The sequence below is a fragment of the Phaseolus vulgaris genome, chromosome 6, assembly GCF_000499845.2.
Source record: "Phaseolus vulgaris cultivar G19833 chromosome 6, P. vulgaris v2.0, whole genome shotgun sequence".
NCBI lineage: Eukaryota > Viridiplantae > Streptophyta > Magnoliopsida > Fabales > Fabaceae > Phaseolus > Phaseolus vulgaris.
The window spans coordinates 18,906,404-18,978,492 of NC_023754.2; the positions used below are offsets into that span (position 1 = coordinate 18,906,404).

General features: G+C 29.5%; 5 protein-coding genes, 1 non-coding gene and 1 pseudogene across 7 annotated transcripts; 1 reads left to right on the forward strand and 6 right to left on the reverse strand.

The window, feature by feature from the left end:
• Positions 1-7,706: 7,706 nt before the first annotated feature.
• LOC137831556 (expansin-A8-like) lies at positions 7,707-10,177 on the reverse strand (annotated as a pseudogene).
• A 7,938-nt stretch (positions 10,178-18,115) lies between these two features.
• On the reverse strand, positions 18,116-20,879 carry LOC137831557 (uncharacterized). The gene is made up of 4 exons (XM_068639280.1): positions 20,551-20,879; positions 20,022-20,101; positions 19,307-19,475; positions 18,116-18,464 (listed from the first exon to the last, which is right to left on the reverse strand). Exons 2-4 carry the CDS (start codon positions 20,079-20,081, stop codon positions 18,268-18,270), a joined length of 426 nt encoding a protein of 141 aa, XP_068495381.1. The 5' UTR covers positions 20,082-20,101; positions 20,551-20,879; the 3' UTR covers positions 18,116-18,267.
• Positions 20,880-22,492: 1,613 nt separating this feature from the next.
• Positions 22,493-23,301, forward strand: LOC137833493 (agamous-like MADS-box protein AGL80). The gene is made up of 2 exons (XM_068641839.1): positions 22,493-22,571; positions 22,799-23,301. The coding sequence occupies exons 1-2, from the start codon at positions 22,493-22,495 to the stop codon at positions 23,299-23,301; spliced, it is 582 nt and encodes a 193-aa protein (XP_068497940.1).
• Positions 23,302-26,327: 3,026 nt separating this feature from the next.
• On the reverse strand, positions 26,328-38,575 carry LOC137831559 (nardilysin-like). Of its 2 annotated transcripts, none has more exons than XM_068639281.1 (19): positions 37,868-38,575; positions 37,533-37,608; positions 37,129-37,175; positions 36,290-36,402; positions 35,641-35,714; positions 35,423-35,518; positions 35,184-35,303; positions 34,447-34,677; positions 33,772-33,920; positions 33,497-33,653; positions 31,592-31,744; positions 30,892-31,274; positions 29,818-29,967; positions 29,517-29,699; positions 28,816-29,019; positions 28,597-28,703; positions 27,975-28,128; positions 27,093-27,214; positions 26,328-26,787 (listed from the first exon to the last, which is right to left on the reverse strand). In XM_068639281.1, exons 1-19 carry the CDS (start codon positions 38,420-38,422, stop codon positions 26,544-26,546), a joined length of 3,318 nt encoding a protein of 1,105 aa, XP_068495382.1. In that variant the 5' UTR covers positions 38,423-38,575; the 3' UTR covers positions 26,328-26,543. The 2 variants fall into 2 exon arrangements, with proteins under 2 accessions (XP_068495382.1, XP_068495383.1); XM_068639282.1 differs by having other exon boundaries at positions 37,510-37,608; positions 37,868-38,480.
• Positions 38,576-43,984: 5,409 nt separating this feature from the next.
• LOC137833096 (agamous-like MADS-box protein AGL80) lies at positions 43,985-45,047 on the reverse strand. The gene is made up of 2 exons (XM_068641469.1): positions 44,907-45,047; positions 43,985-44,770 (listed from the first exon to the last, which is right to left on the reverse strand). The coding sequence occupies exons 1-2, from the start codon at positions 44,983-44,985 to the stop codon at positions 44,136-44,138; spliced, it is 714 nt and encodes a 237-aa protein (XP_068497570.1). The 5' UTR covers positions 44,986-45,047; the 3' UTR covers positions 43,985-44,135.
• Positions 45,048-51,931: 6,884 nt separating this feature from the next.
• On the reverse strand, positions 51,932-52,915 carry LOC137833097 (agamous-like MADS-box protein AGL80). The gene is made up of 2 exons (XM_068641470.1): positions 52,807-52,915; positions 51,932-52,649 (listed from the first exon to the last, which is right to left on the reverse strand). Exons 1-2 carry the CDS (start codon positions 52,883-52,885, stop codon positions 52,156-52,158), a joined length of 573 nt encoding a protein of 190 aa, XP_068497571.1. The 5' UTR covers positions 52,886-52,915; the 3' UTR covers positions 51,932-52,155.
• Positions 52,916-68,712: 15,797 nt separating this feature from the next.
• On the reverse strand, positions 68,713-68,785 carry TRNAV-UAC (transfer RNA valine (anticodon UAC)). Its single transcript has one exon. It is a non-coding gene; the product is annotated as a tRNA-Val (tRNA).
• Positions 68,786-72,089: the final 3,304 nt, after the last annotated feature.

Below are 72,089 nucleotides of genomic sequence, written 5' to 3' on the forward strand. Positions count from 1 at the left end.
ATGGAGGAAATAAACTTTAATTATAAAATTCACAAAATGATAATACTTGAGTGATAAAATGTGTAATCAAATATATTTTTCGTTTTAACAAATAAAGTTTTAAGATTATAGAGATTAAATTATTTATTTCTTATTACTAAAACTTTTCAATTATTTAAAAATATTTAAGACTTTAGTCTGTCACTCAGCAGATATTCAATGCAATCTCCTTCTAAAAGATTTGATTGGTTGCTTTGGAAAACCACACAAGGATACGGAAAAATAACCTAAGGGCGTCTTCGTGACGTGTATAAATGTAACAGTTTGACAAAAATAATTAAATAATTATTTAATTATTCAATATATATATATATATATATACTTAATTGATATTTTATATTCCTTTTAGTAATTTTAATTAACTTAATTTTCCATTCACACTAAAAAATTATAGTTTTAAGTTTGAGATTTAGTGCAAATAATATTTTGTAGAGTCTTGGATAGTAAGAAAAATATTTTTTATAGTTGATTAATACTTAAAGATGAAGTCTAAACTTAAATTTGATAGAATTTTGATTAAAAAGTATTTTGTGTATATTTACTCGCGGTATATTATAGATCACTATTTTTTTTGGTGCATTTTGAAGATCAATGTAAAATATTGTCAAAATTTTACAATTTAAGGATGGGGACTTAATCTTTATGTCTTGAAGAATTAAAAGAAAAATATTTTCTTAAATGAATAGGACATCATCTTCAATTATAAAAGTGAGAATCACATTACATGATATTGATGATGATGAAGTTTTGAATACATAGTAATGTATCAAAGTTTGATAAATGATTATTGAAGAGTATGGAAAATTCTTGTAATTTGTTCGAGAAAATGACAAACTTATTAAAAGAAAATATTATTTTCTATGTGTTATTTTTTTGAATCAAATGCACCATGAAAATGGATGGTAAATGTTCCTGCCGGTTGACCATGGACGTCTTTGTGTGTGGCTTATCCTCGCGACCTAGGGCACCTTCGTTTTGCACCGTCTGTGAGTATCTGAAAAGAAGTGGACAAAAGAGCGCCCTCACGGCCGTTTGCACTCCGATAATCAAGTCAGCTGGCGAGAAACATCAAAGGGACACACCTCCGTATCGGAGCACCATGACTGGATGCTCTGAAGGTGGTCTAAGAACTGAGTAATTAATGCTCTTTCCCTGATTGCATGTGCGTACAGTGAGTCCGCGAGCAAGCAACTAGAGAGTGTGTGTGTAAAACGGAGTCTGAATCTTTCCCCTCTTTTTTCTCAAACGTCTAAAGCCCTTTTAAACGTCCAAAGCATTTAAAGCGTCTTAAAGCATCTTAAAGCGTATTTAAAGCGTCTTAAAGTGCATTTAAGGCGCTAAAAAACGTTCAACGCGTTTAAAATGTTCAAAACATTTAAAGCGTTTAAAGTGCTTTAAAGCGTTTGAAACGTAAACTAAATTAAAGCGTACCTTAACAAACTTTCAGGAAACATTGATGTTTCAGTGCTTACTGCCACGTGTTAGTCTGACTTGATTACTATTCTATGTGGAGAGCCTCACAGCGTCGTAACCCAACTTAGGGACATCCATCGTGTAAGTCCTCCTTCTTCGAAATGCATCTAGCGTAGGGGGTGACTTTCTGGGTGCCAACTCATGCGCCCCCAGCCTCTAATCACTCACCCTGGGAGTGTATCTACCTTCCTCTCGCACTACGCACATGGTTCGCTCCTGAGCATGGCCCTCTCATGGGTCGTATCTATCCCAGGGGCCTCCCAGAGGTGGCATGAGTACTTCACGAGTCAGGTTACTCCCCACTAGTACTGGGAATATGGCCTTGAAGCCACCTATCTCTTCTCTTTATTATTGTTCTAAGCTATCGGGGCCCGAGACCTTCTCGTGATGTCGCCCCCTCCACGGTCTTTCCTACCCATGGGTATCGGGGGTAATACTGTCGATGTCTCAGTCCTGGCGACCCCTCCACCTGGCGACGCCTTAACTTGGCGACGCCTTAACCTGGCGACGCCTTAACCTGGCGACGCCTCAACCTGGCGACGCCTCAACCTGGCGACGCCTCAACCTGGCGACGCCTCAACCTGGCGACGCCTCAACCTGGCGACGCCTCAACCTGGCGACGCCTTGTCCTGACAACGCCTCAAGTGGTCAACTTGTTGACTTTCTTCCTTGGGCCCCCTTGAGGGATCCCACCATATGTTGACTTTGACCTTGACGTTGACTTTGACTTTGGTCAACCCCCGAGAACGGGACGGTACAGTAAATGACATTGTCTGGACTCATTTCGATTTTGACGAAAAATTCTTCATTGACTCGGTACATGTATAGAGTATGAGTATTATCCAATTTTTGAAATTCGGTATGAGGACGATGATGGGTATGAATATATTCACATCTTCATACTCGTCCCAATACTCATCTTCATCCTTATACTCGTTCATGTTATAAATCACTAAAACATCTTTAATTTATTATGTAACATAAAAAAAACTTATATTAACTTATCTTTGATTCTTATTTTTTTTAATTGATTTTTAGGTCACACATTTGATTATTTTTACTCTTTTTTATAATTACTTGACCTTTATAAAAAATTTATTTGGTATTCTCCTTTGATATTTATATAATTACAATTTCTTTCTTGATATTAGTAATATCATGTTTCATTTACTATATTTTTTCTTTTAACAAAAAATTATTTATTAATATTTGGAAGAGTAAGAGACATGTACATAAGCAGGTGCATGTATACCTGTTCTCCAATGTGGATGAAGATTAGATAAAAAAATTCATAGTATGGGGATGAAGTTGAAGTTTTACTTTGAAGAACGGGATGAGATAATCAAACTTGTATCCACCTCACCATATTGTCATCCCTAACCATGAATTTGGACATATACATGACTACATGTTTATTTTTTAGATTGTCAAGTTATACAATATGGACATAACACGTGAAAATATTAAATATGTCAACTATGTTGCAAGCAAAATATGTTGTTGATGAAAGGTAGATGATCATTTAGAAAAAATGACATGTAATGTTGGAGAATAACATTTTGAAATAATACATTGTATTATTCTTTTAAGTGTGATTTAAAATAATCATTATATTATATGTGGGGTACACTAACTTTACAAGATTGTCAAGGATTTTAAGATTATTTAGTTTAAAAGTAAGAAATTAGTTTCACATAATTATTGAATTTTTTCAAGAATATATTTCCAAAAGTAATTAATTAATTGGAAGCATGAAACACATTGTGTTTGATTGTGTTTGATAGACATGAAGTACAAAAATATACATACATAGTTGTGTATTATACAAAGTAAGTTTACAACATCAATGCTCTATTTGTTTCTCACAATGGATTCTTTGTAAGGAAATAATGGCGAAGAATGTACACACTTCAATGAATAAAATACTATTTAAAAACAGAAAACGAGGCAAAATCTGTGTGACATTTTTTCTTCGCAATAACAAGAAGATGACAAAGAAAGAGATAGCATCAGCAAGGAACGACCAAATGACAAGAGACAATTTGGTTTTTTAACTACCGAACATGGAAACTATGGGTTACATAAAGAAATTATCATAAACAGAGATGCGTAGCCCAATATGAAGCATAGATGTCTCTTGGATATGGGCTGGGCTTCTGGCCCATTCTCAATAATGTAACATTGATGGGTAATAATTTACTAAACAAATGAGAGTGATTTTTTCTGTACCTGTCACATTTCTTCTTGCATCCCATTATTTAGGTGAAATAATCAAAATGTTTCATCTAATTCATCATCATTCTGAAAAGCTTTTTCCAAATCTGAAAAATTTATTTCGAAAAATACATTCTAAAAATTTATTTCAAATTTTGTTTTTTCAAAAAATATTTTATAAGTTCCAAAAGGTATGTTTCGGAAACATTAAAAAGAAAATAATCTAGAAATTATTTTAAAAAGTTTTCCAAAATTTATGAATTTTATTGGGATCATGAAGAAACATCCAACAAATAAACATATGAAAAAACAATATGATATATAAGATATTTGACTTCACATTTTTTTTATGATATTCTATTATAGGCTATAAATAATTGTTCTGACAAAAATTATGTTCGAATTATTAATAATAATAAAAATATAATTAAGATATAAATATATAAACAAAGAATATAACACTAAATTCCTCTTCAAACATGTAGTTTCAGCATAGATTTAAAAAAAAAAGTATATTATAACATATTTCTCATGTTTTCAATTTGTTTCTAAACATTTTAACTCTCAGTTTAAAAATGTTTAGGAAATTTCTAATTTGCAAAATTTTCATTCATTTCACTTTTTTTTCATTTTATTTTTTGTTGTCATTTTATGAAAGAAAAAGCTATTGAATATAACAAACTTACTAACTAACAAAGTTTTTAAAATCTCATAAACTAAGAAGTTTAATCAAAACATCATCATGATTTTGCTTCTGATAAGAATTTAATTCAGATTTACAAATTATAAGAGTTTGTAACTATTAAATCAAAGACATTTAGTATCCAAACGTTATTAAATAGGAACTTGAGACTTTACTTTCAAACTTTTTTTTTAATTTGTTACTATTTTAGTTTTCAACTTTAATTTTTTACGAGCTAGTTTGTAATTGATTCAATTTGTATTAATTAATTTATTAATTTTTTTAAGATAAAATTAAGGATTTTAGTCCATTTTTTATTGTATTATATATTATTTAAATATGTATATATAATCATAAGTTCCTACTACATACATATATGCACACCTAGGAATAGCATATTCCTCCTCTTAAATAGTTTAGTTTACGAAAATACATGGGGCCAAACATGCATTTTATGGAAAAAGAAAAACATCCTTTTGGAAAGTAAAATGTTGTATGAACATCAAAGTGTAACAACAAAACGTTTGGTGTAGGACACTTAACTTATAGTATGTTTTTCAACACAAACTTCCATTCTTTAATTTGTATACCTTTTTTTAGCTATCTAGTTATCAAATAGATAAAACAAAAAGTAAATTAAAAAGGGAATCACGTGTCCATTTTTTTTATATTATATTTAGTTTCAATTTTTTTTTCCATTTAAGTATCCCTTGTCTATTCACAAATTGGATTCCTTCAACCAATTTTTCTAATAACTCAAGGGAAGTCCAATTTCTTAGAAAATAATTTATAAGAGTTGGAGTAAAATTTTGTTTTGATAAATTTATCTCTCTCTATATATATTTGTATAAAAATAAATAAACATTTTTTATAAGTTAAAATTAATTTTATAAAATTTTATGTTCTTTAATTTATTTTTCCTAAATATCAAAATGTATAAATTTAATTTAATTTGTTGAAAAAAAATTAAATTCATTGAGTGTTTGAAAGCATATTCAATGAAAAATAAATGTTAACAAAAGTCTTCCACACTATTTTTAGAAACGAGTGCTGATTAATTAAAGTTCATGTTAATATTCAGAGTGTGTTAATATCTAATTTCTCCTTCTACCTATATTTTTCTTATATGATAATCTATAAGATTACAAGAAAATTATAAAATATAAACTAATTTTTGAAAAAATAATAATTAGTTGTTGTATGAAAATTATAAAATATAAACTAATTTCTGAAAAAAAATAATTAGTTGTTGTATGACTAAATTAGAGACTAAAAATATTTTTAGTTTTTAAATTAATTTTTATTATTATTAAATGATTTCTAAATTGGTAATTAGCAACAAAGATTTTTGCTACCAAGTTTAGAATCTAAATAATTGGTAGTTAAAACTTGGTAGAAACTATTTAACAAATATAGAAACTAATTTATAAATAATTTTTTTTTAGTTTTTAAAATCACTTCTAATTTAGTTACTATAACAATTAATTATTTTTTGTCTCTAAAATTAATTTCTATTTCATGATTTTTTTTATAGTCTATTGTATTATATTTATAAAATATTTTGGATAAGATTACACGTAGGAAGAAAAACTAATTAATTTATTTCAACTTTTACTAATGTTTTGTTTTTACTTTTATAATAATTATTAAAGTAATTAATTATAATATACAACTACCAAAATGTTTTGTTATTTTTTTATAAAACTAGCAAAATTGAAATTGAAAATATGTACAATGGTTTTGAACCAAATATTTTAACAAAGAACTTGAAATTTGGTTTCACAATCTCAATAAAAATATTAGGTCCAACCAAATTACAAATAATGAAGAAATAATGTCTTTTTTAAATCTATTTAAAAAATACTTAATTTATTTTACTGTAACTTCACCTATAATCTGAAAATGCCAATATAAATTTAAATAAATAGTTAAAATATTACAATATTAAAAAGAAGTAGGTATAAATTTAAACCAACAAATTGAAAGATGAATAAAATAATCTATTAATCACCTCATTTTTAACTTGCCTTTTTATTATTTAATATAAATAATCATCTATTTAATATTGACACAGAAAAATAAAGTTAAAGTATTAAAATTATAAAATATCTTATACAGAAGATTTTTTTTTTTTCAAAATATACCTTGTGATAATAATTAGAGAGTGTATACTTGAATTTTGAAAATTTGTTGATTCTCTTTAGATCATTCTTCACAAATCTACCATAAATAGTAGGAATCCAAACTACACAAACCCTAAACCCTACACATAAACCATATACATAAAATATGGAAAAAAGTATCTTCATGACCATCACAACAATACATTGCAAGATTTTGGAGGCATAACATCCCTACAAATTCTCCATGTGAATGAATAGTTTGTGCTAGTTTAGGAGAAGGAGCTTTCTGCATAGTTTTCTCCATAAATAAAGATAGGTGTCTTTGCATACTCAAAAACTATGAAACATCTAGACAAACAACCCATCACACAAGGAGGAGGTCATTGCCTCATGTCTATAATTTCAATCAACAATGTAGACTTCACAATAACAAGATATTTCTTGAAAAATAATGTTTCTTTCATTCCTTTTCTTTCAAATATCGTTTGACCAATGGCTTCTGTTGAAGGTTTAACATCTTAAAACCAACTTCAACTTCTGCTGCAACATTCTTCATGTTTGTTCATATTCTCTGGTTTTAATTTTTCATGCTAACACACTTTTGCAAAAATTTAAGCTGTCATATGAAACTAAATAACTGTAAAAATGTTGAGATATGTATTAATTAGCATAGATAATAAATAAGATATATTGATTACTTTTCATGATTAGTTAATCACTCAAACAGTTATTTAGCTTGAAATATACATGTCATAAAGCTTCACCTAATACATGAAAGCTCAATTTTCTCAACAAAAATATCATTCATCATATCATTAACACCAAATTTCAAAATTTTCCTTTCTGCAAATTACATTAAATGTTGATCACACACCATTCAACACTTTTTTATAACACTTTAAATGTGGATTTTATTTAATTCTCCATGAATTGGATTTCATTTTCAAACTATTACATGAATTTGAAGTACTCATAAAATAATGTTATAAAATGTGTTAGTAATACTTTTTCAATAATATAAAGGCACTGTTCTGTCATATTATAGTTAAAAATGAGTAAGAAGTGAGTTTTGAATCCAACAATAATAAAGAGAGTACTACTAATTAATTTCATTTAATCATTTAACAACTCATTATTATGAGATAGGTGAAACAAATATTTCATGCAAATTAAACTTCTCTGATCAATATAATTATTAACTTCGATTGAAGAAAATTAGCACAACACACAAGATAATACAACTCTCTCCATACATGTATATTATATGTGAAGTGACCAGCGGGTGCCACATAAACACCTCAGCTACTTTCTAGACCAATAAAATAAAACACTGGCCTTTCAGAATCACAGTTACAAGAATTGATCAACACCTATTATGACACTTTATGGTTCTTCTACTGAGGTGAATAATAATAGGTATACAAACTTTTTTGTACTATTTTCTACCCTCATTGCTAAGGTCTCTAGAACTGGCCTCCTTGGAAGGTCTGGCCAAATTGCCAATTGCCTGGTGCCACATTGTAGCTTGCCACAGTTCTGCCATCACTGGTGGTCACTTGAAATGAGAGGGCTTGTCCATTGAGGTAGGAGTTGCTCTGCCAGTTTTGGCCCCAATTCCTTGACATGGGTTGCCATCCAGTTTTGGACCCTTTGATGGACACTGAATGCACATCCCCAGCACCACCCACATTGGTGATCAAAACTAGATTGAAGTAAGAGTGACCATTGATAGTGAATCTTATTCCTCCCTTCTTTGCACAAGGAACCCTGCCATCACCAAAATTATAGTATAGTTTAGTTTAGTACTAGTTAAACATATGATCAATTGAACAATGAAGATAAAGTGAGGAATACCAGTCATAGATAAGAAAATTAACTGCATGTAAGTAAACAAATCATGAATGTCTTTGAATATCAGCTGTTTGAGTTTCTCATCAGCATCTGAGATTACTTGTTTTTTTTTACTCACTTTATAGGCTTAATATGGTTAGTATAGATAAGGTAATTATGTTATTCAAGTCTCTTCAGTTTGAGATCAGTTTGATATGAAAGGTAGAAGTTGAGGTTTGGTAAGGGCTACACCAATTTTCACATGTTCATGAATAAGGGCCATTCACTAAAATGAGAATAAGTGTTGTACCTTTATGTGACTTTTCAATGAGAGAGTAATTCATTTTCAACATTTAATAACTTCACTTTATAAATTAGGTAATATAGTTGTAAATGAATTAAATGTGACCTTTAAGCTTGAAAGCATTGCCAAATTTATGGCTTCAATTACCTTCTGAAGGCTACCGGCACAATACCAGCTCTATATTCAGCAATTTGAAGGAAGGCAGGTTCAGCCATATCAAAGTGTTGCAAAGGTGGGTTGCACCAACCACCATTGTTGTTAGGCAAAGATGGATTTGGGGGGCAGAAGTTAGTAGCAGTGACTGTAATAGTGCCAGGTTTGCACCATCTTGGGTCATCATCACATCTCATTTCAAAGCAAGAACCACAGCTTAAGCCATTGTTGAACAAAGCAGTGCTAAGAGCCACAGTGTCTGTTCCATAACCCTGGCTATACAAATTTCCATACCCACATGCTCCACCTGCATGTATAAAACAAAAGGATAAACCCCACCATCTCAACTTTCAATATAATAATAATAATTAAAAGGAGTTTATTTCTTTACAATGTTAAAAAGAGTAGTTTTGCAAGGAATTTCACATAACTGAAATCTTTGACAAGTGACTAGATTTTCATGTTTTGAAACATGATGCAAAACTTATTAACACTTGCACATTATAGTATTAGTTATGAACGTGTTGCTATTGCTAATGTCGGCACTAGTAAATGGTAACACGGCACATTAAGTAAAATGGGCGTAGCTCAAGCTATGTGTACAGTTTCACTATTCCTCTATTCTTTCTCCTGCTAAAATTACATTTCTAGCCAATATTTAGGTTCATGAAAAGAAATATAATAAGTGAGATGTAATAAAAATGACATTAGATTTCAGTGTTTTTGGCTTATTTTTAAAGTAAGATGCATGGATTAGAATTTGAGGCAATACTTTCATGCAATATTTGTTTTCTTGATTTAAAAGTATAAGATAAAACCACTTTCTATTTTATTTTATCATAGCAATATCTTAACTTCATTTCATCTACTTGATTTCCTTTCATTCCATTCTATTTATCATTTGATATCAGAACAGAAAATATGCATAAACATCCATAGTAGTAGATATTTAGAGAGAGAAATTAATAAAAAGTGAAAATTGTGGACATAATATATGTTATGATGTCACTAAAAAAGAGAATAAAGATAAATACAAATATGAAGAAGTATTTGCACTATTTGAGTTGTAAAAAATATTACTCTCCACAAAGGAAAAGAAAAAGTAAAGAAATGAAGGCTAAACTCACCCATTGTGCCAGAAGCATCACCCCCACCATAGAAAGTGGCATGACCACCCTGCCAACCACCATAGTCAGCAGTGGCACCTTGGAGATTCATGTTAACAAAGAGAACAACAATGAGAGTCAGAAGAGCAATGGAAAGTTCCTTGTGTGCCATTGTGAGCTATGATAAGGCCTAAACAGGGGAGCAAAACAGAGGAATGTGCACTTTCTTTGCTATGCTGTGAGGTCAAGTGCTTAAAGGGGGGCCTCTATTTATAAGTAACATCTTTTTACTTTTTTTCTTTTCTCTTATTACTAACTTCAACAAAAGTGTTATTTTTCCCCAAAGCCACTGAACAAGTGACAAATGAAGTGCACATGCGCTGGTTCTAGTTGAGGTTCCCAACCGCTAATATTGTGGGCCACACCCCTGCACATGCAACCCCATCTATCTTTTCTTCCCAACTTTATAGATCAATATTAATATTTTTCTGTGGCCAATAGAATAATCAACATTTCTTCTTTTTTTCCCTTAGTAACACATTTTAAGTCATTCTTTTTAGAAGTTTTTATTATTAGTTAGAGTTTAGAAAATACAACTTAATACAACCAGTAAAATTTTGTAGTTTTATCAGATTTTAACTGATAATAAAGGATATATTTGATAGAGGATGTTGCTAAGCAGTTTTTTGTTGTTGCCTTTTATGTAATGGATAAATGGATAAGAGCTGAGGTATGATTAGCTCTTGCATGGTGTTAAGAGTCCCTATGATAAAAGTCTCAAAAGCTAAATTGCACTTTGAATTGAGATGTGTAGGGTCTTAAGAAATTATGAACAGTATCTTAGCACATGGAGAAGTATCTGTCTAACTGGGCAAAATCAAAAGAAGAAGCTACTTAGGACATTTGTATGGTGCAGCCAGCTCTCCTTTTCCAAGGGTCAAAAAGGGGATAGAACAGTATCTTCTCAGTGCTTCAAAATGTGCCACATAAGAAGTATTTCAAGGGCCTGGTCATTTTATTTTATTGATTTATTTGGTATTTTCAGTTCTTGAATATAATAAAAGAGTTGGTTGATACTTTAATAGAAACAGCCTTGCTTCCAGTTGGACAATCTGAGAGTGGTAATTGGTATGCTTTCACTCACACAAATGTAAGTTAACTACTTGACCCTTCCCTCTGAGAGTTTTTTAATTACATTGAAGAAGGAGCTTCTATTTGGTGGAAGATCATGTCCTAATTAGGTGTAGCATATTTACACTCACTAATTGATTTGGTGTTTGACACACAAAACATGTGGACAAAACCATTATGTGGAGTCTTACAAGTTACAAGTATTTCTTGAAAATAATTGTCATATATGTGTGTAAATACATTATGAGAATTTACTAAATAGGAATCAATGGACTTAAAGAGAAAAAAAGAAGGGTAGTTAAAAGTGATAAATGAAACTACTAGCTGTTTTTAACAACCACAGTATATTCTGAAAGTTAATGTGGCTGTTTCCTTTTCTCCCTTGTTGGGGATGAGTCCTATTTCCTTGGTTTCTAAGGGGCACAAAGTTTAATTAACAAAATTAACATTAATATATGCTTCCAAATGGGGGAAATTGAATTTAGACCCTTTCTAAATTTTATCATTATATTGTGTGACCAGGTATTCTTGATCTTGTTTCACAAGAATGCAACCATCGTATCTGGTGTCAGTGATTTCTTAATGAAAGAAAACTAAATTAACATAGGAATCTGGAGGTGAAGAATATTTAAGGATCTTTATTCTTGTTATTCATCCTCAACAATTGTTTTTTTGTTTTTTTGCTTTCCGGTGTGTGTATGTTATTTTCTAAGAGGGTTCTTACTAAAGTGATGAATCAAATGTATAATTTGACACATGGGATGAGACAGACATTGTGGATATGTTCTGCTGACTTTTATGGGAGCTCTAATCACATGCAATGCAATGGCCAGAAAACTAGTATTGACTATTGAATACATGGTTGATATTTGAAAGCATACATTGCCAATGCTATGTTGATTAAAACCAGAACAAGATAACATGGCATTTTTTATATCACTCTCATCATGTTTTTCTTTCTTTCTTTTTTCTTTTTTATATTCTTTTTAAAGATAGCTTAGCAAATTTCTTTTCTTCTGTGGAAGATTCACATTCAATGTCTGTGAGTAGGAGTTCTTGAGTTTAGAAAAATAAAAGATTCTACATGTAAAAGTACAGTCATGTTCATCCATTAACTTTGAATGTTATCATTGGTGCATGTGTGCTTATTTTGTTCATATTCAATCATAACACATTCAAAGTGCATAGACACACCTTAAAAGTGTATTGTAGAATTTCTCAGAAACATGCTTCAAAAGAATACAAGCTTATCAATATAAAAACTGTCTTTTCTTCATTATTTATCAATTTTCAACACAATCCCTTTTTTTTTCCTTTACTCTCTCTTCTGCAATTTTCTCTCGCCCCTGTAAAACACAAATACACTTTTAGTTTATGTTAAAACTAGCTTGTGCTTCTTTTGGTTTAACTAAAATTTCAAGTTGCTTAAATCAAAACATTATTTTGGCCTGACAAAAAAAAGGACAAAATAAAAGATAAAATGAATGATTCAAAAAATGGATTTTTGTTCCCTTACTGTTAAAAAAATACTAAATATCCAAATCTATAACCTTATACAAGTAAACTTTTGCTGTTGAAAGGCATCTTCTTCAATTATTAGTTAGGTAGTTCAGTTAATTATATTCTACAGGGCATTTTGAGTTAATATTAATAATAGGATCATTCTAAGGTATTTCCTTTGTATTCACACCATATAACTTTTCACCCAAATTAAAAAATAATTCATAACATATAATAAACGACCGACAAAGTACTAGTGGGTAAATTTTCTTAAAAAACTATGTTTAGAAATTTCCTTTGAGAATGTAAACTATAGCATTGATGTCTATTTCAAAAGGGTTATTTTTTCCCCTTTGTTTGATCCATTTATTCGGTTATTTTATTGGTTAAGCTGTGGTCTTCTGTTCATAACTAAAATAAGCTACTAATAGTAGTTAACAGCACTTTAATGAGGTAACCATTTTGTAAACCATGTTGATATCATCAAAGTCTTAAAATTTCAACTGCTACAAAATTTATTATAAACATGGGAGCAGGATCACATGATATATTTGAAAATAAAGTATAATGCATAATTCTTTCTTGCTTGCTCTAAATGACATTGACAAGGACAGTGCAATGGCTATTATTGCACAAAATGCTTTGGAGACTGTCATATTTCCTTTCAAATCAAATAAAAGAGAAAATAGCTTCTGACCGACTATGTGAGAACCCTTTCACATATTTGTCTATTCATTTTCATATCATTTTCTTGGTAACAACTTTCCTTGACAAGGACAGAAGATAAGTGAATTAATCTCACATGGATTCTTACACTCATCAGCAATGCAAGTAGCACAAGTCTATTCATCTCGTGCTTCTTTTTTTCTTTTTCTTGTAACGAGCTTCTGAATTGCAGAAATCAGTAAAGAATGTATAATAAGAAACCAAACTCCATTCATGTGAACCTGCAAGCTCAATTCTGCAGAATTTTGGACATCCCCATAAAGTTTTCTCACTTTTGCTATAATAATTACGCCATTATAAAAATTAGGTGACAATCTAAGTATTCAGTAAATGAATCAAATAAATAAGGTCCACTTCAATTTCTATCTCTTAAATCCAAGTGATTAATCAATTAAAAAGGCTCCATATGCTGGTCAAAACATAGAAGCTAATTTTAGGAGATAACAAGACTAAGTAATTAAGAGGAAAAAGTGAGTTAAGTTTTTTTGCATTCTTACAATCATAGTTGAGTGATCCTTGCTTGTTATCAATGAGATTTCTCGTAAAGTATAATGTTTACATACATAAAGACTCTTAATATTAAACCTTAAAATGACTTAAAAAACATAATTACCTCTCAATCATAACCATGTTGGTGTTCTAGATTGTTTTATACTTTTGGTATTACGTTTCTAAATTCTTTTTAGACCCTTTATCAATTAAATTTGCTTGTCACCAATTTCTGGCATATAATCATTAATAGACATAAAATAGGCTCTAAAATATACTTTATGTGACAGAACAGATAGGGAATTGTTTGTCATGTTGTTATTATAAGTCTAGCTTAGAATGGATTGAGAAGAAAACCATGGTAATTGTGATTTGTATTCCTAGCTAACTATATAAAGTAGAGAAAGAAAAGGCCACAGTAGCTGATGAAATTATACTTGGCCCTACCATGTTAGGGGCACATGCAAGTTTCGGTTGAGCTTTCTCTTAAATCTTAATCCCTGTCTTTCTTTATTATTTTCCCTTTTTATCTTTTCTTCTTCTAAGATTTCATGTACCAATCAATCATATACCATCATAAATTAATGACTAGTACATATGTAAATGAACTTCAAAAAGAATCCTTTCTAACTTAACTTGTGATTCTAAGTCATATTTTATTTTTACCACCATTAGATTCTCTGGTTTTTCTGAGAGACTTTTGTAAATCATTTATAAAGATGTATTATATAGGAATTGAACAGAGTCTTCTCTAACAAACTTTGTTGTGAACTGAACTAGACTTATTAGATAGAATAATAGCTTCTTCCCTCTCAAAAAACCAAATTTGTCACAGTCCCAAAGGAATATGCCCTCTTTGATAGGTTTGGATCTGGTTTGACACCTTCCCTAAGGATTACATACGCGTAAAAGTATCTTTAAAAGGCATGCAGCTTACTATGAAATCACATTTCCTAACAACACATATGAAATGAACCTTCCATGATGATTCAATGCTAATTCTTAGTCCTAGTGTAAGGTATAGATATGGACAATTTTGAGACATAAGGGGGAATTTCCACTAGAAAAAGTTAAAAAAATGAATGTAAAAGATAAACCAACAAGGGGAAAAGTAGGCTAATTCAGGAACAAAACAAGTGATGAAAAAGGAAAGTTTCTCTCACTTATTTTAAAAGTGAAACTAATGAATATAAGATGTACCAGATTTGTTTGGTTTCTGCTGTTGGTTTAGGGATCAATGAAAGTTCCCTTCACAAGGGATTGTCCAATTTATTTGGTCCCAATTTTATGGTAAAGGAACTTGTGGATGACCTTGGGTGGTAGTATTTTAGTGAAGGACAGTTGAATTATGAACACACATATGGAACCAAAATGGCCATTTGTGAAGGGTAGGGGTCTGAGGAAACTAAAAACATGTGTATATATTTTAACCTTGGTAAACCTTATGAAAATTGCAGCAATAATATATGGGTCATAGTCAAGCCATAGAGACTTTGATGAAATTTAACAAAAATCTTTGAAAAATATATTTTTGTTTAGGTAGAGGAAAATGAATCCAAAAGTTTACATAATTTATGTCCACAAATTACTAACCTAGCTGTTTGAAATAAAATAAAATAAAATAAAAGTCTTTTTCCTTATTGAGGGGAGAGAAAATGGGTATTAATTCTCACCAAATATTTTGTGGTCTAGATTTTTCCATGATTGCTAAATTGAAGTTCAAATTTAGCAAATAAACATAACAAATCAAAGAATTATTTTCCTTTAAGGAAACCACAACAGTAACAAAAATATATATAGCATTTAATGTGTTTAGTTTGAGAAAAGAATATTTCATTATTGTTATCTTTTTTAATCAATCAATACAAATGAAAATAAATAAAATAACATTAAGCTAATACACTTTTGTAATTATCATTAAAAAGTATACAAAACATCTTTAATTTAATATCTTCATATTTCGAAATTTATTCATTTGAAATGGTCATTTCGTTTTCCAAAAAGTACAACAATATTTTTATTAAGTCATTAATGAATTTATAGCATGTGACAAATGTGAGCTATAAATTGTTTATGAATTAGATAGAAATATGAATAAAAAAAACCATTGTACATTTAACCCTATAGACGACTATTTCAAAGTATAAGTAAGCATGCAAATTAGTCCTCCTAATTAGGCACATATAATCCTCTGAAAAAATTACCTTTCAAAAGAAATATAGACATATTATAATAACTTAATCATCCTGAAAATTTTAAACATCAGTTTTAGTCATTTAACATTTAATTTATAGTTGAATTTAGTTCTTCAGTTAATAGATGATTAAATTTAACTTCATGTCACATATATTTATGGAGAACCACATAATCAATGAAACTAAAATGATTTATAAGTAAGTTACATAATTTTAAATATAATTTAATATTTATATGCCATCATTAGTTTTTAAAATAAAATTCAACAAATAATATGTAACAGTTTATAAGTTGATATGACTCTGCAACAATTATTTATGTTATCAGTATTTACACAGTCTTTTATGTAAAATAATACATGCTATGCATGGTTGGTAAGTAAGACAATTATCTAACTCATTAAGTTTCTGAACCTATCCATCAGTTTCAATAATCAATTGGACTGCACAGTTTTTCCATTTGTCGCATTGCATAAGAATCTGTGGAGAATTGAGTTCATATTTGGTTCCTAATTATCATATTAGGAACACTATCAAAGACTTAATGCAGATTATTTTTAAGTACCATCTCTCAATTCAAAACAATTATCGATTGAGAAAAGGAAAAGAATATTTGGTTGCCTTTTAGTAGATTTTTAGACAAGAGAAAATATGTATATTAAATAAGTCAATCAAGGTTAAAATACTATTATTAGCCAAATCACATTATTCTTTAAGAAAGAGGATTAAGTAAATATATACAGATTTATTCAACATGAATTAGTCTGACCATAAACATATAAACAAACAAGAAATAACAATATACATATCATCAATAATGGAGGCTGAATTTTATAATTTTTTTGTTTTATTTTTTTCTCTAACTATATAAGAGGTGTTGATGAATATTTTACTCACGATACTTTTTGCTAAATGTGCCATACCTTCAAGACAACCGAAAACAAAAGTAATTATACACTAAATGGTGACTTTTGGGGTATGGAGTCATTCTTTTAAATAGCAAATTATATAAACTATTCTTTTAAATAGCAAATTATATAAACTATTCTCGAACAGGATTGAAATAAAGAGAACGATTGAACTCCTTTTTGGTCAGTTAGTCTGCTCTATTTCTTGTCTTCATGAATTCCAGGTTCGGATGATATATGTAAAAGGCACTCCTACGCTTAAGTAAGACTTCGGCACTCGCCACTCAGTATATTTAGTACTACTTGATGTTTGATCTTTGATCAGTCTCATCAATTTTCTGCTTGTGTGTAATGGTTTCTATCGGCCTTGAACGGATGTTGTGAGGTCAATTTGTTAAGGAGAAGTGATCCTGGAGGCAATCAAAGATGGTTTATTAAGCATAACTTTGGTGATGGTTTTAAAGCTACCACAACAATAGGCCAAAAGTTGTTAATGTGGTCAGCCCCCTTGGAACTTAGGAATAAGCAAAACAATGTTAGAATTTACATCAAGAAGGATCTAACCCTGATGGAAGAATTGAGAGACAGAGCAAAAGACATCTAACCCAATGATATCCCAGAAAACTTGGTAGAAGTAGCCACCAAAACTATCAAAGTTAGAGGCACTGTGCCCATTCAGGGAGAAGATAACCTATTTGACCTTTTCGAATGAGGGAGGCTTGGTGAGCTTGACAGAGCATGGAGCTTGACAGAGCATGGAGTGAGGAAACATCTGAGAAGTCATTCCTGCATGCTTAGAGAGAAGAAAAGTAGCCTAAGATATGAGCATCTAGATCTGATCGGGAAGTTAGAAACTTATTCGCATCCCTAAGAATCAAATTGGATTGAATAGAATGCTTGAATTTCACCACACTGTAAAAAAAACTTGGGAGTTTCTATCTCCATTAGTAAACCATTGTATCCTATATTTCTCTTTCGGAAAAGCTTCCTCAAACAAGAAGGCATGACTAGAATGTATGATTTGGATCGTTGAGAACAGTAAACTGATTACAATCTTGTAACTAACTGAGGAACATGAAACATTGCAACTGACTATTGACCCGTTACACCAATAACCAATCATGTAAGAACCCAATTCACATTACAAACCTTAAACCACAGCCAAGGTAATAATGTATAGCCAGAGGCAATTTCTAACTAGTCCCCATATGTAAAGCATTGCTCGAAAATGAATATCGGATGTCAGAAAACTTGTCTTGTCTCAGACATTGTAATTCTTGCTTTGTGCGTAAAAAGCAACAAAGGCTAGCAGTCATACGATACTTTCAAAGCAATTGAATGGCAATATTTAGATTATGTACTCATCCAAAATGTGAAAACGGTAAGATATAAATTTATCGGCCCAAAAATACAACACGATCCTTTTGGACTGCCTGTGTTAGGTTGATATCGAAAAGCTCACAACGTATAGGCATCTCCATCTCATAGAACGGATTCTTCAAAACGTAGTCCGTGTACAATTCATAAACAAATTTCAGTAAATTTTCCATGTGTTGAGCTCCCGGCTCACATACCACAAAAAACTTTGTCCCTGCAAGGGAGAAGAAACATTTTTGTTAATACCAATATTAGGAAGAAATAAAAGTGAGAAAATCTTGCATGCTTATTTTGCCAGTGACATTTAACCGAATACAGAACTGCTAAACAATAAAAAGATAGTTCCAACTTCCATTAAAATAACAAGTGTGAAACATAAACGCTAAAGTAGGGCAAGGAAACAGCTAAACAACAGCCAAACATCTAAAACAATGTCAACTCTCAAGAATTCAAGTTCATTGATCCAAATCCGAAGATGCAGATGTGACCCAGAGGAATGGAAAATTTTGTATTGTGTTTAAAAAAAAGCCAAATGAGGACAGTGCGAAAAAGTGAAGTAATGGGTGTTTATTACCAGAAAAATGACAGTGCTGAGAAAACATTATAATCACACAGCAAGAAAGAAGTATGTAATTACAAAAATAATAATAAAAATCAAATACAGTTAACATACTGGGTCATATCACCAACAAGTTATATTTATTTCTACATTAATCCAACCTGTCTTCCAACTAAACGATTCTGTTTTTTACTCCTAATATCAGGTGTTCGAGAAAATAATTCATTTCTAAGTTTGCAACATAACATTTCTAAGTTCACCTTATAATGGGGTTTATCTGTTTAGCCTATGGAGACCTTTTAGACAGAATCAAGATTAAAATCCCAAGGCAATCAAGTCCACTTCATTTATAATGGCGTTTACAAATACTTATCTAGAGCATATACTCAAAGCACATGCGTGCATGAAAAGGAAAAGGTGTTACTAGACATAAACTAATCATGTATTCACTGAGTAAATTGCAAAGCTAGTGCAATAATGAGTTAAAGACTAATTACCTGTCAGCGACTGAAAGCAATGAAGATCAAACGTATCTGCTTGGAGAAGTTCAATTCCTAAACAGCCTGATACAGGTGATAACTGCTGAGAGATTGCATGCATTGAGTGCCATAAACTTGCCACCCGCAAGCTGTCATTGGTATCCATTCGTCCAGCAGACCCATAATCCTAAATGCAAAAGAATTGTCGTAATTATAATAGATTCCATGTAAAAAGAAAAGCTTAACTAAAACTCTAACTAAAATATTGAAATTGATTTTTAAAACGAAAGGTCGGAAAGAAAACTAAAATATCGTCGCTATCCATCTTCCCAGCAAGTCCATATCCTAATTAATAAGATTCAGCATACTTCTTCTTAAACATATTGACAATTCTAGCTTCTAAGAAACAAACAAAACTCCAAATATCAGACTTATATACTGAGGAACCAGTGGGATGAAATGTAAAAGATATCTTGGTCATTTCTTTAACCGAATTTAGAAGCTGTAGCTCAATATACAAGCTGATCGGACATACGAGACTTAATTAACCATGCAAAAGAAAGTATAACAATGTCAGAACTTTAGGTTTCTGTCACATTAGAAAAAAAACATGTAACAATAATAATGCTTCCTGCCATCATTTCAGGGGAATATAAAATAAATTTCTTAGAAACCCATCAGAAATAATTTAAAGTTTGAATTAGAGAGCAACAGAAAGTAAAGACAACCATACCTTATAATAGATCAAACCACCAGACTTATTGATGATGTAAAGACTGTAAATTGCAGCCATTCCAAAAACTTTTCCAGAATCTGAAACGAATGTGGGGATAGAATTTAACAGCGAATTTTTCCAAATTAAACTCTTGTACTTACCACAATTACACTGTCTAGGATTTACAGTACCGGCAACAAACCAACATTATCGTGAACACTGAATGAAAATAATTGACAATAAATAATTAAAACACATATCAGCATCCAAATGCTCCTGAAGAACAGCCAAAGACATAAAGCAATCTTTACCATTACATTTACAAGAACCACAACCAAAATTCAGAACCCCAATTTTTTACTTCTTTTGAAAGAAAAACATTTGATTAGACAAGCGAAGCACGAAAGCGGTCCACAGAATTAAGCGCGCCGAATGCGATGCGGACCGGACGCGGCGTCCAGAACATAATTTCGGCACAACACAAAACCAGATCCAGAAATATCTCATAATCTGAAAACACGTGAGAGGAGAAGAAACAAAATCATACCGTGAGGGCAGAAAACCTAACAGAGAGAAGGAGAGGAGTATCGACGTCGTCAGAGTGAGGCTCCTTGCCCCGCCGTTGCGGTCGCCGACGCGAACTTGAGGGAGGAGGTCAGATCAGCTTGCAGCGGAGGGAGGGGAGATTGGAGATGAGATTCGTTGCTCGTGAGTGAGTATGTTGCCGGTTTCCGGTAACCGGTCGCCGCCGCGCCGCGAGCTTGAGGGAGGAGGCGATTCGTTGCTGTGGGTGAGTTGTGTTTAGTGTTTTGCCTTCTTGTTTTCAGTTTCAGAGAGAGTGAGGTATTACGGGTTACGGGTTATGGGTTATGGGCTGAAATACCCGACCCACGTAATCAGATTATTAACATTGTTATTTTTAATTTGAAGTATTTAATGATTATTTTAAAACTAAATATTTAATAAATTAAAAATTTTGGTTTACTTATTTCTTATTATTTCCTTTAATTGTATTTTACTTATCTCCTGGACTGATGAGTAATTATCTATATCAAATTCTTTCATATAGATTTTTTTTATCGGCCTTTCATATAGATTGTTAATTATTTAAAAAACTAAAACCAAATACAAAAAAATATAATCACATTTAGTATGTTTTATTAATTAATTAATTTAGTTTTCCTTAAATTAAAATATTTTTTACCATTTAAAAAGATCATGATAATTAATTTAGTAATTAATAAATAGCACAATTAATTTAATAATAAAAGAAGTACATGGTTTAATTGATGACATTGTGCTTCATATTATGGATGATCTAGATTTCACGATTGCTTTTAATTTTTTTTCTTAATATATATATATATATATATATATATATATTAAATAAAGAGGATAATGTGTTTATGTAAGTTATTGAGATATGCTAACCCAACTATTGTTAGCTGTGGAATCTCCTTTTATGGTACATAATACATCATACTATAGATGTAATTAAAAGTGAATAACACATATTCAGTGTATTAGATTAATATATAGTTGATACATTTTTATTTTGTATTAAATAATTAATGATTATTTAATATTTATAGTACTGCTACTTTATATTTAAATAATAATTTATCCATTTTGTATATATGAATGAATTTTTTTAGAATATTTTAATGCACAGCTAAAAATTAAGTGATTTATTGAAGTATCTTTCATCTATAAAATGTTTCTGTAATAATAAGATGTAAAGAGTAATTAAATATTATTTTTAATATACACGTTTTAATCAGTATTTTTTTTTTCATAATGGGTTTAAGTTTTAGTTATATAATAATTAATGAAAAAATAATCACATCAAAAAAACATTTATCCTTTTAAACAAGGCTACTTGAATTAATTATTATTAAATATAATTTCTAAATATCATGAATATCACTGCAAAAGTATAACATGAGACCACTCGTTTCACTTGTCCTCAATCTAAACATGAAAATCTAAATTTTTGTTTATCATCCAAAAATGGTAGCTTTTCCATTTAGAAGTTTTTTTAAGTAAAAAAACATTTAAAAAATTACTTATATTTTCATTATTATTTTGTTTCAGCTTTTAAAAAAAAAACAAAATCTAAAATCTGATTAAAACCACAAACTATTTTAATAACTCATCATAAAAATTGGTTGTTTTTAAAAGCATATTTGCATATAAACAAATATAAGTTAGTTTATACCTTTTTAAAAACAATCACTATTCATTGTAATCACTTTTTTAATCTGTAAAATTTCTCTAATTGTTCATTGTAAATGAATTGGATTGTGATTTTTTGCTTAAATGTATTTGGTAATTGAGATTCTCTATATTAATGCACCTAGCAAGCTTTCCCTAATTTGAATATACTTGCATCTTAAGTATGCTTATATAAACAGCAAAAGAGTGAAAGTGAGAAAAGCACATTCTCACATTAACAATATTTTCAGAATTTCTCTCTTTTGATCACTACCATGGCAAGAAAGAAGTTGGATCTCACATACATTACCAATGACTCAAAGAGGAAGACAACGTTAAAGAAAAGAAAACATGGTTAGTGGTTGATTTCTCTTTCTCTTCATATTTATATAAATTTGTATATTATTATTAGCTTCAATTATATCATATATATGAGAAATATTCTATAAGTTAGTTTATAAAGAATTTTGTTTTATTTTATTTTATTCATATATTTTTCTTCTAGGAATGTATATGGATAAATTTGTGCCATCACACATCACTTCTCATTTTCTCTAATTTTATTTATGTTTTATTAATAGGTTTGATCAAGAAAATGAATGAAATTAGCACTCTTTGTGGGATTGAATCATGTGCCATAATTTATTCTCCAAATGATCCCCAGCCAGAGGTTTGGCCATCTGAGTCAGAAGTTCAAAGGGTGCTTTCCAAGTTCATGGAAATGTCTGAGCAGAAACAAAGCAGAAAGATGTTGAATCAGGAGAGCTTGTTGAAACAAATAATCATCAAAAGCCAACAACAGTTGACAAGACAGAGGAATGAGAACAGGAAAAAAGAAATGACTCATCTAATGTTTCAGTACTTGAGTATTGGGAAGGTTTTTGACAATCCTAGTTTAATAGATTTGAATGATTTGTCATGGCTGATTGATCAGAACCTGAATGAAATAAAAAAGAAGATGACTATGATCCAAATCCAAGAAGTATCTTCGGTGACTGAAAATGGAGGAGAACATGGATTCATGCATCATGTTCAAGGGCGGGAAAGCAAGATAGACACATTAAGAAGCAATATTGATCCATGAAATTCATTGGAGATGTTAATGTCCAAAATGTCTTTGGCTAAAACCTTCTCTCCTTTAAGAGAGTTTCTATGATTTTTCTCATTTAAACTAGCAATTAATTTTAATGTCTTTCTTTGAACTATGTTTTATTTTGGTTTCTTTAATGTATTTTTTTAATTGAGTAGTGCATGCACATTATCTTCACGTTTGATGGTTAATGTTATTTTTTCTAAAAATAAAATCACCAATTTTTAGCACATGTTCTTAATTACATATTTAAACCAAAACTATTTTCGATTTGTCTAATGTAATACAAAAAGTTTTGCTTGGTTGTAACTAAGCATTCTCAAGAACAATAAGTTTTAACTATTTATAATCCAAACAGTTTTGCATGGTTGTAACTAAGCATTCTCAATAACAAGAAGTTTTGACTATTCATTTTGCAAACTATGAGATATAGATATTGTATTCATAGAAAGATATTAAGATTTTCAAAATCGTGACTTATAGATATTGTATTTATACTTTCACAATACTATTAACATACATCACACAACTATTGACTCTATTTCTAAAAGACGACATATGTGTTGAATTTGACTTAGATATATACACTTATCATACACCTTTAGTATGTTATTTCTCCAATGGAGTTACATTAAATAAAAACTAAGTCTTTTTATTGGACGGGGTAAATCTATATGATATGTCATACCAACTATTTTTCAAACTTTAGAATCAATCATATAAGATCCCTCGACTCTCAACACCTAATAATTTTCATCTATGTATCAGATGGGTATGAATATCTCCTTCTAGACGGATATCAAATTTAATACATATCTTATATATCTCAACATAATATTCTCTTTCTTGAGAATAACTATCTCTACATCATACATCATATCATATACCTCTAACTCAAATCAAACATCACTAACATGAAATCCATATCATCTCTTACTTTATAGAGTAATCAATAACATATTATACCAATTAAGATTATAATACTTTAAGATGAAAATACTATTTTAACTTAGAAATCATATAAAATACAATATTTTAGAATTTCATAATAAGCATTTTCGCCTAGTGAGGATTTGGCTCGTCCAATGAGCACTTCAATGGAGGTCTCAACTAAGAAAACTCGCTTAGTGAGAGTTTGACTCACCCAACTACCAAAACTCTCGGATCTTTATTAAAAAGAATTTCTCTCAATGAGCATATTTCTCACCCTACGAATCTGCATAATTCAAAAAATTTGCAAATAACACAAGGATTCTAATTGGTTTAATATAAATTTTAATTTTATATTTTATACAAAAACTTGAATAGATGATCTCAATTATCTACAACTTGTATCCATTTATTTTAGTTGTAGCCTTCTAAGAATCATGTTGATGCATGCATAATCACTACAAAACATTTAAAACAAAATAGTGTTTTCTTTGCAATTCAACCAATCCATAAATTTCATATGAATTCATTCACAATCACAATCCATCAAAACAAATTAAAGGTAAACATCATTTAAATTGTCATCAATCAAAATAAACTTAAGATATTAACTTCTTTAATTCAAAAGAATCAACCAATATATCAATCCCTAAAAGAATTTCAAAATAGTGTGAGCACGTTACCTCTACATCCAAAACATCTAATATAGAATATTATTTAAAACTAAACTAACTTTTCTTACCTATTTAAGTTGCTAAACAGAAGACCAAAAGTATCAACTCTACCTAACTCATAAACTCATGAATAACCTAAAATTGTACACAAAAAGTTATCATTAAAGATTTGAGTTTACCCTCCAAATCCTAAACTACAAACTCATCCTAGATCCCCCACATATGATCCATATGCAATGCTTATTAATATTTTTATTATTCTTATTATAATTATTATTAATTTTATAAATGTTATTAAGTTCTTGAAGAGAATTGAACTAGGTCCCAAGAGTCAACAAATAATCTATAATCACTACACCCAAGAAACTGTGGTGTTAAATTACGATTATTATTATTATTCATATTATGATTATGACTATGATTATTATAATAACAATAATAATAATATAAAATAATAAAATTAATATTAAAATTATTAATAATAATATTATTGATAATATTAATATTAATGTTCATAATATTATTGGTAATAGTAATGATAATAACAATTATATTATAAAGTTGAACAGTCTCATTAAACACTTTAAGTCTCAGATTCCTTTAAACGATATGTTAGACAAACCTTTAGTTTAACTCTCATGTTCATCCAAACGTAGAAGCATTGGTTGAATCCAGAATACAATCCAAGCCACAACTGTCACCACCAACGAAACACACCCTTGCAAATCCACCAACAAAATTCACCACCCGAAACCAAAACCCTAATATCAATCTTTACTTCAACAAAAAATGTTAATTAAAGTAACATTTTGCATTTATTACTTTTTGTCATTATACTATTGTGCATTGATGCATTCTTTTATTTTTTAAAAATAATTAAATACATTTTTTATAATTCTAAATCCTCCCATTTATTATATTAGTAAAAAATTGTAAATATGTTGAGATATCAACATTATCAATTCAAGAGTAATTACTCTCACGATAAAATTACATATCTATTAAAAAAATGTTATATATGATAAATGTTGGAATTTTTTTAAGAAATACTAATTTCATTCCTAACAGATTTTGGGTACCAAAAGTTTATTCAACACATGTAAGATTGAAATAAGAATAGCTTAATAGCTTAAACAAAACAAAGTATTAAAAATCTCTTTTAAAGTTTAATTTTAATAAATGAAAACAACCTCTATTTGAACAAATAAAGAACTTTCATAAAAAAAGAAAATACATTGTCTCCCTATTATCTCTGTTCCCTCCCACTCCCCTTGCTCTCTCAAGGTAAAAGAAATAAAAGTAACCAAATAACTTGTACTTCTAAAGCTTTTGGTTTAAACCTTAAAATGGCTTTTAAGGGAAAAACAAACAAATATAGCCTAAAAGAGACTCATCTATAGAGTGCAAGTAAACACATATACAAAAGGACAAATGTATAGTCATTGAACTATAATATCTTGTTGATAAAATGAATATTTTCTAAAAAAAATGTAATTTACATAAATAAATCTGATTCCAGTAACACATTTTGTATCCCTCCTCCTTAAACTTAGTTTCATATTAAGCATATCGATGACACCCCTCGAGTCTACAACCACTAAATGTTCTGAGTTGAACACTATATCTCAAAAGTTAACAAAAACTTGGATAAAACTTGGATTGCAACTTAAAAGCTGCTGCATCTGTAATGACCTCCACAGATTTGGGTGGCGTTTCAGCCTCTTTCAAGTCTGTGTTGCAACCCCATACCTGAATGAGTAGTCGCCGACATTTCGGAGAAGGCGGTTTAAAGTAAGTCTTGTACCATTCAACAACATCATGCTTGGTTATGTTCGCCAGTTCATCTGCTTCCTTCTTTGAGAAATCGAAGATATACCTGAAAACCATAATGTTTAGTCATATAAACCATCATTGTAGCAACAAAATGTAGCTAATAATGATATTTCCTATAAGCCCTTTTGGTCCTCCTTAAACTTCTATCATAACTTGGCAGAAATTGCTCCATACTCTACCAAGACAGATTCAGAAGTAAAAATAAATTACGTAAATATGTATGTACATAAAAGATATCAAACATCTGAGTCATATGAAAGGCTGCTGGTTATAAGACTTCAACAATAAGTGACAACTTCGATAACTAAGTCTAACACTATCATCTAGACCACAAAATATGTAGGGTACCTTTTATCAACAATCTGGTTCCACAATCTATTGCTTTCATATGTGAGTGAAGGATCTTTCTCCAGCAGCTTTGCCACTAACCCGCTTTTGTAATTCTCAAAGGAATCACCATCAAGTCCATCCTGCAATATATTTCTCCATAACATAAGTCTTCATTCAGAAAATAAACACTTCGATAAATCTTTTAAACGAGAATCCACAAATCAAGTCAGAAACAGAAAAGCCTGTTGTCAAATAAGTACATCCAATGTAAATGCAAAAAAAGAGCTATAGTGCTGTTAAATTGAAGCAGTTAATAGTTATATTTTGGATTTTAAAGCTCGTGCCAAAATAGACTCCTTAGACATTATTAAAACCTTTTTTATATTTTATTTTCTTTGCAATGAAAACTCAGCCCAGACAAACATAATTTAGCTACATAGAGAAATGAAAAACAATTCATTGAATTTGAGATAACTACAATATAACAAGCTCTAAAATAAGCAATAGAATGGCAGAATAAACAAGGTTATCAATGGCAATTTGGCAGAATATGGTGGAAGGCCAAAGATTCCAGCATATAGAGATGCCAGGTTTGCCTATGGCACTGTCACAGCAGGCCTCCTTTAAAACATTGTTTGTGCATTGTGTTATGACAGTTCTATAATGGCTATTTAACAAAATTAATAATGCCATCATCTTGGGGGGAGAAAAAAATTCAGACTCTGCAGATGACAAATTCAAAGCATTTTACTATTTGCATCCATTTTCCATCTTTCTCAATAATAGTAGGGTCGGCCTATTATAACTTCTTAAGAACCCAAGTCATGTTAGCTTTATTGCAGCTCACAATGAAGCAGATAACCTAGGAACATGGAGGTTGAAGGAAATAGGAACACTTACCAACAATTCTTCCAGGCCATTTAAGAAGTTGTCAATTCTCCCTTGCAAGTAAACTGGGTTGTACTCAGATGATTGAATACAGAAACAAAACCCAAAAACACGGTATGTTACTCGTGGGCTGCATTCAACAACATAACCAAGCTGCTCTTTTGTCCTGTATCCAGATACATGAATTTTAGTCCCCAAAGAGACAAACAAGGTAGGATTGACAAAAGAAAGATAACAAAACAGCAATCTCAACACAAGCATAAGGCTGCAAGTGAATGGTTTCATTGAATTTATACCTGTTTTATCAGTGAAACTAGGATTCTATAACAATAGAAACTTTCATGGCAAACCAAGACAACTTTATTATCAAGTAATCAATAACCTATGCTCTGAGCTAGTTTACAGCAAATCGAGTTAATTTAAGAGATATCAACAATTAGAGTAGCTTCCTCTCATAAATGCAAGTAAAGTTCAATTTTCACTCTGAGTAGATAGGTAACAAGTAACAGACATTCTCATTCTAAGATGTATTATTTGGTATGGAATGTCAATCACGGGAGAATAAAAGAGAGGACCTATGGTCGTTAACAAATATCAGAAGTCAAATATACGACACTGAGCAACAGAATGTCACCTCAGCTGATTAAAAAATGGCTCCTCCACAATTTCCTCAAAAAGATCAATCAAAGCTTTCAATTTGATTGACCCCAAACCAAAATCTTGCTCAAATTGAAAATAAAGCTGCATAAAAACCAAAACTGAAGTAAGAAGTATGAAAAATTGTCAGGGACAGAGAAAACAAATATCTATGAAACACATTGGTGAAAAAAAAAACCAATCTAACTAAAATTACCTCAGCCACAGAGTTCTTTTCTGACTTATTCTTCACACTGACATCTCTAACTAAATTGGCACCAGACGGCAGGCAAATAACCCGCTCAGCATGCCTCAACTCAATCGGGAGTGGATTTACAGGAAAATTCATCTTAAATATATTTGATATGCTAATTGCTTCTTCTTTTGAAAGATTTCCATGACATAGACCCTCCACATATAGCTGTACAAAATTAAGATATAAAAGAATAAATCTCCAACAATGTCACAACTACAAAAGTCAAAACTAAGCAAACCATAAAATCGTTACAATTAACCTATGTGACTTATCCATGTTCCCAACATAACTCATTTAAAAATCAACTAAAGACCAATAATATATGACAAATCATAAAGGAGTAGTAGTTGCTTTCTTGCAGTTGTTAGTGTTAAAACCTATGGCTGGGACTTCTACATGCACATTAGAGCAAAATAGGGAGTTATTTGGGTAGCACAAACACTAAAATTATAAGCACAATAACAATTGCTCATCCATGTGCCCGTCGGGAGTTGGCACAACACACATTCAGGTGCAATGGTGCATGTTGCTCACCCGTCATTAACAGTATTGACAACATTTGTTATACTCCTGAATCCATCATACTTGGAATTTTAAAGGCAACATAAGCAATCTGCAAAAAGTATAATAGAAAATACTAATAATAAATATTTTGTATCAACCTGGGAGAGAAGTCCAGGGATGAATGCCTTCAGATCATCAAGACACAAATCATTTAGATAATGCAGCTTCTCATCAGCGTCATAGAAACTCTCACACAAAACTTGCAATCTCAAATACGTTGAATGGCTTAGTGGCTTCATGTTGAAGTTCTTTAAAGTTCGCTTCATATCTTCTTTTATGACCTGTTCAGATAATCATTGGTTCGTGACAGCAAAGACAGAATGTAGTAAAATTGAAGATAGAAAAATTAAAATATGGTTAACATTGATTTTTTTTTTTCAAAAGAAACATATCACATACCTTAAACCGATCATCAGTTGGCATAAAAGATTTAGCTACTGAAAAGAATTTAGATAACAGAACAGGAAGCTTCTCGTTGAAACCATAGACCTTCAGCTCAAGCATGTCACCAACATAATTGACAGAAGTTTCTAACTTGGCAATACTAGCCTGCATTCACAGACAAAGATTTGTTTACAAAAAAATCTAAAAATAGGATGGGACTATTGGCACAACCTACTTATAACTGCAATTTCTTAAATTGCAATCAAATATTCAATTGAGGAAACTGCAATTTGAAGTTGGTTGGGGCGTGAATAGGCATTAATGAGTGCCAATAGCCCCAACCCTAAAGTACTGTTCTCTATTGAATGACTTATGTGGTATATGCATACTTTATTTAAGAAATACTAAGGAAGGGTTTTAATAAGTGTTCAATACTAAAGCTTTATAGTCTGTACTTTCTTTATTAACATTATTACAATGAAATAGAAACACAACTTTGGTGATACCACAAGGGTTTTTTAAGCACCTTCAAATGTCATGTATTCGCATTGAAGATATTTAACAAGACCATTATGTCAGATATTTCCCATAAGTAATATCTGAGGAAGGGTTCTTGGGGCAATATCCTTTAATAAAATGAAAACTAAAAACCAATTTTCAATCAATTGGAAAAGAATAAAAAGTGAGCTCTAGAATGTTATATATAGGCATTCTTGAATACTCAATTTTTTTCCACAAATATTAATGAATGGGAGCATTTTTATGATTGATAATAGGCAAGCTGAAGGTTATCTGGTTTTATGATTAGTTTAAGACCTCCAGAAACAATTGAAATGGATAATTTATTTATGGTGAACAATCTCGAGAAAAATGAGAGCATTTTTTAATCTGTACGTATTTTTCTGTAATATATATGTATCATGTATATGCATGTATATGTGTGTATATTTATACTTAGTAAAACAAAAGCAGTATCTAAGCCCAAGTTCTCTTTTGTTTCTAAGCTTTGTTCACTTCTGTCATGTTGTAGGTGAATTTTCCATCATCCTTTATTGCCTGTTGTTTATTGAAAATAAATAGATAATTAACCTGGTATGTGATTTCATTCAACTCATCTTTCAGAAGGTGAATGAACAATTCAGATAATACACAACTCTTTACGTCAGCATATCCACCCTTCAAGCTAATTCGAAAATACGTATTGGCGCGAGGAACTTTGAATGTGTTATCAGGCTTGTACCAGAATTTTATCAATGCTTCATCAACTATACAACTAGGAGAAGTTGAATTTGCAAATTCATCAGCACATGTCTCACTAGCACGAATAGAGAAGTCACTTGGAATGAACTCATTCTTGGAAGGAAGATGCAGTGAGGCATCAATTTCTGGAGGATTTCTCCACAACTCCATCAAATTTTGAGAAATATCTTCTTCCGTGTAACGTGAACCAAACCAAGGTTCGTTCTGGAAATCTGGAAAAAAAAAATCAAGTCTTTCAATTGTCTTGGTGAAAAGATAACTTCCAGAACTAATCTTTGAGCAGTGAAATAATAGTAATTATTTTCTAATATTTCAAAGCAATAGGCACATACAGTAGAAACAAATAAATCATCACGGTATAGAACCCCACCCCTCATTCACCATTATTCAATAAGGATTATTAAAAAGCATAATGATAGGCAACAGTCAATGGCTTAGACCTATGCCCGCCAATGTTATCAAGGATACAGGAAAAAGGAAAAGGCAAACAAGCAATTGCCAATTAGATAAGGGAGAAAAAAGAACTCACCTTCGGACTTAAGGAATGACTTTGAAACAACATCTACCCTCATGTTTTCAGGAATGAAGAAACCAAGAACTTGTTTTAACAATTGTTCATCCCAAGTCTTGTACACGTAGTCACCATAAATGACATGCTCAGGTGAATAAAAGTGCATATTTTCTGCACAATTAAAATGAATAAACCAATAAGGACAATAAATTTGTAAAAACATTATATCACATAAATAGATCTTCAGTTTTTGCTACAGATTCTAAATGACAATAGTATTCCTTTCATTTCTATGTATGTTAGCCTTTTTTTCATGTACATGATTATCAAATACTATAGACCAGTTGAGTTCTTCAATTAACTCCCATGTATATAAAAACATAGTTTCTATCTTTTTGCAACAATCATCCTACATAAATTAACATCATATTCCAGTCAATAAGCAGCAATTTGGACACGTTTGTCATAATAGTTTATATTATCTTTTGAGCAAAAGCTGTTTTGTGTTGTATCTATCTGTAACCTATAATCCTAGAGAAAATTTCTTAATATTTCATTAAGCTTTACACACACACACACACACACACACACACACACACACACACACACACACACACACACACACACACACACACACACACACACACACATATATATATATATATATATATATATATATATATATCTGAATCGGTAGGGAGATCTAAGTTAAGATCTTTCAAGCTCTTTTCCTCATATTTATACTCTTCAAATTGGTTGTATCCGAGAGGGTCAATCACACTCTGTCTGTATTCTCTGACAAGAAAATGTCTTCTGCTGCCATTGCTGGACTTCGCCTTTTTCTCTGGCAACCACAGGATTTGAAGCATCTCTCCAAAGGATGCCCAACCCGATTGGTCATGAAGGTAGTTCTTTCTCATGCTCTGTCACACATTGCTTCTCTGGGCAGCTCAGTTAGGCACACTTAGCCCACTTGCTGCCTTCCTGTCACCGGAACACCATCACGCCACCTCTATCAGTTTCGTTGACTTCTTATATTCCTATTTCAACCCTCACCATACATTTCCATCACTATTCACATCCTAATCCATAAAGGGCTCTTCTCTTCTTTTGGTTTCTGTTGGAGCTACGGAACATCTATCTATTGGACCTTCCCACAATAACTTCAGAAAAACTTAGTGGTAAAATTTATTTATCTTGGTCTGTTTCTATTGAACTTTGGTTTCTTGGCCAAGGTTTTCATAATCTCTTGAAAAAAGGCAGTATTGAAATATCAACAAGTGTTGCACAATGGAATAAGTTAGACATCCAACTTTTTCCTCTGCTTTGGCAATCTATGGAACATAATATATTAGGGACCCTTAGAACATTCAGATGTAAATCTTTTTGGAAGAAGGCTCAAATCACTGTGGTCTGGTGAAATTCAACAAATGAGGATGTATTGTGACAATCAAGCAGCTCTTCACATCGCTTCCAACCATGTGTTTCATGAGGACAAAACATATAGAAATTGAATGCATTTTGTTAGAGAAAAGTTGTTGTCCAAGGAAATTTAAATTGAATTTATTGGCTCTAATGATCAACTTGTAGACATTTTTTGACAAAATCCAAATGCTAGAATAGTTTATATTGTCTTCTGAGAAAAAACTGTCTGTGCTGTATCTATTCGTAACCTAGATTCCTGGGGCAAATTTCTTCCTCTTTCCTTAAACTTATATTATGCGTGACTGTGTGAATGTGAATCTAAATCAAAAGTATATAAGTTATGATCTTTCAATCTTCTCGTATATACGCTTTCAAGCATGTTCCTAAACCAAAACTGCATCATTTCAAGCACCAATATTTTCAAAAGACACGAACATCAAGAAATATTTATACCAGAAAAAAAGTTTGACTATACTACCAAGAAAATAAATTGAAAACCTGCAAGCTCAGCAGCATAATCATCTTGAGGCTGCTCTTCCACAAATCTGAAGTCCATGTTGCCAATATTTTGAAGTTCCTTAAATATCCATTCTTGTGGTGAATCTTGACGCAACAACTTAAGGTATTGATAGACAAAGCCAATGATATCAAAGATCTGGGGAAATGGAATAGAAGTTAACCTTACAACTAGACAACTGATGGCTCACTAAAAACACAAAAAGCTACATACTTTCCATCTGATGTGCCTCTAGAAGTTTACAAAATGAGATTACCTTTTCTATACCAGAGTCGGTGAGGTGTATGGACATGACGAAGACATAAGCTATAGATGACCGATAAATTCCCTCTTCCCCAACACCTGCAGATAGAGAAGTAGCCAATCCTCTGGTCTTGAGAAAGGAGAGCAAGCTTCCTCTGCCCTCTGAAAGGTTAATTAAGCTATTGTTAAAGAAAAACAAACCATAAAACTTTCAATCTTACAATTTTAAATTTAAATGAGAAATAGTTACTGCATACAAATCTACAAAGTATATTACCGTTGACCATAAATGAGAGTATTCTACTATCCAAAACAATGTTTCAGAAGTTTATCAAACATTTTAAGTTGGGACTAAAGTGTTTAAAATAAAATAAAAAATCAGCAGGCAGGCAGGAAAGAAACCATGTGCCTGTTTGAGAAATAAAATCTATCTCGGTTTTTTTATCAACAAAAAGATGATAACTGGCAGTTACTGTGCAGTAAACTTTAGACAAGTTTTGAAATACCACAAGAAAACAATGGAGAGCAATGCTTGAGAAGAGAAACTCTCCAATGCCAATTAACATGAAAGTGTATCACTTTAATTTGCAACAGAGATGCACAATAAGATGCATAAAAATGCATGATAATAGATACATGAAAAATATCACTCAACTCCTTAGGATTTATCTATAATGAGAAATCTTACCATGCCCAAGGAGATGAGCTAAATAATCCTCTGGCTTCTTTAAATACTGTTGATGTAGACAGGGCAGTGTCCATGATAAGTCAAGGATATGGACATCTTTGACAGCTTCTAGGCGGTAAACTTTACCAGATTTCCAGATAGGACCTTCCATGGAGAACACGGGGTTTGCTTGACCTTTTTTTACCGCACCAAACAGTTCCACAACCCAACTCTCAAGCACATCCAGAGACTCTGTATTATTTATAAACATATTACTCAAAATACCACCATATATTAATTTTAGACCTACTCTTGAGCCTTGACTAGAGCCATTATAATCAATAATCTGTTACAGTCAGTGTATCAAAAAATTATTTTACATTCTAAATATTAATTTGACAATAGTTGGCTACAAATTTCAACAAACAGAAAATAAAAAAAAATCATATCAACATTAACAGGATGCAACTTGAATAACTACTCTCTGAATGTACTGCCCACATGTTAGTATTTGCTACACTAGAACAAGTCCTGGGTACCTTTTTCTCTCTGCCCTAAATACAACATTTTGTTAATTTGCTCCACTTTCCAATTAGCCACATGAGACAAAAAATAGATACCTGTATCCCATGTTAGGCTCCCTTAGGATACACTAGACACACTATTGCTAGGACCTAAATACTACTATCATAAACTTTGTAAAACTTCTTGGTTCTAAATAGAATAATCACACACAAGATAGTGAAATAGAACCTCACCTCCACCAATAACGACAAGCTTCATCAATCCACCATGGTAATAATCCCCATATAATTTCAATATTTGCTCTCGTAAATTAATACCCTTCTCCATTGCATCAACCAAGCTCTTTTTATTCCCTTCATGTATGTGAAAAAGAAATCAAAATAGTTTTATTATTATTATCAAATTGCTTTAGCAAACAAAATAAGCTGAAAAGCTAATTGACCAACAAATGGATTAAGATAATCCAACTTACCCCAAAAGAATCTATTTAAAGGATGATTATGAGCAGAAGTATGGCACTGAAGTTGTTGAAGACGGCAAGCATCATTTTGTAAAACCTGGTTGAATTCTATGTGCACACCATTATGGTATACGATTGTAAGCCAAAAGCACATTTCATCAGCAAACTAGAAGATAAGAAAGTTGGAGCTCTTTCTAAAGTTATTTGTTTAAATAAAAAAAAAAAACTACCTGAATCTACTGCAAGTACTTCTCGCTCCATTGCCTCCATCTTTACAAGAGGTGAAATAAAGAACTGAGAAAATCTGATAATGAAAGAAACCAATAAAAAGGCTCAACAGAAATATAGCACAATAATGAAATGTAACCAACAACAAACGTTGACAATTAAAATATTACCAACAGATCATCTATGATACATGATTCCCCAACGGATATTGAGATTATTAAATAATTAATATGTACGATCAAATACACTGGATTGATGATCTATTGGTCTTGTATTTTTCACCGAACACTGAGATAACTAAAATAACAAAGACATAGGATGGGACTAATTTTACTGGATTAATGATCTAAAAAATCCTGATTTTAACTGTTTTAGGCTGTACAATACATACTAATTCTGTTTTATGTTCTACAACACGTGGCTACTGACAAGTAATATGATGAACAGTAAAATATTTTTTTTTTAAATTACTTCTACTCGACTGCAATAGCTAAAATGCTCCGATATATGCATGATCATCACACACTATACCGGTTTATATTAGTAACCAGTGACAAAAGATAGAAGTTAAATACAATTCAGAAGCAAAAGTAGAGAGCAGAACCTATCTGTAATAAGTAATCTGTAAAACCACCTAACAGAAGAGTTTACCTTTTCAAGGCACCCTTCAGAAACTCTCGCTTCACTTCAAAATGGTAGCAGGTGTATTCAGTTTCCGTGTATGCATTTGATGAGCCACCATGCTTGGACAAATAGCTATCATACTAACAATAAAAAGAGTGTCAAATCCTATGCCAATTGACCTATGTTATGCGTCTAGCACATGCACCAGGAGTACAATCAACCTCAGAAAAGTGAGACTTCATGCCAAGGATACAAAGAAATTAATCTAATCTATCTTAATTAATTTTAAGTTTCATCAGAGAATAGGAGGGGGAATCAGCTGGGATTATAACTTAGCTAAACTGAGTATAAAACCATAATGTGAAATCTGACACAGAAGCACCACTTAGATTACAATTATGATAGTTAATAATAGTAAAAGGATGTAGAAATTTATCATTTAACCTATCAGTATCTATACGAAAAGTTGAAACTTTAAGAAAGACATTCCTGTGGCAAAGTGGCATTCAGTGAAAGAATGCAGACGGCTTATATAACAATAAAATCCAACATAACATGAAGTCGTGAAGCATGTAATACATTTCCATCAAAGGCTTCACATAGTGAAAACTTTCTTGACTGAGGACAGGTAATTTTCGTGAAGTTGAATTCGGGCACACATGTGACAAAGGAACATGCAATAAGAGGTATTGAGTACTATCAGGCCATAACAACACTTCTTCAGGTTCAGGTTTTCACTTGTTTACACGATGCTTCTAAACCAAAACAAACATGTTATAGATAAATTGTTTTCTCAGTAATACATAAGAATTCAATCATTTTCAAAAAAGACATGTATAAGCAACACATCACATAGCCAAACAGACCTCATTTTCATCTGGAAATTCATCACTCCCCATGAAGAGCATGTGTTCTGCAAATCAAATACATCATATTCTTATTTTTATTCCAGGATATCTAAAAAAACCACACAAGTATAAATCAAATATAGGGAAAAAAATTATGGTCCCATTAGTATAAACTTCTCAATAAACACTTGCAAAAGAAGAAGCAAGAAAGTAAAATGAATTAAACTTAGGTCAAAACCAACTTATACACTTCAGCTTGCATAGGTGTTGGATAAGAGAACTTTTAAAAAAGGTCGCAATACATAAGTTGATTCTAACTTACGAGAAAATTTTAATTCATTGTACCTTCCCAGTTTCTTCTCATATAAGCACTTAGGAACAAGTTTATCCAAACAGTACCTAAATGAGGAAAATATCCAAACCTAAAAAGTGTGCTAGTCCCTGAGCTTCATTCGGGTCAGAGAAGCTGCCCATTCCTACACACATAGCTGCTGCAGCCTGCAAACAAAAAATAATACATTAATTCATTAATTCACATTCAAGAAACACCAAATCAACAAACCGAATCACATATAGCATAACCGTTCCCCAATCCCCATTCACATCCCCACATTTCCACGCAGAACCCAGATCCCATCGACACCAAAACAACCAACCCACAAAGCCACAACAGCAGCACACTGTAAACCGTAGCTAAAATCGAAATGGGCATTCCCCAAATAAGCAGAACACAAAAGAAAACAAATAAAAACCCAACCTTTTTGCTCTGGGCAGCAGCCCCACCACCCTTGACACCATCCCTTTCCCCATCATCGTCATCACCTTCCTCCTCTTCATCATCATCATCATCCTCATCATCATATTCTCCTTCTCCCTCTTCATCATCCTCATCTTCCTCTCCTTCATCAACCTCATCTTCCTCCGGAGCATGCTTGGGAGGCCCCTCCGGGTAAATCTCGGGATCATGAACGAGCAGAGCGCGGAGGCCGTTGGGGAGACGGAGGAGGCGGTACAAACGACGGTCATTTGGGGACTTGAGAACGACGTCGTCGTGGTCTGAAGCACCCTTCTTCATTCCCATTATCAAAGGTTGTTTCTTCCCCTTCCTGTTGTGGAGAAAGTGGGAATGAAGTGTGCGTGAGCGTGGTCTGGCAGCAGCAAAGAATCTATTGTGAGCGTTATTTGTGAGTGTGAGCTGCGAAAGGGAAAGCGTAGTTGTGATTGGAGCTTGAAGAAAGGGGTGTGGAAGTAGTAAGCCCAGTGTTCTTGTAGTTTGCTGAGGATAAAGCATCAAACTTGAATCTTTGATCATCTCATCTTCACACCCCCATTCACACCAACTGCTTCCAAATCAATTGGGCCACCTCTTCAGGGAAACACAAAAATATGCAATAATAAATCAAATCAATTTTCAAAATTCTAACTTGAAAATGAAAATAGTAAATAGCTTTAGATAAAAAAAACCACCTTAGACTCTGTTTGGATTTTCATTTACCAACCTTGGACAAACCTATTTTGTTCTTGTGTAAAAACCAACACATAAAATAATAGATGGACAATTTAATCTCCAAAATTGAATCTTTCAAACTGAAGAAAATATCAAAATGTCTCTGGAAATTTTTAATATTCATTTAAGTCAACATGAAAGAAAAATGATTAATTGGAAGAAATTAAATGAAATTCTAAATTATTTTGGAGATTTATTTAAGATAAAAAAAAATAAGAAGTAATTTGGAGGACTGAATTGACTATTATTAGAGTGTTTTGTTCCAACACACATACATTTGAAGTTATAAAGGTTATATATTATATGCTAGTACATGCCTCAAACATGACTGTTTTCAAAAAGAAAGTATAGATGGAAACTAAAATATATTATTGTTATTTTAAATTATTAAATATGAATACTTTAATTATTTAAAATAGAAAAATGTTTCGAGGAGTCTACCAATATTGCTAATATTTTGAGATATTTTCACCAAATTTAGACCTGATATTATTATAATTTTTTTCTAACAAACGTGGATTAAAGAATATTATATATACTACCCGTAACAGAAACGTTAGCTGTAACAGAAAAGTGTTTGGATCTATTTTTTTTATTTTTTTTTATTATTATTATTATTATATATTATTATATGTGTATTTATATTTTTAAATATCAAATTATCTTTAAACTATTCTTTAAAAGTATAATCAAATAAAGATTGATATTTAAAATGTTTTTTTTTATATTTAAAATAAATAAATTTATTTTTAACAAATATCTTTAATTAAATTGTATATAACATATAGTTATATTTATAATTTTTTAATTTTAAAAAATTATAAATTTTATTTATTATTCTTTTACTTATGTATTATAGTGAACTATTATAAAATAAATAAAAAAGTAAAAAAAAAAACATTATAAAGGTTGAAGAAGAAAAAATAGAAAGAAAAAAGTTACTTGATAAGACACAAATTTTCATTAGAAAAAACAGAAAGCTAAATAGTTTATATATATATATATAATTTTATTTTGCAGGATATTTACACATTGAAAAAAATAGTTTTTAAAACAAAACTATAATATTATTTTTATAACTAAAATCAATTATAAAAAGGAATTATTTTTATATATAAAAGATATAATATATTTGTATTTATTAAAATAAATTAAAATTTATATTTTAAAAAAATATATATAAATAATAATATTTTATTTGATTTTAAATATTACTTTACATATAATTTATTTATTGTATTCTTTTATAATGATGATAAGAGTGTACAAAATAAACAAGGTTTATTAATTTACCTGCTACTTTTGCAAGAAGTCAAACGTGAAGAAAGAGTGTTACAAATATGTCACTTAGTAGATAATTTTTTTGCTTTAGTTTATTCTAAAGTTAATTTATCTTTTGTAGCTAAGAATACTAGGTGAGTATATTCTAGCGTTATCATTACAAATTATTAAATAAAAATTAAATTTAAAAATAAAAAATAATTAGTCATTATATTAATTAAATAAAATATTAATATAAATATTAAAATATTATTTATATATAAGATAATTTCTATTATTAATAAAAATTTATAAATTGATATTTAAATTAACTATAAAAATTTTAGCTATTAATATTTTAGATTTTAAATTGGTGTCAATTAATCTTTTAGAAACTAATTTAGAATTTAAAATATTAGTAGCTAAAACTTTTGCAGATAATGGTTATATACTAATTTAAAAATCACTTTATAAATTTTTTTAATAATAGAAAGTACTTTAGATAGAAATAAATTTTTAATTTTTAAAATGGTATTTAATTTAGTTCAATAGTAAATAGTTATTTTGATCTTTAAAATTAGTTACAATTTGATAATTTTCTTATAATAGTGTAGATGAATAAATTAGTTACAATTTGATAATTTTCTTATAATAGTGTAGATGAATATGATAATATAGGGTTGTCTTCCAAGTTAATCGTCAATGATGAGATTTATCATTATGGATGAAGAGTTTCAGTAGAGGAAATTGGAATTTTTATGTTGTAGTTAAATCCTGAATTTTATTAGGGTTTATAAACTTATGTTATATCATCCTTTAGGTAGGTATTGTCAGTGAAATTTAGAATCACAGGAATAGGGTTGTGTTTAAGAATGGGCGGGTGGACTTAGTGGAGGTGTTTAGTGTGGTACAAAGGAAGACTTGATCTTAGGTCACAGTAAAAGAAAAATTAGTCGTTTTCTCCTACTCAGATTGGTGTTTGGAACCTCATTGTTGTATAAAATATTTGAAAGACTGATTTTGTGCGTTATTTAACAAACGAAGTTGTCCATAATTGGTAGTAGTGGTGTGTTTTGTGCAGGTTTCATCGGGTTCTCTTATCTGGCAAGGTTGGATTGAGGTGTGTGGCCTTGGGTTGCGCTTGGAAGGTGTAGGAGGTGTGCGCAGGTCTATCTGGCTATGACTGATTATTGCAAGTCTGGAAGGATTTCTCTGGTTATGTATGGGTTGATATTGGCACTTGGGTTCTTGGTGTTCTTCAACCTGCTGCAAAGACTCTGTTTGATGTTGGGTGTTGTGTCCTGTAATAAGGGTGTGATCTATTTGGTGGTTTTTTTTTTGTGTACTTGTTCCCCTTGTAGGATAGGTGTGTCGAGTTTTGGCACTTGGTTTAGCATCTTTGTCTGCTGGCAAATATCCTGTTTAGTTGTGCGGTGCATGTCCTTATTTTGAGAGTGTGAGCTCCTTGTGGGTTGATGTAACTGTATTTGTTGGACTTCTATATCTTGGACTAGTTTATTTTGGTTGGTTTGTAGTGTATTATTTGTTGGATCATGTGTTGGTAGGGTGTTAGGAAACTTGTTTTGGATGTTTCGTATAAGGGTTGAGACAGCCCTGAGATGTCTCATTTTATTTTATTTATTCTTTGCTGATAAAAAAAAATCATCCTTTAGGCAGAACTTGATGACTATTTCTAGTTTGGACAAATTTTAAATTTTCTTGTTTATTTATGAATAATAAAGCTTGTCTCTATTAAAATTTGAATTTGGTTCTTTAGATGATAGATATTTTATTTGATACGTTATATTTTAGTATAAAAGAAAATCGAATTCAGGTTCACCGAATTATTTTATACGTTAAATATTCTTGAATAAGTTTGAGAGTTACATAAACTTATAAATTTCTAAACTTGCCAGTAAGTTTAACTCGTAAAATTGTAAATGTTTTATCAATTTAAAAACAATATTAAAAAACTTCATCAATGACATATATGCATAACATAATACTCTTAATATAACAATAATTTTCAATATTTCTGACATCATAACAAAGAAAAATAGCAAATGATCACATGAAAGTACATTATAACTAAATAACAAGATTAAACTACATAAATGACTCAACAATATATAAATTCAGAAAAGTAGAAATTAAGGGGAAATAATTAGAAATGAGTTAATTTCTTCAAATAATTTTAGTCTAATAAAATTGTCGTTGTTGGATATAAGTCTTATAAAAATTACATTTGATTTCATACTCATTAACTTATTTATTGACTTGAGAGCTTATACATGTATGGACAAAGAGGGGCCTGAAATCTAGATAGTACCTGAAACTTGTTATACAATTGTTGACTTGTCGGTAATTCTTTAGTTTCTTCAAGCTTCCTTCCTTTGATATTGATGCTCCGCCGATACATGTCAGTGCTATGATTTAAGTGTATTCTGGTGAAATATGAAAAAAGTACTTTATACCTCCGCATAGGGTTTTATTTATAGTGTTAGTTATGTGCCCTTATGGTAATGGATCGGATATCAGTTATTAATTGACATGTATTGAGGTTCCTAATTAATAGGGATGTACAACTTTCAGTTGTTGACTGATTTGTCGGAGATATTTTCCACATATTTCAATATATGAATATGACTCATTAAATGCTATTGTAACTGTCGTTATTATTATTTATTGTGTGTCTTGAGTTGTCCTTTGGTTCGGACGATCGTCAAGGTGACCGAGACTAACTTGTTCACTCAGACATTTATCCTAAATTTAAAGAGTTTACATCAATTCTTCATTCATATTATTGTTAAAGATACAAACTCCAATAATAATAAAAAGTAATAAACTATTGTTGATGACTAATTTTGACTTAGAAATACCTAAAATGGATGTCAAGACACATTTCTAAACTATAACACTTGAAGAAAAAAAATTATATGTTGCGACTTTAAAAAGATCTATTTATGGTATGTTAATGTAAAATTTTTATTTATGATCTCAAATAGGAATCTTTTAATGGCATTATAAGTTCTACCAACTCATTACCTCATATTGTTTTGTGGTAAATACAATTGACAATTGTATGTATCATATGTTCAGTGGGAATAATACATATTCTTGGCATTATGTGTCAATGATATACTATTTTTTAGTAACAATATAGTTTCTTCCACGAGACCAAATATATAGGATTCTTACATCAGACCAAGAGATTTATAAACAAATTGAAATGAAAGAGACTTGAAGTCTGCAAGTCACATGAAGGGTGGAATGAGAGGAACTTTGGAATCAAAAGGTTGCATCTCTTATGAATCACAGGAAGTGTTCTCCTGTGCAGTTTTAAACCCAAGGATGAATGAGTTCCTGCAAATCAATGGAAGGGAAAACAGTAACATGAACCAAGAACACTGAGGGCAAAGATGCATGACACTCAACACTTGTTAGGCAATACAGCAGATATTGATGTTGAAATAGAAGCAAATTAATATAACTTTTTGATACCAATATTCTCATACTTAATACTTAGATAGAGTATAGAGATTGTATATGGGTTGCAGTATCCCAGTATTTCCATTTGTATCATTTTTTTATTGCTGATTAAAAAAGTTTTGAATTTTTTTGTTTGTTTTAGTTTTGTCTGGAAAGCTTTTTGATATTTGCATACACAACTGTTTTGTCTGGTTGAATGTGCATGTTAGATTTGTAAGTTTGTCATAACCTTATCTTTTGTACAAGTTGAAACATTCCTTAAGTGTTACTTTTTTATCTAATTCATTGATTGCTCATTAAAAACAAGACATTTTTGTATTTGACATAGGAAAGTATTAAGAGATTGCTTTCAAGTATTCTAAGGTTATTACAATAGAGTTATATAGATAGGATTCAGGACAAATTCAGCATGAAAGATTTATAAACTTAAATTTCCCTGTGGTTTTGATCTTGAGCAAGTGTGACCCGATTGATGGATGTTGACCATATTTTAACTAATTTAAAGAAATTAGCAAAATTAAATAAAAAAAACGTGTTTTAAACAAGTTATGTCTCAATGAAATGATTAATAAGTAATTAAATATGTAAAGGCCTCATTGTAATGTTAATCCTTCAAAGTACTGAGAAATTCTGCAGAATTGATAGATAATTGAGTTCTTAAAACAACGACAGAGATGAAAATGTAGAAGAAAATGACAACCAAACATTGAACAGTTGAAACAAGAGAGACCCTATAGCTAGAAGCTTGCCAAAGAGACCATAACTTTTTTCAAGGGATATATTGGTTAAGCCAACCACTTTGGACATTAACATCTTCCAATGCTAACATATCATTGGCAGCACCAGCATTGATGATATCAGAAGACCAATTCATGTTTTGCATGGCATCAACATCGGTGTAAGGCCCTTGGACATGATTCACTTGTGCTTGTTCTCCATGAGTCACCGTTTGTCCTCCATGAGTCATAGTTTGTCCTCCATTTTCAGCAACTGGTGTCACCATTTGGGCTTTGCGAGCACTGATTTTCTTTGTGATGTCCTCCAAGCATTGATCAGCCAAGAATGAGATATCATTGAGGTCAATGATGTTGGCACTCTCCAGATTGTTCCCAACAGTGATGTATTGAGAAATCAGATGGCCAATCTCTTTCTTCCTATTCTCATTCCTCACTTTCTTCAGCTGTTCTTGGACTTTCACAATTCTTTGCCTCAAGAAGCTTTCCTGACAGAACATTTTCTTGCTTTGCTCCAGTTCAGACACACTCCTGAACCTGGAAATAGCACTCTCAACTCCCTCCTCAGATGGCCAAACCTCTGGCTGATCAGGCTCATCCGGGGAATAGATTATAGCACATGCTTGAATCCCACAAAGGATGCTGATTTCACCAATCTTTTTTATCAAACCTGTTGAGAAACACAACAATGCAAGAGAAAGAGAGAAATGGTTAGAAAAGTAGATTTGATTAAAAGGTAAACATGCATCATACAAGGCTAATTATGAAGCATGGTTAAAATGAGAGAAAGAAACATGTTTTTGAACCATTTTTCCTTTTCTTGAAGGTTGCCTTCCTCTTTGAGGTTTTGGTTATGAAAGTAAGATCAACCTTCTTTCTAGCCATGACTGTGAGCAAAAAAGAACAAGAAGAGAGTTATGAATATGTTATTTTTGTGTATCTTTCCCATTCTTGATGTGTGCTGTTTATATAAAAAAATTCAAGATGTAACTAGATTGTATATAGGGAAAGTATTTCACTATACCAAATTAGACTCATCTGAGTTGTTGTCTTTGCATAAAACTTGGTAATTAATATCATCATCATTGAATAATTAGAGAGATTTTGCAGTAAAATATTGTTTAAATGACTTACCACATGTGGAAGAAAAAGGGAATATATGAGTTGTACAAGTTGATAATTCAAGTTAGTATTATCTTTTCTTTACCTCTTCATTTAAGAGACCAACATACAAATTAAAAAATATAATTAATATTATTTTTACTTTTATATCTGTCCATGTACAACTTTAACTATTATTTTCTTGATCATAAATAACAGCCAATAATTAATACTGTATTGAATTAGTTCTTACATACATTCTTGAAAGGATACTAATTAATAATTTTATAAATATTTATAAAATAGAACCTACATTTTTTAAATACATATTTTTTTTTTGTTCTTAGAGGAAAAGGTGTTTAGCTTTAGGAATTGGTATTTGGGTGTTTCATTTCATGAAAACTATTAAAAATAATTAAAAGTTAGAAGCAAAATCCAAAATTTGAAATTTTTTTCAAGAATAAAAACACCCTGAATGGATAATTACCTAAGTATCCTTCATTAGTGGTGGACCATGCTCTTTGAGTCTTAATTAAAAGCATTTTATTTTCTTTAAAAAGAGATCCATTTAGGAGTCTGATCATAAACGCGGTTTTAAGATTGTTATTTGTCAATTATATTACGTCATGTTTGACTTTTGCTTCCTTCTTTTCTTTGATTAATTCAAATTCTAATGCTTACATTTAATTAAATTCTTTTTTACAGTGCATTTAAGTATTTATCTTTTCTATTTGCAGATTTTAATTTAGTTTATTGAAATAATAAATTGTTGAGTTGTTCATTACAATTTTTTCTATTATTTAAATATATTTTCTAAAATTGAGTCCTTTTATATTTAATCCAATGATATATATGCACAATGACAAGTCACCATTCTATTTTCTCATATACAAGAGTCAAATCCAGTTGTTAAACTACATCAGTCAAGGTTTTACTAAATCGGAAGATTTATACAATAAAATTGTAAAAAAAAAAAATACTAAGAACAACAAGCTTACAATAAATGAAAAGTATAGTTCAAACAATGTCATCTGATTTACCATAATACAAGAGAAAATATCAGATAACATATTTAGTTAAGATGATTGATCTTAAGAACACAAAAAAAAAAAAATTTAAGAAAAAATTACTTTCAATGTTAAATCTCTCTCAAATTTTGAAAAGATATGAAACTCAATTATTTAAATTCGTATCACGACAACATTTATTGTTTTAACTAACATTGAAATTGATTACGGTGATATAAGTGTACCTAAAAGTGAAAAAATAATATTTTTACAAAAATAGTTTATGAACCATTATAGATAACGATTTTCAAAGCATGAATATTTAAGCTATAATTTTGCGGTGTGACTTTTGAAAAAAAAAAATCACACTAAAAAAAGTTAAACATCACTATTTTTTTCAATTTAAGAATAAAAGGAAACATATTTAGAAATGTAACTCATAAAGATCATTAAACATCGATGATAAATTGTGGATAATTTAAACTACAAATTTTTAATATTTAAACTACAAATTTTTAATGTGACCTATAACTTTCAATAACAAATAAAGAAAAAAGTGTGTCGTAAAACTTTATCTTGTCTTTAAAATCTTTAATATCAAACACTAATCATTAATGTTAATAAATATTATTATTATGATTAAAAATAATATTGATATTAAAATTATTATTATTATTAAATACTTTTAATACTAAATATTAGTATTATTAAAATCTATACCTGTATATAAAGAGAATTCTCCACTTTAACGGCTGTAAATTATATTTCTATTTTACCCTTACTTAATATTTTGTTTTATTAATTTATTTTGGTTATTTCGACATTTTATAATTTTAAAAGTTAATAAAACAGTTTTTAATTTTAAAATTTTATTTTATTTGTTTTCACTTAACTACAGAAGAGTGGAGAGATTGAGACGTTAATTTTATTTTATTGTCACCTAACTAGCAGGAGAGTGGAGAGATTGATACTTTTCTGTTTTAAACTAATATTCTTCTTTATTAAATTAACATTTTTTTTTAATTTTAAATTTTATTTTATTGTTTTCACTTAACTAGTAGGAAAGTGGAGAGATTTGTAAGTTTATTTTATTTTATTTGTGGTCACTTAACTAACAAGAGAGTGGAGAGATTGATTCTCCTATTTAAAATAGATATCATTAGCAATTTTGAATTTAAAATCTAAGATATTAGTAGTTAAAATTAACATTGATAGCTAATTTAAATATCAATTTAATTTAGAAACTATTTTATAATTTTTTATTAATAATAAAAATAACTTTAAATATCAATAATTTTTTAATTTTTAAAATAAATTTTAATTTAGTTAATATAATAATTAATTATTTTTATCTTTAAATTTAAAAGTTATTTAATGATTTTATTGTAGTGGTACTATATCTTCTCGTATGATATGAGTTTAAGTTCCTTGATCCGCATGCGGATAATAATAATCATGTTACAATGGTGTATGTTAATGCTAAAAGTGTATGTTAATGCTAAAACAATGGCTTCTTTACATACACTTTTAATATTACCATGTCTAAGGGTAGACAGTAAAAAATGTAAAAACATAATCAAACATATAGAACAGTTCAATCAAGGGTAACCCTAGATATATATATAACAAAAACATCACTGTGAGCATTAACATCTTCTATTTTTTTTATCAGCAATATATAATAAATTAAATATGAACCACTTAAGGGTGATCAAACTCTTATACAGATCCTGACAACCTTCACAACACCAACTCTATAACTACCTGACAAAATTACATCACTTAACCAACCTCATACAAATCAATGGATCAAGACACCAGTTAGTAGGGAAAAAAACCAGAATGTGATTTAAAAATAACCCAAGACCAAACCTTTAAAAGAATCATAGCAAACATTTCTAAACAATCAACCACCCCCCATTTGAAAATGACATTATTCCTGTGTTTCCAAATCTCGCTAAGTAATGCAATTCAAATTGTTCCCCAAACATCATTAACAAAATCAAATGTGTTACATAACCTAAACTGAAAAAAAATTAACAGGAAGATGAGTGTTTGACTTTTGGTTCAATCCAAACCGAAAAATAATCCCATACTAAAGGGATTGAAGGAGAGAACGATAATGCATGCAAAAATCTCGTGCAGTGATCACACATTACATCAAGATATCGTCCTACGTATGAAGGATTGAACGAGAAAGGAATGAGATCACCACTAGCGTGAGAGGGAATGAGAGATGTGTGAAAGAAAAAGGAAGAAGAAAAAAAATGTCAAAATAAATTTTCTAATCCGCCATATCATTAAAACGTCACCCATATTTATTAAAAATAATAATAATAACGTCATATAGTAGCCAACTCATATTTTTCAAATAAAAGTGTTAGAAAAAGGATTATTAATGGGATTAAATAAAAGTAAATATGCATCATGCAATGCTAATATAAAGCATTTTTCAAAGGTACATAAATGAAAACTTGTAGTTTTAAAAGTTAAAGTGATAAATATTCCATTAAAAGATTTCAATTTGAATTTTCCAACGCATATGAATACCTAGGTATAATAATGGATCGCTTTAAAAAAAATTAAAAGAAGAACATTTATTAATACTCTGTAAATCATAAAATCATATTATTTAATAGATAGATACTTATGTACATATGGACTTCAACATCAAATATGTTATTGATAGTTATTGAACATAATTTTTTCCATTGCTTCCACTAGATATTTTTTATTCAATTTATTTATTGTTGAGAAAAAAAAACTAGATACATTGTAATTACAAATATTTCTTCTTTGCCTGCTTTGATTACGATATAGTATACATCCCCAAACCACAATGAGTAAACCATTCTATTTTTCAATAAATTCTTTTTAGTTTCAGCTAAGTCTTTTATCACTAATAAATTTTCTAACAGAATAGATGATAACTTATCTTTGTTTAAAAAATACAAATATTCATTGTGGGTGTAATTGTTTTCAATATAAGCTATTCACAAATTTTGTTAGTTTTGAAATTGAAATAGTTTCAGATTGTGTATTTTTACTTTTTGTTTCTTGCAAAGTGTTTCTTTCTCAAAAATTTCCAAACAAAAAATGCATTTTAAACCAACTAATCAAGTATATCCAAGGCTTCTTTTCATATATACAGATGATAGATGCTATTTTAAAGTATGATGTGCATATAATTGAGATACGAAAGAAAACACAAACATAGAACAACTCAATCAAAAGAATGTTAGCTCCAACATGTCAGTTCGTGCGTGAATAACACGATAAGTCCAACAAACACTCGTAATGATAGACTTTAAATGACTTTGATACTATATTATTAAGTGAATTTTAAGCCTAACTCAACCCCATAAAATCGGTTCATGAAGTGAGGTTTGCACCCACTTATATACAATGAAATATTCTAATTTTTAGTCAATGTCTCTAACAGAAACCATCTAAACTTAGTGAAAAAAATAATTATCTTTTTAAGGGATACTTTAGTTAAGCCAACCATGGTGAACATTAACCTCTTCCAATGTTAACACTCATTCCCACCACCAACATTGATGTTGTCCACAGACTAATTCAGTTATTTTTTTCTGAAAAAATTGGTCCGAGACCCATGAACCTATTTTTTTAAGTAAATATAATCACGCAAACAAAGCAAAACATCAAAATATATTTTATATTGATTCACCTCAACAATTAAGTTATACCTAAATTATGTCCAATTATTTTTTAAACAAATTACTTAATAAATTTAACTAATCAAATCATTTCATTACAAGATATAAAAATCCTCTTCAGATTGGACGAGTTAACAAACTGTAAATTACACGAGTTAATAAATTTCTCAAAGTTATATCATTTTAATATCTCTTGAGATTAATAACTCACAAAAGATAAGAACTCTATAAGAGACCACACAAAATAAAAATTCACAAGAGTATAAGAAGTTCACTGATGGATTACAAGGTTTAACTTATTTTTTATCAAACTTGATTTTGAAACATAACAAGGTCCATGTAACAACAGAAAGAAAATGGGAAATGCTCAAAAATTGAAATTTTACTACAGGGTAAATATGCATCATGCAAGGTTAATAGAAAGCATAGTTAAAATTATTTAAAGAGAAAAAAAATTCTTGGACCATTTTTACTTTTCTTAAAAGTTTATTTTCTTTTCCCATAACAGTTATGTAAGCAAGTATGACTTTGACCAGAAAAAAAAATCAAGAAAGAGAAGTAAAATTAAGAAATGCTACTTTGAGGTGTCTTTCTCATTGTTGATAAAAAATGGTTGATGTTGTGTTGTTTATATAAAAAGAACTAGGATGTAATTAAATATTAGAATTGTTTGGACAATATTTTTTTAGAAACAAAGAGTATAAAGGAAAACAGTAAAATTATTTTTTTCATAAATTTTTAAAATATAAATGAATATACACGAATTAATTTTAATTTATAAACAAAATTATTTATTTGTTTTATTTTTAGAAAAATTTCTTATGAAAAAATCCCATCATGTTCATCTGCTCAAGAAGTGATGAATAAATTCACCAGCACTGAAATGTTAAATAATAAAATATTGTTTAAATGAAATAAAAAATATATAATTTTTTCTTGTTTATATTCAAGTTAATTCTATCTTTATTTTTAGGTGTTCATTATATGGCTTTAACTATAGTTACTCCCTCATTAATAGCATGTAATAATTAATTTTGCATTGAATTTGTTCTTGCATAAGTACAAAATTGAATGAATAGCAATTAATAAGTATATTAATATTTATTAAATAGTAATTATTATTTTTGAAGAAAAATCATTAATTCTATAGGGGAAAAGGTGGTATACAACTTTAGAAACTCAAATTTAAATATTTTCGGAGTACATAGATGAAAACTTTTAGTTTTAAAAGTTAGAGGGATAAACAAATTTGTATTAGATTAAAGGATTCAAATTGGAATTTTCATCCTGATGTGAATACCAAAGTATCATAGTGGAGGCATTAAAAGAAAGTATGAAAGTGAAACATTTATGAATAATACTATTTAAATCAGCATGATATTTATATACATATGAACATAAAATATGTTATTCACATACTTGTTGAACAAAAAAATTCTCATTGCTGCCATATTACATTGTAATTACTATTGTTTGCTTGATTTGATTATCATAGAATGAACACCCACACATCACAATGAGTATTCCACCATTCTATTTTTCAATAAGTTTTTTTTTTCTAGTTTCAACTAAGTCTTCTATATATCACCAATAGTTTTTCTATCTGTCAAATAGAGTATAACTTATTTTTTTTTTTAGTAAAATACAAATTTTAATTGTGGGTGTAATTTTTTTAATATAAGCTCTTCACAAATTTTGTTGATTTTGAGATTGAAATTGTTTCAGATCTTGAGTTGTGAATGGGGTATTCTTACTTCTTTCTTGAAAAGGGTTTCTTTCAATTTGCAGAAAAGGGAAGCAAAACAAAGATTCAGGATCAAACAATTTCAAAATTTTCAAATTACAGAATTTAGATCTTGACCAAGTGTGTATGGAATAGATTGAAATTGAAACCAAATTAAACAATTGACAGATAAAACAACCTGCATAAATGATATTCTCTTGGACAAAAATCAAATATATCAAAGGCTTCTTTCCATACACACAGATGAAGATGCTATTTCTTTCAAAGTATGAGAAGAATGCAATAGAAATATAGAATAATTGAAAGATACTCAAATCGAATCCTTAAAATATGTCCAGAAACAAAGTTTCATTTTTTTCAATTGGATTATTATTACTGTGTCTAAGGGTAGACACATTTAAAACTGTAAAACATAGCAACCAAACATAGAACAGTTCAATCAAGACAAACCCTAGAAATTTAGACAACAATAACATCACTTTTTTCATTCATTCCCACCACCAGCAGTGATGTTGTCCATAGACTAATTCAGCTTTCTTTTCCTGGAAAAGTTGGTCCCATGCCCTTGAGCCTGTGCTTGCTCTCCTCTACTGTAAATCACTGGTGTCTCCTCTTGTGCTGGATGCACAGTGACTTTGTTTCTAATTTCATCTAAGTTTTGATCAGTGAAAAAGGAGAAATCTTTCAGATAATTGATGTTGTTGCTGTCAAGGTTGTTGCTCCCATGAGTGAGGTATTCACACATAAGAAGGCTAATCTCTCTCTTCCTATTTTCATTCTTTAGTTTCTTCAGCTGTTCTTGGCTTTTGTCAATTCTCTGCCTTATAAAGCTCTCTTGGCAGAACATTTTCTTAGTTTTCTCAGACTCTGACACACCATTGAACTTGGAAATCACACTCCTGGCTCCAGATTCAGATGGCCAAAACTCTGGCTTATTAGGCACATCAGGACTATAAACTACAGCACATGCATCAATCCCACATAGGACAGTGATTTCACTGATCTTTTTCATCAAACCTGTTCAGAAACAAATATAGCAAGATCCATATAAGAAACTGGAAAAAGTGGGAAATGCTCAAAAATTGAAACTTTATCAAAGAGAAAATATATGCATCATGAAAGACTAAGATAAAGCATAGTTAAAATTGTTTAAAGAAAAACAAAATTCTTGGACCATTCTTTCTTTTCTTGAAGGTTGCCTTCCTCTTCCCAGGATCGGTTATGTAAGCAAGTTCAATCTTGGCTCTAGTCATGAATGTGATCAGAAAAGAACAAGAAAGGAGAGCAAGATTGAGACTATGAAAATGTTACTTTGATGTGTTGTTTATATAAAAGAAATTACCATGTAATTCAATATTAGAATTGTTTTAGAAATAAAAAACATAAAATAAAATTGTATTTTTCATAATTTTTAAATATAAATGAATATACATGAATCAATTTTAATTCATAAAAAAACATTTATTTGTTTTATTTTTCTTTGCTGAAAATTTATCATCATGGTTGGTTTATTTTTTTTATAGTGGTAAATAAATTCATGACATAGAATTGTTTGAGGATTTTTGTTACAAAACATTGTTTAAAAGACTTGTCATGTGAAAGATAAATGAAAAATGTAACTTTTTATGTTTGATATTGAAGTTAATTTTATCTTTATTCTTTTATTTGTTGACACATGGCCTAAACTACAGTTATAACTTTCTCATTAATGACAGATTAATGATTAATTTTATATTGAATTTTTTCCTGTATATGTACAAAATTTATTGAATAGCAATTAATAATTGTATTAATATTTATTAAATAGTAATTATAGTTTTTGAAAAAAAATTAATTCTATTACGGAAAAAGTGGTATACAACTATAGAAACTGACATTTAGATATTTTTTAAAGAGTATATAGATGAAAACTTTTAGTTTTAAAAGTTAAACTGATAAACAAAATTTTGAAAAATTGAGTAAGTTGGCATAGGTTCCCACTAAAAGATTCATATTTGAATACCTAGGTAGAATGGTGAACCCCTTTAAAAATTAGAAAAGTTAAACATCTATGAATACTCTTTAAATAAAAAAAAGCATATTATTTGATAGGTTGATATTTGTATACATATATAGACCTGAAATCAAATATGTTATTCACATACTTATTGAACAGATTTTATATATATATATATATAAATATGTTTATAAAATAAAAATAATAAGAAAAAATAAATTTATTTAAAAAGTAAAATTAACTAATGTATAAGTTAATTATAAAAAATTTACATGTTTTTTTTTAAATTTTATTTTAACATCTGTATAAACCAATTTTAATTTATGAAAAAAAATCTGTTTTATTTATGATATAAATATTTAGGTAAACTTGTTCAACATGTTTATTGTGATTTACTTCATTGCTTATTTTTTCTTTAATCAAAACTTTACATGTAATTAATTATTTTCATAGTCATCAGTTTAATTGCTTATCTGTTGTATTTTGTACACAGTTTTGAACATGGTTTTATTGTAATGATGAAAGGTTGAACCACTAATTACATTTTAAAGCTGTATATTTGATTTTTTATTATTATTTAGTTTATGTAACTGAATTCAGGCAATTAATAGATGTATAGTTGACAAATTATTATATTAAATATAATCTGACATTTCTTCAAATATTTAATAAATTATTTAATATAAATTAATTATTATTCAATAATTATTTTTTCTCAAAATATGTTTTAATTACATTAATATTATAAACTTTGAAATATTAATTTGCACCATCATATTGAAATATTAATTCTTATCTTCGTACATTTCATCATTTGGATTTTCTCATGCCTAATTTAACTTCATCACGTCTCTGTATAACAACATTTCATTCTTGATGATATAGAATTAACAATTTTTTTTAATAAAAATGAAATTTTAAGGAGAATTCAATTTCATAAAATTATTTTTATAATTTTATAATTTATCAAATGATTTTTAAATTTCTCAGTGTAATTCTAGTTAGGTTTATGACAAGAGATAAGGACATTTCATAATATATAAACGGGTGCAGACCTCAACCCTATGAGCCGGTTTTATGGGGTTGAGTTAGGCTTAAAGTCCACTTCGTAACATGGTATCAGAGCCATTTCGAGCCTATCCTAGCGAGTCTTTGTTGGGCCTATCGTGCCAATACATGGTGTATATTAAACAGTTTATTGATGTTATTATGTCCCATGTTATCACATTCCTTTCTATTCTTACACTTGATTTAAAATTGAATTTTATAAAATTAAAATAGATTTAAAATTTACTTTATTAATTTCTAATAACAAATTATTTTATTTTTCTTAAATAAAATTGGTGTGCAACAAATTATGTGAATATTGAGATTTTTTCCACAAAAAATGAACCTATATTATTTAAAAAAATTTAAATAAATAAATTTTAAAATGTTCTTTAGATAGAGAAGTTATGTTTTTAATGAAATATATAGTACTGATGCCCATATTTGTTATAATATCAATATCAAAATCAAAACTTTCTAGATTAGCTGCCCATTTTGTATGGATTTTAAAATTTAATGTATATCTAATCCAAATCTAATAAAATAAATTAAATCTAAAATCTAAATATATTTTAATTAGATTAAATTGAATGTTTTTTTTAATTTAATTTGAATTATACTAAATTAAATTGGACTTTTGTAATTTAATTTTTATAATTTTTTAAATTTAGATTTAAATTGATATGTTTGATCGATTAGTCCCATCTTAATAAAGTTTGTTCCATTGGATTCAAAATAATGTAAGTTTGGTCCAATAAGATCTAAATTATTTAAGTTTGATTTGATTTATTTTGATCTGATTTTGTCTTGACTCAATTAAGCTTGACTTGAGTTGGATTCAATTTAATCTCCCATCCTAACTTGAGTTAAGTTTAACCAAGTCTAACATAAGGTCGGTTTAACCTAACCTAGGCTCCTCTCAACTGAGTCAACGCCTAACTTAAACTTAACCTAGTCCAGTCTGAACTAAGCTCAACCCAACCTAACATGTTTAGGCTAAGCTCAACCCAACCTAACATGTTTAGGCTAAGCTCAACCCAATGTAACTTGAGCTTGACCAAGACTAATTTGAAGTTGAGTTTGACTCAAACACTCTACTTGACATGAACTCATAATGACTTCACGTGGATTCAAGTTGATTTGACTCGACCTAAACCTTTCTCGACTTGGACTAAATCCATTTCGACTCGACCTAGACTTCACTGACTTGACCTAACTTGACTTGACTTTGTCTGAACTCGATTCCCTTTTGACATAAAGCTCGACTGACTCACCCAAACTATACTCAAGCACTCAACCTGACATGACTTGACCCAACATAGGTCTTGTTTGACTTGGGTCCAATTCGTTTCAACTTGACATGAGCATTGCTAACTTGACATAATCTGATTCGATTTTAGTCTATCTCGACTTAATTTGATATGGATCAGTTGACTCATGTCAACCTTTTTATTCATATCAACTAAGTCGAATGAGGATATAGACTGACTCAGTTTAATGTAAACTTAATTCAATTCAACCTAATTTAAACTCAAACTCACTCGACTTAACTTTAATCTAAACATATTTCATTTAATTTGATCTAAGTTTTTTCTAATTTAGAGTGACTTAAACTTGATAGTTAATCTAAATCTTTTTGACTTGGTAATTCTAATGTAGGTCAATCTTTATTCAAGCTAACCTAAAGTTGATAAAACTCCCTTTAGTGTGAACCTAATTTTTAACCACAATTTCTTTAGAGAAGTGCTGAAGAAAAAGAGTTGAATAAGTGTCGTTTTATTTTTCAATTGTGTAAAGGCTGAAGTAGCCTTTGTGTTTCATTGGAAGTAATTATAATTTATTTAGTAAATCTGTGAGTGCAAAGAAAAAAAGTAGCATAATGACCCACAAAGCATAAGTTGAATTGAAAGGGTATGGATTTCTTTGTTTTCAAAACCAAAAATGTTTTGCTTTTGAGAACATGACTTGGAACCCTGATCCTGCTCCAACCTGTGCCTTCTTCATGTATTTTTCTTCTTCTATATCCTTCCCCCTCAGTACACCCAGTGCAAGACTTTTTATTTAATTTAATATATATTAATAAAAAATAATCTTAAATTTTAGATATTTTTTTAACCAGATTTCTTGTATTTTATAATAATATAAGATTTCAGATATATAGGGTGTTAAAAGAGAACAAATCAAACTCAACTTTTGTCATTTGATTTGATCAATGATAAATATAATTATTATTTTTATCGCAACATTTTCATTTTTCAAATTTAGAACTCAAGTTAAATTAATTTATTTTTATCAAAATAATTTAATTAAAATTAAAAAAATTAAAATTAAAGTACTTTATATAATTTTGATATACTTTTTCATGAAAAACTAAATCAATCTACCCGACAAGTGTGAAGGTTAGAAATAAGATAAAGTTGTTTATAAAAATAGAAATTATTATTTAATGTTAAGATTTAAGATTTTTATTTTAATTGTTTAATAATAATAAATGGTCTCATTAATTTAATAATAAATTTTAATATTAAATTTTTCAATATTTCATTTTTAACTTTTTAATTATTAATTAATTACTTATCAATATAATGTTATATTTATTTGTTTATTAATTAATTTATTTAGTGTATATTAAAAAGATAATATTAATTAATTAATTTATTATTTACAAATTTATTTAGTTTAATATATATTTAGAAAAAAAGATAACTATAATTTAGGATTTTTTTTACTCCGAGTTTATAATTTTAGATTCAATTAATACAATCACAAACATCTAAATTATCACACTTCATCCATTACAGAGTACTAAACAATCAAATGTCTACAAATAACTCATATTCAATATCACTCATGCTAGAAATTTTCTGAAATGCATAAACATCTGACTCTATTTCTGAAAGACACATGCATTGAATTTGATTAAGAGATATGCACCCGTCATACTACCTTCATTTCTTTTTATCAACAATGAATTAATAGAATAAAATGAAACTCTTTAGGGGTGTCTCAACCCTTATACATAAGATACTCCTAGTTTAAGCAATCAACAAAGAAAGTGACACACCACTTAACTCATTGTGTTATCTCTTTACACAACTACATGAACGTGGAAACTCCTCTCATATGATATAGCAAATCCATATGACCTGCCAGACCAACTATATTCAAACTGCATACTGAGTCATATGAACATTCCTTGACTTTCACTATTTGAAAATTTTCCTCATATGATTTTAATATACTAGTAGAGTCAGAATATCTCATTCAAGATGAATATCTAATTCAATGCATATCATGAACAATCTCAACACGATATTTCATTTCCTACAATATTATATCTCAACCACAACTCCACAAAGTTCATAATTCATATCACACATCAATATTTTTTTTTTATCAGCAATAAAAAATCAATAAATGAGAACCACTTCAGGGGTGGTCCAACCCTTTTACAAACACACATACAATTTAACTCCTAACTTGACACCCAAAACCGCCGATCAAAAGACCAACCAAACCAAGCGCTAACTAGCTTTACCGAATCAGCCGTATACAAGCCAAAGGATCCAGAACCCAACAGGGATAGGAAAAATAAACTTCGCGGGACTTTGCAGCAATCCAAGACCACACCTTTACTTGTGCTGAGGCAAAAACTTCTAACGCATCTGCCACTCCTCCATTAAAGACGACCGAGTTCCTATGCTTCCAAATTTCACTCACAATTCCAACCCAAATTGCCCCCCAAACATCATTAACCGAAACAGATGCCTGACTCAACCTGAATTGAATAAAATTTTGCATTGGATCCGAATGGATTACGAATGACACTCCAAGCCACTCAAAGCAAAGGCACCATACCCTCCAAGCAAAGTCACAAACGGCGAACAAGTGACTCGACGACTCATCGACCTTCCCACACAAGCAACATACAGGATTTTCAACCACCATCCCGCCCCTTACCAAATTAACCCTAGTTGCAATCCTATTTTCCAAAACTCTCCAGGCCAAGAATACAGCAGAAGGCAAGGCTTTACACCTCCACAACCTACAGTAGGTCGGAGAGGACTCCCCATCACTAACCCTCCTTACCTTGCTATAAGCTGAGTTAACAGTAAAACTTTGAGACCCCTCAGCCTTCCAGATCCAGCTATCCACCCCTCCCACATCCATCTTCACCCCTTGCAGCAACTGACTCAACTGCTCCTCCAACAACTTCTCCCAGTCAAAGAGGGATCTATGCCAGCACAAATGCCAAATCCAAACACCATTAAACCAGTTCCCGAACTCGGCCACCTTAGCAGCTTTAGCCGTGCTAAGCGAATATAATCTCGGAAACATTCCCTTCAGAGCACCACAATTCAACCAGCTGTCCTCCCAGAATGAAATATTTCCTCCATCACCAACTTTCCACTCAACCCCATCTTCAAAACTTCTGCCCCAGCCCACCGAGGCCCAAACCTCCTTCAAGTCTCTCCACCAAAGAGAACCCCTGCAGGGTTTACCTTCCGCTCTCAAATTCCTCCATCCACCATATTTAGAGTCAAGAATCTCTTTCCACAAACCTCCCTTGGTCGACCCCCACCTCCAAATCCACTTGCCTAGCAGGGCCAGGTTAAAAGTCTTTAAGTCAATGATTCCAAGACCCCCGTAGTCCCGAGGCTCGCAAACCTTATTCCAAGAGGCCCAAGCAATCTTCCTTCTGTCAGAACCCCACCCCCAAAGGAAATTTCTTTGGATCTGAACTAACTTGTCAACCACCCCAGATGGCAGTTTGAATAGGGACATAAAGAATAACGGAACTGAGGAGAGGACTGACTTAATCAAACAGATCCTCCCAGCCATCGACAAACACCTGCCTTTCCACCTCGACAGCTTGCCCTGAACTCTCTCTAACACCCCGTTCCAGAAAACACTGCGCTTATGGCATCCTCCTACCGGTAACCCTAAATAGACAAAAGGAGTTACCATCACCTTACAGTTAAGAGTAGCTGCAAAACGCTGAAGCGAACATTGATCCAACCCCATCCCGCCAATACTGCTTTTTAAAAAATTCACCTTAAGCCCAGAAGCGAGCTCAAAGCAAAGCAAGATAGCCTTAATATTAAAAACACTTTTGGTATTCGCTTCGCAAAAGAATAATGTATCGTTAGCATATTGTAACATATTAACCTTCACCTTATCTCTTCCAACCTCTAGACTATCAATCAAATTCTTCTCTTCAGCCATCCTAGATACCCCAACCAACCCTTCTACAACTATAAGGAAGAGGAACGGAGCAAGCGGGTCACCTTGACGAAGTCCCCTCCGAGGAGTAAATTCCCCAGTTGGACTGCCATTCACTAATACAGAGACTGAAGCAGATTCTAAACAACACTTTATCCATCGAATCCATTGAGCACAAAAACCCAATCTTTCCAACATATAATATAAGAACTCCCAGCTAACCGAGTCATATGCTTTTTCATAGTCAACTTTGAAGAACACACAACTCTTCTTTTTCCTTCTATATTCTTCCAGCACCTCATTCGCTACCAGCACACTGTCCAACAAACCCCTACCTTCAAGAAAAGCATACTGTCTAACATCAATCACTTTGCTAATCACCTTTTTCAAACGTAGAGACAACGCTTTTGAGATAATTTTATACAAACATCCTACCAAAGAAATAGGCCTAAACTCACCAAGCTGCAAAGGATTTTCAACTTTTGGAACAAGACAAAGGAAAGAAGCGTTTGAACCTCTAGGCCAATGGCTCTTTGTCGCAAAATCCTTCACCGCTGACATCACATCCATCCTTAAAATTTCCCAACAAAACTTTATGAAACCAAAATTAAATCCATCAGGCCAGGGCTCTTAGAACTTTCACAATTCCAAACCGCAGTCCTAATTTCTTCTTCAGAGAACTCCCCTACCAACAACTCGTTGTCTGCAACAACTCCCCTACCAACAACACATCAATATACCATTCAATCACACATACATTTATATTTTAAAACAATTAGAAAATATCAAAATTACATAAAATACATGTTTCATGTACATGTACAATTAAAATTTACATATAAATTAATTAAAGCAACAAGCAACCAAAAAAATAGAATCCTAAATCAAAATGTTTGTAAAGTCCAATAGAATCCTAAATCAAAAGATTTGTAAAGTGTTGATAAGTGCCAAATTTCAGTAATATTTCATATTAAAATATATATACTTATGAGTATTAGTTGTTAAAATAAATATAAAATAACTCATAATTTATGAATGTATACCTTTTTATATATTTTATGATTTTAATTTGAATAAGAACGATTTATTATCAAATTTGTGTTAATTTCATGAGTATAGAGAAGAACGAAGATAATTGGACAAAAGAAAAATATATAAAGATTAAAATCAATTTGATTTGAGTACTTGTAAATGAAATCCAAATTCATCCTTAATATTTATCTCTAACTTCAAATTAAATTTTAATAACTTTAAAAGAACTTTCTCATCACTAAAATTAACACATTGCAATTTAAATTGTCCATTGCAATTAATCTAAAATATATTTAGTATAAGTTTCTAATTGTAATATATATATATATATAAACATTTATCCCTGTAAGAAATTTGACTATTTAATATAAAGATTTGCTTTATATAATGAACAAGTTACCATTCTAGTTATTGAATAATCTTTATTCAATATAATTAAGTTTTTTTATTTATTTTAAAGTTGAAACCAAATTCAATTATATGTTAATATAATATAAAAGCTTGATGTCTAAAGATTTAATTCTTTAAAGTTTTAAGATTTAATATTTCTAATCAGAATAGAATATGTATGGTAACACTTATATAAATGTTGAATGTTGATGTTGATTCTAGGTTGTAATTTGTAGTTTTAATTATGATATAAGTTTTTTATTTATTTGAGCAGTGAGTTAAAGCCTTTAAATGTGTTTTGAAGTACTTTTTAGTTTTAGGTTACATTTTAACCCATTAAAATGGATTTTAATTATTTGTTAAATATGTTCTTAAATTTGCTAATTTTTAAAATGACTATTTTGTTAGTTTAAAACATGATGTGTTATTTGGTAATGATTAGGGATGATATTTGCATCTCTTGTTGATAATTTTTTTTTTCATTGCTAATTATCATTTTAGTATGATTAAAATATAAAATATGAATCTATCTCTAAGATAATTTTGACCTAATTTACATTTAAAAATGCTTTCTCTTAACATAATAATTGATCATGTTAAAAAATAATTAATTATTTTAGTTAAAAATAATTTTTACATGTTTCACATATAATAAATTATTATAGAAAATAACCGATTATGTGTGAAAAACTCAATCTTTTTAAAATAATTAATTGCGTTTAATAATAATCGATGAAATTATTTTAAAAATATTTTCTTAAGTTACATGGAAAAACATAATAATTGATTATATTTAATTATATAATCGATTATACGAGTGAATTATAATAAAATTCTTTTAAAAAAGGAAGTTTTCTCTTTTAAATACACTATTCTTCATGTTTTCAAAATAAAGAGTATGTTATGATCTAGAAATTCTTCTATAATACTTTTATATAATACAATTCTTTATGTATAGTAAAACTTCTTAAAGTGGGTTTCAACTAATGTTTTTAGTTTTCTTATTCTAATTGGATAGATGTTTTTGCAAATAATTCAAGATTTTAGTAAAAAGATCTAACTTAGATTGTCTGAATTTACTGGAGATGTAAATTTGAGAGAGTCAAACTCATTATCATTGTATATTCTACTTAATTTTTCTTCAACATCAACTGTTTAAGAAAAAATTTCTTTAAAATTAAAAAAAAATCATTTTTAAATCAATTCACCTTCTTTCTTGATTGTATTTTTAAGTTTTTCTTTTTCTATTTTACATATTTAATCAATTAAAATAATTTAAACCTAAAAATTGTGAGTTTGTCTCTTTTAATAGATTAAAACAAGTTAAAATCACATATTTATTTATTTTAATTAATTAAAACAATTAATCACTTCAAATTTAGACTTTAATTTTTTTTAATCAACAATAAAAAAATAATATAAATGAGAGTACTGAAGTATTCCAATCCATATAAAAAACCTCTATCCAAGTATGAGAATATTGGTATCAAAAAGTTATATTAACTTGTTTTTATTTCTGCATCTATAACAACACATTATGTACATAGCAATTACAATGTTTTTTTTCCTCAAAGTCTATATGTTTACATGCAACTCAAAAGTCTGAGAGTTGTTTTGTCAACCCACTTTCATCAAAAATAGAGATTTTCCATGCGGGCAACCCTTTTAGATGTCCTCACATCCACAGGCCATTCATTCAAATATATGTAGTTAATGAAAATAGACTCTCAGTGAATTGAGTTTATACATTAAGAAAAATTAATGCACCAATTAGAGTATGAGAAATCCGCCTTAGAAAATTTAAAACTTACTCATGTTTCTACCTAGTCTACCACTGCCTCATTAAAGATTACTCTATTCATATGATTCCAAATTCTCCAGATAACAGTCACCCACATACACCTTCACATGCTATTCCCCGAACTATTAGTGTCTGTAATGTCTATTTGTTCAAAGTGTTGTTCAACTCTATCATAATGTACAAAAGACCTACCAAATCATGCATAAGTCAAATATCACACTTTGAAAGCCACTTTGCATATAAAGAAAAGATGATTCACACACCTTTACAAACCACACATAAGACAAAGGTTTCCACCATTATAAATCACTCAATGGAGTAGATTATCATAGGTTACGATTTTAACGTTTAAAACATGCTACACGAAGAAAAGTGCTGAGGGGAGGGTTTTTATGTTCCAAAATATTCATAACTAAATTTAGGCCACGGTTGCACATTGGTGTATCTCTCTCTTCCTTAACAAAAATTACACACGAAATTAGTCTAAAACAAGATAAGCTTGAGAAAATTAACGCCTATCTTGTTTTATTCTTATGATTCAAATCCTTTGTTAAAAATAGTTTATTCTATGATCACCTTTATTCTGTATTTTAATTGTGTTTAAACTTTTCAGGTGATTTTATTCTTATATTATTTTGATTGTTTTTTCTCAGTTGTTGGTTATCACTCGTGATAGGATTTTAGCGGTGCAAGTAGAAGAACTTGGCGTGTGTGTGTTTTTTAGGAATATTTGCAAAATTTGAAAGTATAATAAATTGAGTGTAACTCTTGTGTAATGTGTTTCTCTTATTCTTTCATATCTTTTCAATTGGTATATTATTTATTACATACTTAAAGAACTCTTAATACTGAAAATCTAATTTAATAGTCAAAATTGTTCATCCTATTATGAAAAAACTCATAATTCAATTCATGCCATCTTAAACTTAACCTATATTTTTAATAAAATAAATATTTATTTTATTTTAAGTAGTAAATAAGAATATAAATTAAAGGATAAATTATTATGTAACATAATTAAGTAAAAATTATATGAAAAATATTAATTAAAATATCTAAAACTTTAATAATAAATTATAATTGTAAAATACATTTATTTTCCTTTTTGAATTACACAACTAAAAATAGAATGGTTACATGAATTTTAAAATTATTTATATCTTAGTTAATAGTTTCTATTTAATAATAATAAATATGTAGAAATTGATATGAAAAGTAATATATTTATTAAACATATATTATCTTTGTTAAGTTTAATAAATATGTCACTACAAGAAAATCATCAAATAGAATCCAATTTTTAGAAATTAAAAGGTTTAAACTACTAATTATTTAGATTCTAAATTTGGTAGCAAAAACTTTTTTTGCTACTTAGATACCAATTTAGAAACCATTTAACAATAATAAAAACTAATTTAGAAACCAAAAATTTATTTAATACTTAAAATGGTCTCTAATTTAGTCACTATAGCAACTAATTATTTTTTGTCACTAAAATTGGTTTCTATGACATGATTTTTTTTTTAGTATGTTATGTTTCATTAATACTATATTCAATAATATTTTCAAAATTAATTAATTATTACATTTAGTAAATGCATTAAATAATAATATTTAATGTTTACATAATTACTACATTGTATTAAATAATACATTACTACACTTGCTCAGTATGGTTTTACGATATACGGTTTAGTTTATATACTTAAGTGCTAAGCATAAGATAAATTCATATGACCATAAAAAATATATTTTTTAATGTATGAAAATAATTTGTGAATATAAATTTTAAAAAATATAATACTTAGTATAAAATTTAAAGAGCAAACACATTATTAATTTATTAATATTTAAAAAAATAAATTTTAAAATTAATTAAAAGTTTAAAATAATGTATATACACTCCTATATAATATAATTTATTTTCATCCATTGCTAATGTTTGTATTTTTATTTTTATTTTTTATATTCTCATTAAGGCTTGTACATAGTTTTCCATTAATTGTATTGTATTATATTATAAATAATACAGAGCCATTACATTTATTGCAAATATACTTCAAAATTGTAAAAGACTTGAAAATTGAGATGAATGATTAAAGGTGATATTTACAAATAGATTTTATTAAAATAAAAATAATACTTAGAGACAGACTGTGTCCGTCTATAATATTTTTTAATAATAAATAAATAAAATAAAATAAGATATTTTAGAGATATTTTAATTTTTATATTGTATAAAAATCTTCAGTACGTTGATATTTATCCAAATATAAACTTATATTTTGTCTAACATTTTTATTTTCGCCTGTTACTACTAAAATTTGTCTCTATTTTTGTCTCTAAATTTCATTAAATTATATTTTCAAGTATACATTTTATGTTGCTGAATTTAAAGAGCAAATGGAGTTTGAAAATTTGAAGATTGATAACACTGACAAAAACTGTTAAGACTAATGAGTTGTCTTGCTTCTGTACCATGATGACAGTTCAAATTGACTTTTCTTAACAGGTCTGTCATGTTGTAGTGTTAAAGGATCATTCAAAAAGAAAAATAGGAGAATTGCTTAAACCTAATTAAGATCTAAATTTGATGAGATCATTTCGTTTATGTGAGTCTTGCTATTAAAGACAGAAAAGGAAAACGAGAAAGAGAACATGAGTGGTAAGCATTTTCTTTCTTCTTGGCATAATTATATTGGCAAAAAATTAAATAAATAAATATGGAATATTTAAAAGTGTTTCACTCTTTATACATTAGAGATAGTAGGCCTATTTAGATTCACTAATACTCTTAAAAATCAAAAGATAATATATTGTGTTCTGTTATGTTCAATATAGTTTTACATTGTGTAAGAGTCAATATCAATGACAATTTATATATACATTTTTCTTTTAACTCTTTGAGACGTCTTTTAAAGATATAATTGTGATAAAAATTTAATTTCTAAAAAAACAATATCTCAAATGTAGTAATGGATCCAATAACAATGTTATCTCAGCCGGTTTTAAAAGTAATGTCTCTATATACCATGTTTTATTTGTTTAGAGTGTATTAATTATATCATCTTCAATTAAGGAAAGAAACATTTGAAGGTATATATATTTATGCTCCAAAAGAGACTATAGAAGAAGGCAAATTAGCATGGTGTAAGTTCCCAACCTATCCCTTTTCAAAAACTACCTATCTATTGTTTCTTCTTGTGACTGAATGATAGAGATGATCCAAATAAAGCTATGAAGCACTTTTGTTACCAATTAAATCAGTTTCTCCTTTAAAACAGGCTCCACTGCTCATTGTCACAGTTGTACTTAGTCAGATTTATTTTTTTAATTTTTTTCACTAATTTAAATTTTAACTCATTCACATTTTATATTCATTGATTTTACTAGTGTTATAAAAGAACTAAAATCTTGAAGTCTTTGTGGGTTTATCCCAAGTTATCAGTTCACAAATCAAATCTTTTTAAAGTATGAGACACAAGGTTGTTCTATTTGTAATAGTGGCCAATAAAACTCTTTTTTTAATAGGTAAGAAAAAATAAATAAATGTGAATCACTTCAGAGGTGATTCAATAGTTATACATTTTGAGTTAAAAGTCTCCAATATTCTAAATAAACGTCAAATCTCACTCACCAAAACAATCCTAATATTTCCAAAAGCTAAATTAGCGGTAGTGGGAACACCAAACAAGTTAAAATGCAAGAAATATGAGGTAGGCTCAAGATGATCTGCCGACTTCAATCCTACCTAATCATAGCAATGGTTCCACGCAAGCCAAATTATTATGCATTCAAAAAACAAAGGGCTAGTAGTCTTCTCTTTCTCCCACAAAAACAACAAAGCAAATGTCCTCCGCAACCCCACATCTCGTCAGATTGACCTTAGTAGCAATCTTATTCTCCATAACCCTCTAAGCAATGATCTTAGCAGAAAGCAAAGCCTTAATCTTCCAAAATATGTTATACAAATTCGAGGAGTCCCCCTCTACCGAACCCTTAAAAAAATCATACACAAAGTTAACTGAATAATCAATGTTACCTCCATCCTTTCAGACCCATTTATCCTCAATATCATGAGAGGGTTCAAAAATTGCACAACCCCCATAAGCTGACTAACCTATTCCATTTCCCAAAAGAAAATACCTCTTCTCCAAGCCAAGTCTCACTTCAAACATTATTAACCCAATCCCAATAAATAGAAAGCATAACGTCTTTGATTACTAACAATGAGAAAAACCTTGGGAAAGACCTTTTCAAGCTACCAGTACCCAACCATATATCTTCCCAAAAAAGTAACTACTTCCCGTTTCCAAGCTTCCACCTAAAACGATCTTCAAAGGACACTTCCCAAACTTTCTGTTTCCAAACCTCCTTCAAATTTCTCTACCAAAGTGACTCATAATTGCGAATTCGTTGCTCTTTGAGGTTTCTTCACCCACCATATTTAGACTTTAGAATGTCCTTCCAGAGCCCTCCCTTAATCTGACTCGGACGTCATATCCATTTTCCCAGTAAAACCAAATTAAAGAAACTAATATTAAGGATGTCAAGACTGTCTGCCTTAATAAAAATAAAATACATAAAAAAAGTTTCAAACTATTTTCTTCACATATATAAAGATTTATGGAAAATCAACCTTAAAAATGTATATTAAATACACATATTAATAAATATATATATATATATATATTATTTTTATATTATTAATTCATTCATATTTATATTTACATTATAATAAAATAAGTATTAATTATATAATATAATATAATATAAATAATAATTATTAAAATATTAATGAATATATAAAATGATAATAAAAATAAAAATATTAATAATAAATTTATGAAATAATAACTATAATTAAATAATTAAAAAATATAAATAATAATTAATAATGATAAAATTCAATAAAATTAAATAATAGCAACAATAGTAAAATTAAAATTATTATCTTTTATTTAGTTAAAAATAATTTATAATAATATAAGTAAATTAATTATTGTATATATTATTTTATAATTTAAAAAAAATATTATATCTATCAAACAATTCACAAATTTTCATTTTTATTTTCATTTTCAACTTTATTTATCATAATCCACACAACATTTACTTTTCTCATACTTTCTCTTTACATTGGCTTCTTTAAATTTATTCCCTAATTTAAATAAAACATTAGTGCATATAAGTTAGACAAACAAACCACTAATACTTTTCTTTTTCTGATAATGAATGTATAAATAATTGTTTTTTTCAACACATAATGAATTAAATTAAGTGAAACATTGGAGTGAGATCATATTAATTGTTATTTGAGGATTAAGATAGTCATGTGTATATATGTAGATGATTCTATTGGTATGGATTTGGTTTAACTCATACTATAATAACAAAGTCTAAGATGTATAAAAATCTAATAACCAAAAGGATAATAAAAAAGTTAGAATTCATTTTCTCACCGTGTTGAAATGCCAAATGGCTTTTTTTTATCAGTAAAAAAAAATATAATTCCAGATGGTTTTATTTTATGAGTAAAAAAAATTAAAAAAATAAAACAACTCCACAAGAGTAGTACAGTCATTGGAGATTGTTGCTGCCCAGGATCGAACTGGGGACCTTTAGTGTGTAAGACTAACGTAATAACCACTACACCACAGCAACCAAGTGATGGTAAAATCAAATTAAATTTAGAAATACAGTTTTTTATAAAAATAGAAAAATAATTAAAATCAAATATTTTTTTTTTAGTTTTTTAAATTTACTTTTCCTTTATTAGATGGCTTAGTTTGAATCTTATTTTTTTTTTTATATAAAAGGTATCACTCTATAAAAGAATTATTATGGAAATATAACATTTCAAGTAAGTTCACATCTTATATTTCAAGCATCATATACATTTTAGAGAATAAAATTGTATTACAAAACAACATGAATAACAAAAATAAATCGAAAATAAAGAATCATATCCAACAATTTTTTATAAAAATTAAACATAATATCGTATACTTAGAATTAATTAACTGCAAATACACATAAATATGTTTTTTAAAAGTTGTTTTATTTTACTTATAATATAGTTATACTCATTTAAATAATATAATAAATTAATTATAACTTTTAACTATAAGATTATATAATTTATTTATAAATATTAGATTATGAATAATTATGAATGCATCAAAAATTATAAAAAATAATTCACATATCTATATATTTAAATTTTGGGTTAAATATGTTTTTCGTCTCTGTACTATAATACAATATTGATTTTCGTTCCTGGTTTAAACTTTAAACCATCCAAGTACCTTAGTACGAAAATGATTGGAATGAGACATTTTATACATGAAATGATTGTTAATTTTTCATAGATTGTTGATTTTTTTTTTTCAAAAATCGTTGTTGTTTTGATTGCCTATTGATGCCCATTATAACTACTTCCAATGGGTTGATGAAATGGAACCTCAAATTCAATCAATTCCACATACAAAAGAACTCATTCCAATAATTTCCATACTACAAGCACCTAAATGGTCTAAAGTTTGGACCGGAAAGAAAACCAATTTCGTCCTACAGTACATGAACAATAAACATATTTAACCCAAAATTTAAATATATCGATATGTGAATTATTTTTTTTATAATTGTTGATGTATTCATAATCTAATATTGATAAGAAAAAAATTCAACTAGTCAATCTTGGGGTGCGGCGGATAAGCAAAATTCAACCAGTCAACCTGCAAGCGCAACTGATAAGAAAAAATTCAAAAAGCGGATGCTCAATAACATTTAACTAGTCGAGCTGGTTGATGATGCAACTAATTAGCAAAATTGGACAGGTCAGGTTATGGGGACAAATGATCAACAAAATTCAACCAGCCGAGTTGAGGGCATGATTGATCAACAAAAATTGAATCAGTTGACTTGGGGTGCAATTGATCAACAAAAATTCTACCCGTCAATCTAGTGGTGTATCTAATCAGCAAAATTCAACTATCCAAGTTAAGGGCGCAACTGATCAACAAAAATTCAACTAGTCAACCTAAGAGCACAATTGATCAGTAAAAATTCAACAGTTGAACTATGGTTGAGGTTGAGCTTAGTCAACATTTGGTAACCATATCCTGAAAGATCAATGCTCTCAACGAAAATGACGATGTCAAAATCGAGCATTGCAATAAGTAAAACACTTTCGTTCTTGCCCTCTTCCTTGCTCTTACCCTCTCACTGTTTTAAAACAAAAATGTGTTTTTAAAGTGGAATTCGATAAATTTTGAAGTACTTTCTCTCTACTATCCTCTTTATGCTTCTATTTTCCTTTCATTATTTGCAATGGTGGCAGTTACCAATATGCTAAGACTTTTCAGAGCGAAATCATCGGAGGAAGACTTCTCAGCAAAGTATCGAAGGAGTAAAGGAGGAGGTTCTTTTGATTTTGCTATGATTGAAAATTTAGTTATTCATGGCCTGAAGGGACACGAATGACGACAATGTTGTCTTGTGGGGGCAGAAAATGTTTTACCTTGCCCCACGATGGATGTCATGGTTCAAAGTTTAAATGATTTCAAACCAAATCATTCAAGTTGAATCCCCTTACTTATATTGAGAGATGTATTTTATAGGCTCTAGTTAGTTTTCTTCCATCGTCTGGATCTTAAGTAATATTATCTAATTTTAAAGTTTGTATTTTTCTCAACTAACACAAGTAGATATCCCTTTATTTCTTTGTTAAGATTTTGGATAGTTTATTGAATGATTTTATTAATAATTAATAGAACTTATAACCGACTTTAAATAAATTACATTCTCTTTTAACAGGATATTTGACTAAATACCAATATAATACTAAAAAGGACTAGTAGGTGTGGAACCATAAAGAAGCAAAAGAATACACAGCATGTAGGAATAACAGGCTCAAACCAGGGAGGAAGACTCTAAGCTGTACGATTTATTGTGAAAATTAATCGTTCTTCCATCCACACAACATCTTGCATGCATGGAGAGTGATTCTTAATAGAGTAGCAGCATGCAATAAACTGCATAATAGAGTAGTAATTGTGGGTAGTAGAATGTGTGTCATGTATGAATCCAGTGAGAAACAGTAAGCCATCTGTTTATCTGTTGTAGGTAGCAGGAGAGATATATGAAACTTACAGGTTTTTTACCAAAATGTTGCATTCTTTTTTCATATTTACGTAAATGGGCAAAAGCAGAAAAAATTACAGAAATGGGCAATTCTTGATCAAAGTTGTCAATGGTGTAGGCAACATCAATTAAATTTGTTAATTTATCTACTTTTTATTTTTTAATTAAAGTTTCTAACTCGGTTGACAACTTCAGTTTAAATAAAATTGGATACTGGATTGGCAATTCAGTTGACAAGTTGAGTTGATTTTTTTTTAAAGAAATGACAATTAATGTTTTTGGAAATAAAAATATATAGTTAAAATTTTTATTTTAATTATAATATCAAAATTTTATTTTATTTTATTTAAGAAAATGGTATATAAAGTTGAAGAATTAAAATTAATTTTTTTACAATAATTTTAAATAAATTGGGTTAAAAATGAGTTGTGTGATAAATTAAAAATATTTACTATTTTTTAAATATTGCTAAAGTTAAAAATACACTTATAAAAATGTGATATGATTTATGTATAAATTTTTAGATTATATAATATATGAAAATATAAATTATGTAATATGTAAAAAGTAATAATATACATGTATTTATGGAAAATAAATGTATTAAAAAATAAATGAAATTATTGAATAGAAGTCATTAAAAGAAGATGATATTAAAATATTTGCAACCTCTACCATGACCCCCATCTGCCTACAATCCAATGTCATCCCATGTAGTATTATCGACCAACAAGACTACCATGCGTCACATCTTCACATAGATGACAATTTTTCCTACCTCTTTATTTTATAATCATGTATGAATTGTACTTATTTATCATTT

What these genes read in the sequence shown, in the direction of transcription:
- LOC137831557 (XM_068639280.1), bottom strand. Translation starts at nt 20,081, where the DNA reads ATGGCTGCAATTTACAGTCTTTACATCATCAATAAGTCTGGTGGTTTG. An exon ending in GTGGTTTGATCTATTATAAG is followed by an intron (nt 19,476 to 20,021) that starts GTATGGTTGTCT and finishes TTTTGCATTTAG; the next exon opens with GATTATGGGTCTGCTGGACG. An exon ending in TTGCTTTCAGTCGCTGACAG is followed by an intron (nt 18,465 to 19,306) that starts GTAATTAGTCTT and finishes TCTCCCTTGCAG; the next exon opens with GGACAAAGTTTTTTGTGGTA.
- LOC137833493 (XM_068641839.1), top strand. Translation starts at nt 22,493, where the DNA reads ATGGCAAGAAAGAAGTTGGATCTCACATACATTACCAATGACTCAAAG. An exon ending in GTTAAAGAAAAGAAAACATG is followed by an intron (nt 22,572 to 22,798) that starts GTTAGTGGTTGA and finishes TTTTATTAATAG; the next exon opens with GTTTGATCAAGAAAATGAAT.
- LOC137831559 (XM_068639281.1), bottom strand. Translation starts at nt 38,422, where the DNA reads ATGATCAAAGATTCAAGTTTGATGCTTTATCCTCAGCAAACTACAAGA. An exon ending in CTGAAGGGTGCCTTGAAAAG is followed by an intron (nt 35,715 to 36,289) that starts GTAAACTCTTCT and finishes TTTCATTATCAG; the next exon opens with ATTTTCTCAGTTCTTTATTT. An exon ending in AAAAGAACTCTGTGGCTGAG is followed by an intron (nt 28,704 to 28,815) that starts GTAATTTTAGTT and finishes GTTTTTATGCAG; the next exon opens with CTTTATTTTCAATTTGAGCA.
- LOC137833096 (XM_068641469.1), bottom strand. Translation starts at nt 44,985, where the DNA reads ATGGCTAGAAAGAAGGTTGATCTTACTTTCATAACCAAAACCTCAAAG. An exon ending in CTTCAAGAAAAGGAAAAATG is followed by an intron (nt 44,771 to 44,906) that starts GTTCAAAAACAT and finishes GTTTCTCAACAG; the next exon opens with GTTTGATAAAAAAGATTGGT.
- LOC137833097 (XM_068641470.1), bottom strand. Translation starts at nt 52,885, where the DNA reads ATGACTAGAGCCAAGATTGAACTTGCTTACATAACCGATCCTGGGAAG. An exon ending in CTTCAAGAAAAGAAAGAATG is followed by an intron (nt 52,650 to 52,806) that starts GTCCAAGAATTT and finishes GTTTCTGAACAG; the next exon opens with GTTTGATGAAAAAGATCAGT.